Below are 72,089 nucleotides of genomic sequence, written 5' to 3' on the forward strand. Positions count from 1 at the left end.
CACTTTTCATCACCTGATCTGCATTCCAAAGTGCACTATTTGGCCCAAAAACTGTGTTTTTCACTATTTCACGTGAGTACCTACATTATCATATTTTTCTGGAAAATTACCAGAAGTTTTTCAGATTTGTTGAGAGTGTTGTCTACAGACTAGGAAGGGTTCTTCGCCTCCTTTTTTAGTCTCACCTAGCCCTAGATACACTTAATTTGTCTCATTGAGGAAGGAAAAATCCCCCTAGGGTTTAGAGTACACCTCCACATTGTTAGGAAGAGATTGGCTAAGTGAGGAGTCTAGGGTTTCAACATTTTCAACCATCGATTTTCAGAGTCTGATCCATTACTTTTCAACACTTTTGGATAGGTTTCTATTACCTTTTCTCCATTCATATTTTGGGTTTTTCGTTTCACCCTTAGAATCCCCTTGACCATCCTAGGTTTTAGAGCTTCACACCTATAGTTTGCAGCATTTTTCACCTCTAGTTTTGTTTTTTTTTCTGCACCATTTACAATAGATTAGTGCCTTTAGATATCATCCATTTGACATTAGGTCTTTTAGGAATTTTTATGTGTCTTTCCCTCTCTTGCTTAGCTTCTTGGTAACCTTTTTGGGTGGGATTTTATGTGCTTGATTGGCTGTTTATTTTCTGTCATTTATAGGTTTATTTACAGTATTTCAACACTTTATTTTCAGTAGCACATGGCACCATAAAACATGCTCAATTAAATCATCCACTTAACACATTATTTTCACACACTCACACCCTAAGCGAATGTGAGCTTGGTTAACACTGCCAAGCCAAGACTTGAAACCCTGCACCTTAATAACTCAACACACATATATTAAGCCCACTTAGGCATTAGGAACAAACAATATTTGTAGTGTACATGTAGGATCGGTGGGATAGGCTTCCAATAACACTCATAGATCACTTTCATTGAGAAATATAAGTTGACATATTAGGGAGATTAAAATCCTTCACCATCCCACACTCCATAGCCGAAGTGTGTCAGAAACTCGATTCAGAGGGGGTTAGGATAGGAAATCATATGAGCGGTTCTCCTCTGGTCTACCCAACCCATTGCAGGGAATCTCATGCGTTGGATGACTACTAAGAAGCTAAAGACTCGACTACCCCCATGGGACGAAGGTAACCGTAGTGACCAATCTTACGAAAACACCTTATAGGACGAGTTATGGGAAGCAGTTGGTTTTCTACCCTACCTTTCTTAGGACGTCTCTACTTGTGGGGATGAGATTCCTTCAAGTAATAAGTTCTTTGGAAGGTCATATGGAACAATAGATTTATGATTTTTTGTGGATAGATCACCTATAGGCTAGAGGTAATTTTCTTTAATAGGATGTGTTTGCTTGTAGTAGAGTAAAATCATTAATATAGTTAGTTTACACTTTGCACCACTACATTAGGTGTTTTCTTTCTATTTGTTGCTCTTTTATTCCTATCATCACCCTTTAGTCCTTAGGTTCATTATTGTCTTGACATCATTACACCCCCTAGGCTTTTTTTTGCAAATACTTTGAGGTCGTCACCCTCAATTCTCGTTAGGACATATTACTCCTCCCCATCGAGTTTCAGTACATCATCCCGGTCCTTCACCAAGTCATCATTTTGATTTTGATTCTATTGATTCTTCCAGTTACTCCTTTGATTTCCCGTCTTCTCAACCTCGCACCACCACCATGTCAGGCACCAATATGAGTGCAAGAAACTAGGGTGCAACCCAAGTACCAACCAGGGTACCCCCATCGATGTGGTCACTCCTACTCCATTTCTTCCTTTTATGGCTAGTTTAAATCTCCCTGATTTCAGCCAGCTCATCAATGATCCTCTTCTCCATGATCCCACTTGGCTAGCTATGCCTACTAGACTCCCTTCAAACATCCCAAAGTTTGAAGATAATCCTGGAGAAGATCCCACTAATCATGTTTGCTCATTCCACATGTGGTGTTCATAAAATTCCATCACTGAAGACTCCATTAGTTTTTTCTTGTTCCAGCACATGCTTACTAAAGCTACTGCTAAGTGGTATGTCAATAAACCTAGAGCTACTCATTCCACTTTTGAGACTCTTGCCAAATATTTTCTTTCCTATTTCATGTTACCTCTTCTTTATGACATGGGTATCGAACTCTTGACTTATTTTCGTCAAAATTCCACCACTCGCCTATCCGACCATGTTCAAGAATGGCGTAGAAGGAGGAGCCTATGCAAAGCTCCTGAATTCGAAGACCACATCTATATGGATTGGTTCCTTAGATCGCCTTTGGCCCCTTCCCCCTATCTCAGGAAGATGCACTCCAATTAGCCTTAAAATTTGATTTGATATGTGCCCAGTTAGGTTATGTTTATACAGTCATCCCTGATTTGCCTCAGCCTAGTGTTGCTAATGCATCGGGGGCATCACATGTCATGGAAGGCATATTTGGAACCATTTCACACCCTCAACCATATGCTCCACCCCCGATGAGTTATGGTCCACCTCAGGGAGGGACCAGTTCCCCTTACATTTATCTCCCCAATCCTCCACATGGAAACTATTATCCATGTCCCAACATGCCATATGCAAAGCCCCATCTGCATCAATAGATGACATGGATCGCTGTTGCAGCACATGTTTATCCCAATGCTGCCCCATCTCCTTATTATAAGTATGCACTGCCTAGTGCTCTAACCCCTCCGGCACCAACATGCCAGCCCCCCATGCCTTCTCCCCCTCTACCACAGTAGCCACCTCCTCTATAAGGTCAAGTGTATGCTTAGCAGAGTGGACACAATCCCCCTGACCCCAAGAAAAGTAAGGGGAAGGGTAACTGGAACAAGTAATCTCAAGGTAATCGAGGCAACCAGGGTCCTCCACCCAATGTACCTTAGGGTCCTCAGCCTAATCTCGCAACACAGCAATAGGGTGGACAACCCAAGCAAAACAAGGGTCTCCATACAAGCAAACCTTTTGCCTATTGTGGCGTGTATGGCCAGTGTACTCATGAGTGTCCCCTTTTACCTGAGATGCATCAAGTATGGGAAGATCAAGTAGCTGCTTCTCGAGGACCACAAACCATCACTCCTCCTTGCCCTCTTACTTCATCTAAAATGGTTGTGCTTACCAATCCTTTTCATCACCGAGGATACAATGCTTCCCAACCTACACTAGATGAGGAATCTCACCCAGCTCCACCATCTGGTCACCATGATTATCATATTCTTATGATGAATTCTAATGAGGTCAGTACTGATAAAGTCAACCTTCAAACTTGATTGTGCCAATATGACAACCCATCCGCTAAGTCAATGATTGAATTCCAACCCCAAGTTTCCACTAAACCTCTATCATCATCCAATGGTACCTTATAGATCCCTTATCCTAAGGTCGATGTTATTCCCAAGGTCCACAAAGGACCATTACGTTGAAATTTTACTTCTGCTAAAGCTTCCCATACCTAAAACATAGTAGATGACTTGGTGAAGTCTCCCACTACCATGTCAACACTGGAAGCGTTGGGTTGTGTTATATTCTTTCCATGGCTAGCCCTAGTAGTTAGGTGGGTGGACCTACCTATGGTTTTGTGCATGGTTTTCAGACATGGTTATGGGCGTGATGGCTTTCAATCCATGGTATTTTGTAGATCATGTCAAGGGAACTATGATTATGTTCTAATCCAGGGTTTATGGATGCTTCGGAATGTACATATATGTATTGTAACATTGGAAGGAACATAATGAAAAATCAATCTGGTAGTCCAAGTTTTAGGATCTAGGGGAAAATCTCTATGTATATTTACTTTATGTGTTATTCTCTCGCCATTATTTATTTTCTGTTTTCAGAATTCGTATGTAGGTAATTTTTGTACGGGGTTAAAACCTACATTTGGTATCAGAGTTATTTTGGATTCAAGGGGACACCTTTGATACTGAGGGGTTTTTCTCGGGCTTGTGGTAGACCCTGTTCAATGGGAGATCTATGGGATCTATTCTTGTAGTGAAAGAAGATGGCGAGTAGTAGAAAGATAGAGATCGAGGAATTTAATGGTCATAGTTTTGAGTTGTGGAAACTCAATATGGAGGATTTGTTGGTGGATAAAGATCAATGGATCATGTTAGATCCTAGTACTAAACCAACGGGAGTGTCTGATGAAGAATGGAAGAAGTTGGATCAGAAGGAAAAAGTCACAATACGATTGTGTGTCTCAGATTCAGTATTGTTGAATGTATCATGGGAAGATACGATGAAGGCTTTATGGGACAAGTTAGGGAACTTGTACCAATCTAATTCTCTCGCGAATAAATTGTTCCTGTGGAAAAAGTTGTGTAACCTGAGGATGAAAGATGGAGACTCATTGATAGAGCATCTGAACGCATGTAATATCATGGTAAGTCAGTTATTATCTATTGATATTAAAATTTCAGATGAAGATAAGTGCATCAATTTGTTTTGTTCTCTACCAGATTTGTGGGATAGTCTGTTTGTTGCAATAGGTAGCAATGCAACTGCCTTGCAATTTGATGGAATAGGTTCAGGATTGCTAACAGAGGAGATGAGACAGAAAAATATGGAGATCCAGAACGGCGATGCCTTGTCTGTACGAGGATGGTCCTAGAACACAAACAAAAATAATTCCTCGAGTGGCAGATCTAAATCTCTAGGAATACGTGTATAGGTGTGTTGAAAATGCGAAAAGGAAGGGCACTACAAAAGGGACTGTAAATCTAAAGCTCCTAAGAAAGGAAAGGCATATGATGATGCTCCTTCTGTAGAGGTGAAAACCACCTTAGATGAAGGTGGGGATGTGTACTTAGCTTCTTCTTCAAGTACACATGTAGATCATGAGGCATGGTTGATTGACTCAGGTGCATCCTTTCACTTCACTCCCCATAGAGAGTGGTTTTGTGAGTATGAAAAATATGATGGTAGTGATGTCTTCTTAGGGGATTACAGGGAGGATAGAATCATTGGTAGCAGAAATTTCAAGCTGAAGTTGCAAGGTGGAAGGGCTAGAACACTTCCAGGTGTTTTTCATATTCCCGCATTAGCCAAAAGTATGATTTTTGTAAGCAAGTTGGATGATGCAGGTGTAAAAACAATGTTCGAGAAAGATACCTACAAGATGGTTTGGGGAGAACTGGTATTGATGCGGGGAGTTCAGATTGGAACTCTGTAAAAGCTACAAGGTAGGACTGTTATTGATGAGTGCAACAGTTCTGTGGTTCCTAAAAGTGGAGCAGAAAATCTAGTGGTCTCTGGAGAAAAGACCATGCTATGGAATCAAAGGCTTGGACATAATGGAGAGAAGGGCATTTGAATACTTCATGGTAAAATTATGGTAGAAGAAATGACTAATAACTCTCTGGATTTTGATTTTTGTGAAAATTGTGTATATGGGAAGCAGAATCAGGCGATTTTCCCCTCTTATGGTAAGAGGGCGAAACAGATATTCGAGCTTGTGCACAATGATGTGTTTTGAGCTGCGAAGGTTCCATCATTGGGTAAGTCTGTGTATTATGTATCATTGTTGGGTAGCGGAGGGCCCGCATAACGGTGTTGGGGCTTAAAGCCTAGAAGTTAGGGTAATAATATTGTAAATCTCTGGAAATGTGTGAAGCACGAAATGTAATAGGTCGAGTCAAGGGGTTTTTCGCCAAAAAATAATATAGAATAATAGGAAGTAGGTCGGTCTGCCCATGGTCCACGAACCATGGGAATGTATAAATAGAGCGAGGCTTTAAGGGTAGAAGGCAGTTTTTGTTCTGGACTAGATCTGATGTATTATGGGTTGGTGAAAGTAATCAGAGTTATGCATCTCTAAGTTTGAGTCAAGGGTGTTAGTGGGTAGATAGAGGCTCTATAGCTGTGTGCATGGAGGCCTGATAAAGTCAACAGCTATGTGTGTGGACCCCTGCAGTTGTGTTAGGCCCCTATACTACTAGTGTAACCCCTTATTGTTATTAGTACAACCCACTTATTATATTGATGTACCCATGTAGTGCCCATATTGTTACTCTTGTGCCCCAGAGAAACCCACTATTGTTATTATTGTGCCCTTACATTATTATTGTTATGTCGGCTCTGATTATGTCATGACCCCTTAGACTCCTATATATAGAAATGAGGTATTTTCATTTGTATCATCCAATAATTGTTCATTTATGTAATGTAAAGGAGGTTGCCCCCTCGAAGAGGCTGAATTCTAAGGCATTGATCTATCTTTTCTATCTTTTCTTGAGCTGGTTCATAACATTTGGTATCAGAGCTTTGGATTCTAGGGTTTCGCTGCTCCAAACAGGTCATCTTGGAATTTTCTCTATAAATTTTTTTCTGTGATGTTTCAGAAGTCACAAAAAAAACCCATTTGAGAAGAAATCACATTGAACCTGGGATCTTAATTTCAGAGCTTTTCGCGGGATGTTTTCTGAGATATGATCTGAGGAAGTTAGTCTTTTTGTAGACTCCTGAATTACATTCAAAACAGGTGACCTGGGGAAAATCGTCATAACTTTCTCTCTGGGAATCAGATTGAAATTTCATAAGAAGGTACAGAAAGAGGACAAAATTCAGTTTCTTGTATATCATTTTTAGAACCAGAAATAGAAAATTGTACACGTGACACTTCATACAAGTTCGCTCTTCTGGAAAGGTCTATAATCAGGTCATCTTGGGAGATTGTGCATAACTCTTTCTTGGAGAATCCAATTTGGATCAGACTAGTGGAATTGGAAAGAGGACACAGAGAGCTACTATAGGTCACAAATCTCAGAACTTAAAGATCTGAAAGTACAGAGTTACAGTCGTTTCAAGATCGAGCTCCTAAAATCAAGAAAAAGTGAGATGAGGAAGTTTGATGGCAAGGATCCGGTAAATTGGATACTACATATGGAGAAATATTTCGATCTACATGAGGTGCAACTGTTACAAAAGGTATGTATTGCATCTTCATATTTAGAACCGGATCAATTTTTATAGTATGAGGGGCTTTGTTCTCGTAAAAAACTTGTTACGTGGTCAATTTTCACGGAGGAAATGATAGCACATTATGAGGATACAAAGGGCAACACCTTCTTTAGAGCAACACCACAACAATTGGAAAGAGTAAAAGGGATTTGTGACATAGTGGAAAGCAAAATTATGGAAACAAGGAAGCATACCCCTCATAAATATAAAGATGGAAGTGTTGTTTCTCCTAGCCTTCCACAACCTACAAGGGTTACACCACAACAATTGGAAGAAAAAAGAGAAAAAGGGCTTTGTTACAATTGTGATAGCAAATGCATTAAAGGTCATAAGTGTGCTGAGAAGAAATTATTTTACATAGAATATGAAGAGGAGGAAGAAAAGGATCAAGAAACATCAAAAGAAGAAGATATGCGCCAGGACCCCATCCCAGAGAAAGAAGAAATGAATCAGACGATATCTTGTAAAGCATTGGCAAGAATTACCACTTCTCAAACTCTCAAGATAGAAGGACATATCAAGAAGAAAAAGGTGCAAGAAGTGAAAGATCACATGGAGAAAGAAGAAATGAATCCAGCCATATCTTGTAATTCATTGGTCAAAATTACCACTCCTCAAACTATCAAGATAGAAGGACATATCAAGAAGAAAAATGTTCAAGAAGTGAAAGATCACATCGAGCATCAAGAAATGAATCCGACCATATCTTGTAAAGGATTGGAAGAAATTACCACTCCTAAAACTCTAGAGGTAGAAGGACATATCAAGAAGAAAAATGTTCAAGCAGTGAAAGATCACATCGAGCATCAACAACAAGTTCTCCAACTTTTAAAGGATAACGCCATTTCGATGCAAAATCAAAGGAAACAACAGGTAGATCAACATCATAGTGAAAAATGTTTTGATGTAGGTGATTGGGTATTTTTACTGCTACATCTAAAGAAATATATTTATGAGAAGGAAATGTTGGCAATACTACATGCACTTAACAAATGGCAACCTTACTGAATGAGAAGACTCTTCAAGGATGAGGATGTGGAAGCATTGTTTTGTGCCATTTCTATTATCCAACCAGATTTGATAAACGAAGCAATGGATGAATGGAAGAAGGACAAAGAAGTATGGCCACTTATTCAAAAGTTGCAAAAGATTCCAATGCAAAAAATATTGCCAGAAATTGAAGAGGAAGGAAAAATCATATTGGAACCTGGAGTAGTTACAGAAACAAGAACCCAACAGCTACGAAATTGATCAATTTCAGAGTATCTCATCAAGTGGAAGAAATTACCTGCTGAAGATTCCACATGGGAGGACAAGAATTTTATACAGAAGCATCAAGAGCTACTCAAGCGTTGAGGACAACGCTTTTTGAAGGATAGGGGCATGTTAGGCCCCTATACTACTAGTGTAACCACTTATTGTTATTAGTACAACCCACTTATTATATTGATGTACCCATGTAGTGCCCATATTGTTACTCTTGTGCCCCATAGAAACCCACTATTGTTATTATTGTGCCCTTACATTATTATTGTTATGTCGGCTCTGATTATGTTATGACCCCTTAGACTCCTATATATAGAAATGAGGTATTTTCATTTGTATCATCCAATAATTTTTCATTTATGTAATGTAAAGGAGGTTGCCCCCTCGAAGAGGCTGAATTCTAAGGCGTTGATCTATCTTTTCTATCTTTTCTTGAGTTGGTTCATAACAAGCTGTCTACATAGGGCATAAGGAAGATTGTACTGGAAAGAAGATATTAATAAAGATAAGTTGTTTCTGAAACATCGTGGATCTATTGTGTTCTACTTTATGCATCTGTTATATGAGTTTATATATTTTTAAAATTGCACACACTGGGTTTTATTGTCAAATGTTTTCTTAAAGATTGTAACAAAAAGAGCAGATCTGTGATAATTTCATTAATAAGAAAGTACACCCACGTGGAGTGGCTCGAGGCCACAAAGCAGTTCGTGACCCCTCCAGACCACATCAAAACACCCCAAGTGTCCAAAAACCTAGTTCCGGCACCCTCCCCTGCTACCTCAGTTGACCTCAGTCCGCACTTCATGGGCTGTTGCTGAAAGGGCTGGTAGCTGTAGGATCTGTTTGGCTAATAACTCCTTCAAACCTGCGTTAGGGCCCAACAAGCCAACAAATGGTTCCACTGTCGAGACCGAGATCTCCCTGAGGGATGGTCGATGTCAAGATTAACCATATGAAGAAAGAGATTGAAGATTGTGTGGATCAGAAGCAGTACAAGTTCGTTGGTGGCCTTAGCACGCCTACGTGCAAACCAGAAGTTTAGCATGGCAATTGCAATCAAGTTGCCTGTATTCAAAGGAGTAGGAAGTGAAGATACAAAATAGTTTTGGTTCATAGTAAGGGCAGTGTGGGAAGGGCATGGAGTTTCGGACGATAATATTAAAAGGGCTACCGTGGTAAGTGCACTACAAGATCACGCGCTGACTTGGTATATTAAGCTCTGTAGAGATCACCCCAATGTCGGAATAGCAGAGATCCGGGATGCGTGAAAAAAGGAGTTTAGTTGGCAAAAATCAGAAATGCAGTTGATTATAGGCTTCAAGGAGATTTTGATGCTACCAGGAGAAACCCCTTGGGATCTGGATCAAAGATTGAAGAGTATGGTCCGAGAGGCTAACATGATGCTAACGAATGCACAACACTGCACGTGGTTTGTGGTGTCTTTAACGCCACACATGAGGACATTGCTATCATAGCAGAAGATCTCAACCCAGGTTGAAGCATTAGAAATAGCGATGAGGTTGCATGAGACTCAAATATAGGATCCTGGGTTGGGAGTTCAGCAAATCCACGCGCAAATACAAAATATATGCATGGAAATGCAGAGTCTCAAACAGGAGAAGGCGCCCAGGCCAAAAGGGCGTGAGGAGGTGTGGTGTGTAAAGTGTAAAGGCCAGGGCCATGATAAGGTTCATTGTCCGATATTCACAAACTACTTGACACTAGGGGGACCAATGCCATTGCAACCAAAGGCACAAGCAGGGCCAAGCGCGACACCCTCGCTCTGGTGCGCAATCTGTCAGGTGGGAGGAAATCACAACACAGACAACTGTCACCTACTGCAAAATTTTACCTAGACCCCCCAGCAGCTATTTTTCAATTTTTACAGATTGGTGGGCGACGATGAACGTAACTGTCGTAGCTATGAATTACTGATGGATCACACCCCTGCCTACAGGATGCAGACTAAGGCACGAGGTCAAGGTCCAGCCGCGGCGATAGCGCATGGTGGATTCCAAGGGCCAGGACAAGGATGGGGAGGAATGAGGCCAGGAAGGGGCCATGAGCAGCTGATCTGATACAACTGCGAAGGACCCAGGCACTACACACGAGATTGTACCAACCCGGCTAGAATATCGTGCCCCTACTGTGAGTAGTTTGATCATGAAATGATAGATTTCCCTACACTGATAGCGCAAATCTGTGAGAAAAGGGCAGCACAACCTATGGCGATGTAGAACATCCAGATGATGAGGTCCAAACCACCTGAGGAAGACCCTAACGTGAACATGGTACTCAGAGGAGGCATGGCCACAGGGGAGGATAAGGGGAAACTAACCAAGGAAGATGCAGGAGTTTGCAAGGAGACATGTATAGAAGCTAGGAAGAGCTTCGCAGAGGTCTCCAACCCAGGTAGTAAGGATCAACCCAAGCCGGAAAGGGATCCCTCGATACTAACTACCTTTTTAGAGACATGCATGAAATTTATTCGCAACAATAGGGTGGTTAAAGGATTATAAGAGCTGATGACTAGGTGTGCAAGGTCGGGTGAACCTCGCATGGTCCGAAAATTGGGGAAACATGCTTCGCGTACTGGACGGGAAATGTTATTGACAGTGCAAATTGGCAACTATTAGATGGATCAGATCATTCTGAACTTAGGCTCAGATGCAAATGTACTACCTAAATAGACTTGGGAGCGCATGGGCAAGCCCTCACTACAATGGTCTCCTATTCAATTGTAGATGGTGAACCAACAGAAGATCTTGCCCATGGGAAGACTGCAAGGAATTACAATAGATATAGAAGGCGTGAGCACCCAAACAAACTTCGAGGCAATAGTTTTCGTGGATGAAAGTAGCCCTTACCCTGCGCTGTTAGGGATAGATTGGGCCACTGATATGAATGGGTTCATTAATTTAAAGAATTGGAAAATGATATTTGAGAAGAAGTTACTCCACATAGTCATTCCGCTAGACCCGGCTGAAGGACCACATTACACTGAACCCGTGTGCGATGAAGGAAGTGTTGATGAACTGGATTGTATCTACAAGATTACTACAAAAAAACAAGATTGGGTCAATCCAACTGCGGAAGGAAGAATATCGTGGGAGCGTGCAAAGTCCTGCACTGAAGATCCAGATGAGGAATAAAAGCGGTGGCATAATCGGTTTAATGGAGTAACAACATTAAACTGCAATATGATGACTAGGTCATTGTATTATGTAAGGGCCCAGGATTGCGAACTGTCGATGTATGATGGCCTGACAGAAGTAGATGAATTCCTAACCAAGTTTGAAAGCATGGCACTAGAGCACCAACGGTTTGATGCATTAAAATTGGCATTGCATGCCACGCCTGCGCGTTGGTGGGAACACATGAAGGAACCTTCAAAGATTGGTGTGACTGTAGGCATATGATGCAGATAAGATTTGGGAAGTCGGAACTACGAGTAACTAATAAATACGATGGACGTGATGACCCACGCATTCACCTTACCAGATGGGCAAAAGCCTATGGAGAAGAGCCTAAACCGGAGTGGGTAAACTTATTTTATCATACCCTAGATGTCATCCCAAGGAATTGGTACACTGAGATAGAGCTCTGACATGGTACAGGTGAATGGGATATCTTGTGCGAAGGGTTTTTATTAACATTCTTATTTGAGGACCAATGGATGGACACTGTTGATGATGTGTTGCAAGTAGTAAAGGTCGCCATTTTCAAAGTACCATTGGAACCGGAAGAAATAGTGCAGCCAGGCTGGTCACACCAATTGAGTCGGGCCCTTGAATGTTACAACGTATAGGTCGAAGATGATGAGGAGGATCCCAGAAACATCAATATTCCAGAAATAGAGGGGAGTCATGAGGTGCGCGGACCAACGATCGAGGACCCCAACATCACCGTGTCGCTGAAAACAAAACAAGTGAAAATTGGTATGGAGGAGGAACTAAAGTATTCAACACTTTAGGACTATTGGGATGATGCAACAGTGGATAAGGTTGTCAAGTTACTTCGCGAATACTAGGATTTATTCCCAACCAAAATCACGGAGTTAAAAGTAATCCTCGACGACTTGGGGATGATGAAGATAAATCTGAAGCTGGATGCTAAGCCATTCAAGCAGTGGCCCTATCAGTTGAATCCAAAATATAAAGCAAAGGTCTGCGAAGAATTTGATAAAATGCTTGCAACAGGAATAATTGAACTAGTAGAGGAATCCAACTGGGTAAGTCCTATGGTTGTATAGGAGAAAAAAGAGAAGGGAGAAATATGCATCTGTGTGGATCTCAGGAAGCTCAATGATGCATGTGTTAATGATCCATTCCCAATGGCATTTACAGACGATGTCCTAGAAAATGTTGCGGGAAAAGAAGCCTACTCCTTTACGGATGGTTTCTCGGGGTACCACCAGATCAAGATTGTCTTGGAGGATAGGAGTAAAGCAATGTTTGCCACCGAATTGGGGTTGTTTTCAATATACAGTGATGCCTTTTGGACTAAAGAACATGCCGGCGATATTCTAGCGCATTGTGGTAGCTGCATTCAAGGAATTTATACATAAGTTCTTAGAGGTATATCTTGATGATTGGACCGTATTTGGGCTATTTAAGAAACATACCGTGAGCTTACGATTAATGTTGGATACTTTCTGATGGCACTATATTGCGCTCACTATAAAGAAGTGTACTTTCCTTGTACCCTTCGAGAACTTTCTCGGTCATGTGGTCTGCAAGCAAGGCTTGATGGTAGACCCGACAAAGATTGTTGTCATACTCAATCTGCAAGTGCTGCGAAGTGTCAAGCAGCTGCGTGCCACGTTGGGACACACTGGTTACTATCGAAAGTTCATCAAGAGCTACACACAGATCATGGCACCAATGGAAAAATTGTTGAAAAAGGATGCTACTTATTTCTGGAATGAGGAATGTAACAAAAATATGGAAATGCTCAAGGAAAATATGGCATCAGCTCCTATATTGGTCTTTCCAAAATGGGACATCGAATTTCACATGTATGTTGATGCATCGTGTATCGCACTAGGCGTGGTACTCACACAGGAAGGAGCGGAAGGAATTGATCACCTGATCGCATTCGCAAGTCGATGATTGTCCAAAGCTGAGAAGAACTACTCCACTATTGAGCGTGAGGGATTGGCAATGGTATACGTGCTCCAGAAATACTACCACTACCTACTTGGAGGACACTTTAAGATGTATAATGATCACTCTGTGCTAAAATATCTAGTGAATAAGCCTGTGTTGTGGAGGCGCATTTGTATATGGTTGTTATTGTTTCAGGAATATGATTTTGAAGTCATCGTAAAGCCGGGGTGATTAAACGCAGGCCCAGATCACCTGTCCTGAATAGAGAATGGTGAAGAACCCACAAACTTAGAGGAGGGATTTCCTGATGCACAACGCTATGCAGTGCATGTCGCGGATGGCCACTTTGTGGATATAATCCACTTTTTAACCATAGGAACCATGCCATAGGGGTATTCTGTTCAGCGGAAGAAGGAAATCGTGATACATGCATCAAACTTTACTGTTATTGCAGGGCACCTCTACAAAATGGGCAATGATGAAATATTACATAGATATGTACTAGAATTTGAGTGAAGACAAATCCTTGCCAAAGCATGTGGGGGGGTTACAGAACAACATTACGTAGGATGTGCTACAACACAAAAGATTCTTCACGTAGGACTCTAGTGGCCAACCCTACATTAAGACTCGAAAGCATACTGTTGGACCTACGACGTATGTCAACGGATGGGGAAACCATCGCGGAGGGATGAGATGCCACTCAAGCCATAGATGACGCTGCAACTATTTAAGAAATGGGAAATTGACTTTGTAGGGCCTATCACCCCTCCAGGAAAGATGGGGGCGCACTATATCATCATTGTGACAGAGTATTTGACCAGATGGACGGAAGCACAACGTGTTAAGGACTATACGGCCGCTATAGCTACGAAATTTTTGTTCGAGAATATGTAAACATGGTTTTGATGTCCAAAAATTCTAATGAGCGACCGCAGAACAAACTTCCTGAATGAGACTATGAGCATGCTCACTGAGGAGTTCTAGATATATCATCAACAAAGCACACCGTACCGTCCCCAGGCAAATGGGACCATTGAAGCTTTCAACAAAATCTTGGACACTGTGTTGACAAAGGTATGTAATGCACAGAGGAATGATTGGGATTTGCACATACCTGCTATGCTATGGGCATATCGAACAATGCACAAGAAGTTGAAGGACTAGACGCCATTCTGGTTAGTCTATGGAAAGGAAGCCATCATGCCAATGGAATACATTGTACCCAGTCTACAAATAGAAGCAACGACAGGCATGGTAGACCACACGGATTTGGATAAAAGGATCGTGTAATTGAAAGAACTTGAGGAGGAACCGTTTCTGGTAGGATTCCATCAGCAAGTACAAAAGCAGCGGGAAAAAGCTTGGCATGATCACCATATCAAGATGTGCACATTCAAAGAAAATGATCTAGTATTACTCTACGACATCAAGTTTGAGAAATTCCCTGGAAAACTCCAAATGCATTGGTTGTGACCCTATGTAGTCCAAGAAGTCACGGATGGGGGCCGGTCTAGCTTGCCAAGCTGAATGGAGAACTTTTCCGAGGCAAAGTAAACAGCAGTCGCCTGAAGCTCTACATGGGTGGGCCGACCGCATGACTAACTGACCGAAGGACTGTCTCACCACTCTAGGCAGTTGAAAGAGAGTGTGTGACGTTAAAATAGTCTGTGGGGAAGCTACGCGACAATCAAGGGGCACGTAGAATTGGTATGTCACCAGGGTCGCAGGTGCGCAGAAGGGGCTGCGCTGCTGCATGGACAAGCAGAAAGGTGACTATTGTTGACAATATTCATGACAAGATTTCTGAGTTATGGCAAAAGGGAGTGGGCGGCAGGCAATGAAGAGACATAGTACGAGCCAGATCTGGAACGATCTGCCGCAGACTTAATGTTAAAGCACCAGAAAAGGAGGGAACCTACGAATTTTAATTTCGAAATGCTTAGAAATCATAGGGGGCACCCACCAAATGATCTGTGATTTTGAGGAAGAAATTTCTGGTTAGTATGGTGTTGATGGTCGTGGACACCACGCAACATTCAACACCAACAGTAGGGGATGTGCCAGAAATTCTTAGACATGAAGCAGAACTGGTCCAGATGCCACTGCCTAACCCATGGGCTGGCCGGAGAACCATAAAAGATAAGGGAAAGGATATAAATACAGAGGAAAAATATGGAAGTGCAACTAACAGTTTGTCTCTAATACACCTTGAAGATTGGGATCTCGTGGATAGCTACAATTGTCTTGCAAAGTTACAACACAAGTTGCAGCAGACAATGCATATAAGCGACTAGAAATTAGGAACTTACTGCGTTGGCATGAAGAATTACCATACGTGGCTCCCCACCTTGATCTAAAATCCTATGAGGGGGTGCTCTGTGTTAACTGAGCAGAGAAGAATGAGCATCATCAGTAACACAGAGCAGAGAAGAATGAGCATCATCAGTTGTGCAAATTAGTGGAGGCAATGGAGCAAGAGCTAGAAGAAGAGTTGCAGGAGACAAAGAGGGAGTAGCAGACCGAAGTACGTCACTCATAGGGATTGTGGACCACGACGCCTAGGAAGTGCATATCGCCGCATCGACGATTGACTCGAGATGAGTCACGATGATTGTGTTGGGGGCCTATTGGGTAGCAGAGGGCCCGCGTAATGGTGTTGGGGCTTAAAGCCTAGAAGTTAGGGTAATAATATTGTAATTCTTCGAAATGCGCGACATGTAATAGGTCGAGTCAAGGGGTTGTCTGCCCAAAAATAATATAGAATAATAGGAAGTAAGTCAGTCTGCCCATGGTCTGTGAACCATGGGAATGTATAAATAGAGCGAGGCTCTAAGGGTAGAAGGCAGTTTTTGTTCTGGACTAAATCTGATGTATTATGGGTTGGTGAAAGTAATTAGAGTTCTGCATCTATAAGTTCGAGTCAAGGGTGTCAGTGGGTAGATAGGGGCTCCGCAGCTATGTGCATGGAGGCCTGATAGAGTCCACAGCTATGTGCGTAGACCCCTGCAGCTATGTGTGTAGGGTAGAAGGAAGATTGTATTGGAAAGAAGATATTAATAAAGATAAGTTGTTTCTGAAACATTGTAGATCTGTTGTGTTCTGGTTTATGCATCTGTTATATGAGTTTATATCTTTTTACAATTACACACACTGGTTTTTATTGTTAATTGTTTGCTTAAAGACTGTAACAAAAAGAGCATATCTGTAATAATTTCATTAATAAGAAAGTACACCTACGTGGAGCAGCACGAGGCCAGAGAGCGGTTCACAACCCCTCCAGACCACATCAAAACATCCCAAGTGTGTGGAAACCTGGTTCGAGTACCCTCCCCTGCTACCTTGGGTGAGATCTTAGTCTGCATTCCACGGGCTGTTGCCAAAAGAGCCGATAGCTGCGGGTTTGGTTTGGCTAATAACTCTTCTGAACCTGGGTCAGGGCCCAATAAGCCAACAATCATTTATAGATTACTTCTCAAGGAATACATGGATATATTTCCTCAAGAAGAAATATGAAGTCTTTGACAGGTTTAAAGAATTTAAGGCTCTGGAGGAAAACCAAACAGAGAATAAAATAAAGGTGTTGAGGATAGATAATGGTGGAGAGTTTTGAAAGAAGGAATTTGAAGAGTTTTGTAAGAAGTGTGGTATAGCATGGAAGAAGAATACTCCATACACACCTGAAAAAAATGGAGTTGCAGAAAGAATGAACAAGACGTTGATGGAAAGGGAAAGAATAATGCTCAGTGGTTCAGACAAGAATTATGGGCAAAGGCGGTGGAGACAACATGTTACCTGGTCAACAGATCACCTTCATCAGTGCTAGAGGATAAGACTCCACAAGAGGTAAGGACTGGTAAGAAACCCTCTCTTTCACATCTGAGGTTATTTGGAGGTGATGGATATGTACATGTTCCAAAGGAGAAAAGAACAAAGTTTGATAATAAATCTGAAAAGTGCATCTTTATTGAGTATAAAGATGGTTTAAAAGGTTATAAGCTTTGGAACCCAGTAACAAGGAAGGTTGTGTACAGCCTAAATGTGGTGTTTAGGGAGGTGAAATATGTTATTAAACATGAATTCCTACCAAAAGAACCTCATAAGATAGAGTTTGAGCTAAAGGAGGAAGAATCATACTCTATAGTAGAAAAGAAATCAGAAGATGAAGAGCCACAAACTCTTACTGTGAGAAGATCAGTTCGAGAAAGAAGGCAACTAGAAAGGTATAGTCCATCTTCTTTCTGTTCAAATTTTTCTTTATCTATTACTAATGATGATCGTAGAATTGTGAAGCAAGAAGTAGCTTCAGAGGATGGAAAAATCTGGAAAGAGGCCATGGTTGATCAAATGGAATCTTTGTACAAAAATGAGGCTTGGGATCTGGTGGAGTTGTCGGTTGGAAGGAAACCTATTGGAAACAAATGGGTGTTCAAGAAGATGATGAATGCAAAAGGAAATGTGGAGAAATACAAAGCTCGGTTGGTAGCAAAAGGTTATTCCCAGGTGCCAGGAATTTATTTTGGTGATACTTTATCTCCTATTGCCAAGGTAGCTTCTATTAGATTACTTTTATCTATTGTTATTGCTTTTGGTTTTGAGGTAGAACAGATGGATGTGAAGACAACATTTCTTCATAGGGATCTGGAAGAAGAGATCTACATGAAGCAACCTAAAGGCTTTGCAGTGAAGGTTAAGAAAGAACTGGTATGCAAGTTAAAAAAGTCTATGTATGGGTTAAAACAATCACCAAGGATGTGGTATCAGAAATTTGATACATTTATATGGGGACTTGGCTTCACCAAAAGAAAAGGAGATCATTGTGTCTATTTTAAATTAATTGGTGACTGTGTTATTTATTTTGTCTTCTATGTGGATGATATGTTTCTGGTTGGAAATGAAAAAGAAATCATCCAGGATTTGAAGACCCAATTGTCCTCCAAATTCGACATGAAAGATCTTGGTGTTGAAAACTATATTTTGGGCATGGAGATTAAGAGAGATTGGATAAAGAGGAAACTTGGTTAAACCAAAGGAAGTATTTTGAGACAATACTGCAAAGGTTTAATATGCAGGATAGTAAATTGGTGAAGGTTCCTATTCCTGTAGGTGTAAATTTATCTGTTGAATAGTGTCCTAAGACAAAAGAAGAGGAAGAGGTCATGTCCCTTGTTCCATATGAAAGTGCAGTCAGAAGTCTCATGTATGCAATGGTCTATGCTAGACCAGACATTACATATGCAATGGGAGTATTGAGTAGGTTTATGTCAAAACCAGGGAAGGAGCATTGGACAACAATAAGTGGGTTTTCAGGTATTTGTGTGGCACTAGTGATTATGGTTTGTGCTACCAAGGAATACCAGGATTGGATAGAGTTTTGGATATAATTGGCTTCGTTGATGCAGATTGGGCTGGAGATCTAGATCACAGAAGATCTACAAGTGGGTATGTGATTAACCTATTTGGAGGTGTAGTCATCTGGAGTACTAAGAGACAATCTATAGTGGAACTTTCAACTACAGAGGAAGACTACATGGCAGCCACTCATGAAAGCAAGGAAGCAGTTTGGTTACAAAGATTGTGTTCAAGTATGGGGTTAGTACAATGAGCTATAAGCATAGACTATGATAGACAATGTGCAATTTTCTTGGCAAAGAACCCTGCTTATCATTCAAATACAAATCACATTGATGATCAATATCACTTTGTGAGGGATATGGTAGAATACAAAAAGGTGTTACTAGTAAAGGTGAACACTTTGAAGAATACTGCAGATGCATTGACAAATTATGTGAGCTATGAAAATTTCTCTGGGTGTAGAGAAACAATGGGCATTGTAGGGTTGGATCAATGACTAAGCTCTTCTGTGGCCCCCTATGGAAAGGAAAACAACAAGTGCGAGAATGTTGGAGGGAATGGGTCAGAGGGGGGGTGGAGCCACCCTTTCGTTGCGCTGATGTGCAGCAAGGGGTAATACAGGGGTTTGAGGGGGGCAATAGCCCCCCTCTACGGGGTCCGAGGTAGTGCCCCAAGGAAAATTTTGCTTTGGACCCTATATTAGGTGAGCAGACCTACCTATGGTTTTGTGCATGGTTTTCGGTCCAAGGTATTTGTTGTAGTCCTATCAAGGGAACTGTTGTTATGTTCTAATCCAGGGTTAATGGATTAGGGTTTATGGATGCTTCGACATGTATATATATATATATATAGATATATATATATATATATAGATATATATATATATATATATATATATATATATATATATATATATATATATATAGATATATAGATATATATATATATATATATATATATATAATGTATTGTAACATTGAAAGGAACATAATGAAAAATCAATCTGGTAGTCCTAGTTTTGGGATCCAAGGGAAAATCTCTGTGTATATTTGTTTTATGTGTTATGCTCTCATCATTGTTTATTTTATGTTTTTAGAATTCATATGCAGGTAATTTTTGTACAAGGTTAAAAACTATAGGAAGTTCTCTAGAATTTCCCATCCCAAAGGAAATCTCTAGTCTCTACTTTGGGTGTCATGGATTTCCAAGAAGATCATATGATTGTCTTTCATGTTGACACGTCAAAAAATCCTCCCCTAACTTCATTTGTTGCATTTCAAATACTAGTCTCCATTAGAAATGCCATTGTTCAATGGTGTATCATAGATGAAGGTGCCTCCACCTATGTGATGGATTCCAGTGTTTGGAAAAAACTTGGTTCACCTAACCTATCTCCTTACACCATCACTCTCCATGCTTGGAACGATCACCCATCACAGCCCCTTGGATTATATTACCATTGTCCAATAATTGTTACTGTAAAATTGTCTCTATTGACATTAAAGTCATTGATGCCCCCTTAGATTATAACATCCTTTTGGGTTGTAGTTATACATATGCTATGTCAGGCGTCGCATCTGCAGTTCACCGTAAGATGTGTTTTCCCCACAATGGAAAGATCATCATTGTTGATCAGTTGACGTACTATGATCCCAAATCCCAGACTTCACCTCAGTCCAACATCTCTTTCATGACTGACAATAAGATTGTCTTGTCCCTCACCAATGTTTGTACTAGAGTCTACAAATATTCCACTCTACTTAGTGCTTATTATGGTCCACCACCTACTCCTTCTAAGCCTATCTCATCCATTGTTTGCATGCTCCAAGCATCACGTGCCACCCACAAATAGTCTAGTATGCCTTCACAATATTCAACAACTCTAAAACCTATTGTTCCCAACCCAACCCAACCTTCTAGTACTACTCCTCAAGGATCATTTCCTTCTTCTGGTATCTCTCCTAATCCTTTTCTGCCCTGAACTTTCCCCTGGGTCTTAACCATATCAAAGCAGTTCCTCCAGGCCATTATCCTTTTGGTTAGATACCATTCTTACTTCCACGCCCTGTCTACACCTGTCATGGCCATGTTGATTTTTCCTAAAGTTACCTTGGGGATTCCAGTCTGCTACATCGATCCACTTGCAAACACTCCCCCCAATCAAATCAAACCTTACACCGATTTGACCCCGATCTAACTTTTTGTTCCTACCCCTCACTTTGCTTCAGTTCGACAACAGCTTCAATAGGAACCTACTCCTATTTCAAAATCATCTGGCGAGGGGGGGAAATCCCAAGAAAAGGGAACCAAAGACAAGTCACCCCCAGCAACTCCAGATCCTCCTAAGCCACCAAATCCTATTCCTACATGCGCTTTGTGTGATGTTGTTGTTCATGCCACCAATAATTGTCCTAAACTCCCTCATGTCAAGAATTTGGTCTCTGATACCTTCTTTGAATCTCACATTCCTGAGGTCCATGTCACCTTACCTGAGTCAGCTAAGAAGAAAAAATAATTACGCACAAATCACCCATGTTATTTGTGTAATAATTATGACCATTATTCTCATCGTTGTCCTCATCTCCAATACTTCATGATACACTTCAAGTGCTTCATGAATTAAATGTCACTTGTAGTTATTCCATCTCTCCTCTACCTGTGAATTCTAGCCCCACTACTACAATAGAATAGGAGGTCTCTTAAACATCCATTGTGATCCCTCCCCCTAATGTCGAGATGACGGATAGTACCTCTACCATTATCTACCTGTCATCATCCATGAGATCGATGCATTGGAACTCCCTTGATGTCTCCTATTGTGATTCTGTTGAACCTTCTTTGACGAATACCTCAATCATGACATCAATAGATATTCCATCTACTTGTCATATGTCTCCCAACATTGAAGATGTGTATTTGAAGCTTGTCGCTCGTAAAGATGCCTACGATATCTCTTCTTCCTCATGTGGTCTCTCTTCCTCCAGTCCCCCATCTTCCATGCTGATGAAGACATCATGGAAGCCATGACCACCATTTATTATCCTTGGGATTATATGCACCATCGTGCGTACTTCCTTCCATAGAAAACCCACGACCAATATGTTGTGGACTTCATTCACGGTGAGGTCAATTGGTTCCATCCCCCCTTGCTTTGAACCCATGAATTTGATCCAAATCCACCTTGTCTCCATTACATTTCCACCCAATGTTTGGGTAAGGGGGCATCCATCTTTTAGCATCTAAGAAGCAATTCTCCCCAACCCTCCTAGTGCATCTAGTAGTGTTGACTCTAATTCCTTCATTCTCCCCCATTTAGAAGAACCTCTAGAGTCTCATATCACTTTAGGTCACTCTAGGGATGATCAACTTAATAATTCCTCCATCATCTTCCATAAACAACCCAGTCCCTTATAAATTATTTTTGTTCAACCCCAATGTTGTCTAAGTGAGCATTAGTTCATTATATCCAAAACCACTCTTTGGTTAAGTGACACCATCTATGCAAACCCATAAATTCAGTCCATTTGATTCATATATGTAGTGTCAAACGAGATTGGTAATCCATCATTTCCTTTATCTAACTATATCTATCTATTCTTCCCATAAGAAGACATCTATAACATAAAAAAATGGTGAACCACACCATCAAAATGTGTTTGGAGTCCATTACTCTAAATACATCTAGTATGTCCATTTCATGCTGGGGGGAACTTATGTCCCTATATCTCCTCGTGATCCTCTACAAGGTCTCGTGCCAATAGGGCCAGATGCTTGAAAACCTTATTTGAGCACTTGGAACATAGTGACACTCCACAAACACCTCCAAATAGGGGGAATCATTCCCACCTTTGCATACCTGATAAGTCCCTCCAACATCATATGTTAGGGGGAATATCTCATTCTTGGGAGCATGATGAAACCCGTGGCCACCTATTTCAACATAAGTCTCAGACCCCACCGATCTAGGTATGATCGATTATTCTTTCGTTCTTTGGATAGTTTGTCCTAACGGCCTCCCTAGATATCCCTATACACATCACATATCGTAGATGATTCATACCATACATTGAAAAATTCTACTCCCTTTGATGTCACATTTACCATATAGTCTTCATGTTTGACCTAGTGGGTGGGAATGATCGTAGACCTTTTCTAGTAGTTCATTCATGTATTCCTTACCTTAATTCTTCATCAAGAACTACGCTTACAAGAATCATTAAGGCCACTTTTAGACAAGTAAGGCCACCTACCTCCAACTTGCATATCTTGATTCTGACAGTCGGTTTATCTGCTGTGATCTCCAGAAGATTTAGGGCCTTCTCCTCCTCTCCAAATTCTCCACAACTCACTATGAAAATGAATTGGATTTGGGGGAAAAAATTAGTTTTATAGGAAAAAACACTAGTTTTTCCTTCACCCATTGCGACCAAACCATAACTTTGTTTAATGAACTGCCAACACGATTGGAGATAACTCCCCACATCATGTCATTGGTATTTCTTTATTTTTGGTAATTTGACACTTCACCAAGAAGCCATTCTCACTTTTCCACCTATTAAAATCGAATTTCTTCATTTGAGCCACCCGTACTCTAGTACCAATTTACCTTTGCGCTCGTTAACTCACCTATTTATTTTCGTCATGAGTAACCATAATTTACTCATGTTTTTATGGTCCCCTCCAAGCCTCCCTCAAGTGGAAACATCATCAAGTCACCCTTGTTCATAGCATTTGAGATGAGTCACCCTTGTATTTATGGAGTCTGCTCCAAGTCCCTCTGATTCTAGTTATAGTATTCCATACATATTCGTGTTTCATCCATCCCATTATATTCATATTTTACCTCCAGCTCTATTGCTTTGTGTTTTTCGAACCCCCTAAGTCATTGACCATTCCCTCTAGAATTGAGTCAATCATTTCTAGGTCAACCATACCTATTGTGATCTAAAAAGGGAAATCATCATTCACCCAACCATCTTGTTTCCCTCCATCATGATCCCTAGTGTCAATCCATTAGTCACTCTACTATGATTCCCCATGCATTTGTTAAGGATTCCTCATTGCCTTAACTTTAGCGGGTGCTCTTTTGTTGACCTCAACAGATTTATTCCAAAATAATGGTCTAGAGGACATTGTACCTCAGTTCGGGCTTCCATGTTTGTTCGGTGCCTCAGATCAAGCAAAGGGAATCATCATTTCCCTTTGACTTAGTTGTTTCTCACGTGCATAACACTAGCTCCTTATCACACGATTCAGATTCATACACTTAACGGTTCAATGATCCAGATGATTGTCCTAGTGATTCCCGAGCGTGTGTGATATGTTTCAGACCTCATGAGGGGGTGGCCCTTTAGGTAGCCTCCCAAATTCCCAGATGACCACATATGTTGATCCAGCCTCAGATGCATTTTTGCAGATGTGATGGGTTCAGTTTCTGCCGCTTGTAGTGCCCACAACATGCATGTCTCCTTCAAATGATCCATTCAGATCTTCATAGCCCTTTCCTATTCAATAGGGATTCTTTGGTTGTGATCCCCCCTCACCATGTCAACTTGAGGGGAATTATGTCTCATGTACTCATATGTTATTGTATTCAGTCCTGGCCTATGTTTTTCCAAGCACATTATGTATATGGGATCCATTGTATTATTTTATGGCCCATTGATGCTAGTGTATCATGTATCATGTACATTGTAGCTTAGTCCCACATTACTGGGATCATCATTATTCTTTGTATGTAGTTATTGCGGTGGATATGGATATGCCTCCCCTGCCTCATTTGATATCATGTACTCCCATATAAAAGGAGACTTATATCAGTTTAGTAAATCTCACCCCCTCCATTTTTGTTCATCCTTGCATTGCTTCAATTCTCTCTCTCTCTCTCTCTCTCTCTCTCTCTCTCTCTCTCTCTCTCTCTCTCTCTCTCTCTCTCTCTCTCTCTCTCTCTCTTAATCTCCTTTAGTGTCTCGTGGACATGTAATATACAACGTATTTCAGTCATACTAATTTCTCCTAACACTCATATGTTGGGGGGAAATATGTTTGTTGTAAAATGTAACTAGGTTCATTCTTCATAATGACATGTAATTATGATGTTTGTAAATAATGAAATGGAGAGAATAAATTTATTTTAGTAATGCCTTGCTTCATGGGTTTCATGAGCAAGAGGCTTATTTTAGATAACTCCCATTGAGAGCCTTAGGACTTGTCAAAGAGTTAATGTCATGTATAAAGATATTTCAAATGTATTCTGGTAAAATCTCCCTCCAAAGACAAGCACAATTCTCCTCTTCCTATGTCAGAATGAAATAATGGCTCATATTGGCTCACTCAAGAAGACACACCCATTCAATTCTCAAGCTGGCTCATAGTTATATGGATGACTTACTATATATAGGAGGCTAGGTTCTTTGAATTAGCATAGTACAAACTTCACATATCTCTCAGATTGCATAGAAAAGATGTTCGGATTTATGAGATTCTTGGAGGCAGTAATAAGTTCTTATACACCACATAAAGGAGGTAAGTTTGGACAGAGTTTAAAGAGACATCTAAGGGAAAGTGATGATCTGTCTAGTGACAACGAGGACATATCTCGCTTCTCGGTTTGGCTAAACAGATTTTAAGATCTCCAGTATTGAAATAAATTTGGACGATGAAGGCAACAAGGATATGTTTCAAGGGTGATCACAGTAAAATATGAAGTTCAGATCTCTCCCAAAGTTAAGAGCACAGAATAAGAGACAAGTTAGATGTATCTCTTAAGCTCATATGTATGGAGACAATGACATGATAGTTCATTTCTATGATAGAGATGATCTCAGTTTATGTGATATATATCAAAGAAGGTCGAGATGGAAGAAGAGTTGAGAAGAAGGTTGATTATCATGAGAGCTTGTGTCTTGGTCTTGGAGTGGCTAATAGTTCAAGGGTCATGGTTTTGGTATTCTTTAATTGGAATCTATATAAGAAGAATTTGTGCGGGTTTTCCTCTCAAATAGTGAGAGGTTTTGGCCCTGCTCATAACCTACATATTTTGTATCTTATCTATTTATGTTCATGCATTGGTTACTGTTTGATGAAGAAGAATACTAATAATCTAAAAAGAAAATCCTAATATAAAGTAGTAAAAAGAATTCACAAGAAGTCACTAGTAGAAGATAAATCACCTAATTATAATGCCCTATATTTATCAACATGGTATCAGACCTAAGGTGCTACAATTAAGAGAAGGGCATCTAATCAAAGAGACACTCAAGGATCAAGTTTCAAGAAAGACATCAAAAAAATTCAAAGCTTGTCAAAGTAAAAGATAAAGATCTACATTGAAGAATCAAACCCTAGATTGAAGAAGTAGTCTACAACAACAAAAGTTTTGGATCCTCTAGTCATCATAAAAATACCACAAAGATCCTCATCAAATTATCTGCAAAGCAAGGCAACCCAAGTATATACAGCCAAGAGAAGTATTTCTAGGACTAATATCACATCATCTTAGAGAAATTCAAAGCCTTAGAAGCATTTCTGACCTACATTCATTCACTACCTAAGAAGTTGAAGTATCTTGAAGGTGAGAAGGCATTATAATCATCCTCAAAAGCTATATGGAAAGCTCCCTATCATTGTAGAAAATATCCCCTCATTGTCCTTGAAGAACACCATCCAAGGAAGCATCAAAACATCATCATCATTCACCATCAACAAAATAAAGATAGATCTAAAGGCATTCAAGGAGAAATATACTTTATTGAAGAAGGGATTTTCATTTGGAAGAAGATCATCCAAAAGGAGAGCTAATACTTCTTATTCATCCAACATCAAAGTGATCAAGTTGAATATTCTATCTTAACTTTTCAAGTAAGTATCTTTCATTTTTTTTTAAATGACTTCATTTTGCAAGGAGATATATAAGTTGGTTGTGTCATAAAAACTCCTTGAATGGAAAAGGAGGATAGACATAGTCTGCGAAGAAAGTGAAGTCATTGAACATATCAATAAAAAGATCTCCTTTGAATACATGGAAATGGATTCTTACGAAAAGTCCCCTCATATATAAATATTGGAGACATCAAAGAGATGTATATATGATAATTTGGTAGAACTATTCTATGAAGATGCAATAAATAAGGTCACGTCACTTAGATCTAATCTACTCAAATTGAAGGAATCAAAGGATAAAGGGTTATCTTCATAAGAACTCAATTGCAAGATCTGAGAGAGATAATCCTCATTTCTCTAAATTCACTAACTAATGAAGAAGGTAACAAATGTCTATGAGGATAAGGAAGATATCCCATTCAACAACGTGTGTTTTCTATGCAAGATAGAAGAAGACAAGTTAAGGGAAAACGTATTCAGGCATTGGTCGAAATGATATAAGAACATAGCTAGGATTTGATGCTATGAGCACTACAGGAAATATTGTCCTAAGTTAAATGGAAATAACAATGAAGAAGTCCATGTCACCAAAGAAGTGGAGGAAGCTGAAAGAAGGAAATCCAAGGAAGAGGAAAAGCATTAGAAGTAAGAGCTCATGACAACACCAGAGCTCATTCTTTCACATCGATCTTGGAGCTATGACATCCCATAGCACATCCAGGACTCTTCAACACATCTGGCTCAGCTATTCACAGGTAAGTGGCCTCAACTTGTCTTTTTCAGTATTTCTATCACCTTTTGTGTATTCGCTTGTGTGAGTGTTGTTTGCCTGATTTCTTTGAATGTTTGTTGTCGCTTACATGTATACTAGCTTGTCCTAGCTCTATTTCAGTTTTCATTTCTATTTCACTATTGTTGCATTCATGAAACTATTTTGCACAAACGTTCACCAAACCGACGAACCGCTTCACCCACATGCATGTTTATCTATTTTCCAAATCTTTCATTCATGTTTGGCATGCACTGTCAATCACTTTTGCTATCACTTAGTGTCTCCATGCATTCACTGTATAATTTTCTTTCAGTTTCCTGTCAGAAAGTCAGGCCAACCTTGGCTTAAGCTCTTCCTTCACTGAGATTGCATTGCGCTGGGGAAGGAAGGCTCTACCTTCCTCTCCAGAAATGTACATTTTTAACCAGCACTTCCCTCTAGGACAGTTTTGTGCATTTCTGAGGGGTAGTTACTGCTACCCCATAAAATTGCGCAATGCAATCCCTGAGCCTGCAGTCACTCCCAGCTGGAATTACACATTGCACAATCACAGCGACTAGCAGCCAGCCTAGATTGTTCATTGCGCAAATCCAACAACTATTCCTACCTCCCAAATAGCCTAGACTACCTTTTGCATAGTTCTGGTAGTGAGTCACCCAGCCTCCCAGAAGAAATTGTGCAATCTTGCCCATCAGCTTCCCAGGTATGTGTTATGTCATTCCCCAAATTTGCTTTGTTTCCACTAACAAATTTCTTGCCATGCATGTTGCCTCTCTCTAGATCTTTCAAGTGTTCATCTATCTCAGTGGCTTCCAAGAGAACAAGATAACAGGACACTAATGGAAATGCAGCTAGAGCAACAGTTGAGCAAGTGTCCTCTAGCCTGCCGATATACAAAGATACAAAGTTGTATCTAGATAAGGACATCAAACTGAAGTGGCAAGAGGTCAATGAAACATTTGCAGGCACTTTTGGGGAACATCTCAAAGACCATCAAGTGTACATGAAAATTCACAAGTTTGACTTGTACTAGATTGCATGCAGATATCTCGTGTTCCCATGCATGGACATGATACACTAGATCGTCTCTCACGTTGATCCTGAGACGATGACCTTGAGTAGTGCCAGTGGGACGAATCTTGCGACCTTATGGGAATGAGATTATGATGAGAGGTATTAGATGTTAGAGCTTGTGACTATCACGGAGACACCATTCAACTTACCCAATAGCAATGCTAACTCCAGAGACATTTTGAAGAATTGGGTAAAGGACCCAGCTTGATTCAGGTTGACACCCAACCAGGTCTACAAGACAAAGATACTGAGGAAGGTGTACCAATACTTGATCATATTTTCTTGTTGACTCTATGGCCAAGCAAGCACAGAAACCTTCCCACAGAGTTGGGTAGTTGCATTGGATCGATTGGCTAGAGAAGGCAAACCATGTAACTAGTCCAGCATACTAGCTCGTCAACTGAAGGATCAAGTAACGAAGGCTTGACAGTCACCCGATGGAATGCATGTAGATATTTACATGTCTGCCTACATCCTAGCTGCAGTCTGTGCTTGACAAGAATTCCTGGGCTTGGAGTGGGCATGGTCACCGGCAGAGACTTCTGTGAACACATATTTCAAGTTCTTGTCTGAATGCAGCTTCAAAGGAGTAATCACATAGTTATCTGATCATTTTGTCACCCCTATGTATAAGATGATATTCAAACAGGATCCACCTTGCATGTCAAAGGAAGAAATGGAGGCATTGATAGGCATTGCAGATTAGTATGCCTCACCATCCAACATTTTCATCTAAATGTTCAGTGCGGAGAAGACTCCGCATGTTATGCCAAAGTTTTCATTGGACGTACTTGTCATGGAAGAAGTAGCATATCACATCTCAACAGGATTGATAGCTAGAATGCATCGGGAGAAGAAGGCATCTTGGCCCACTCTTCTGTTGTGGATTGGGTTCTATGAGATCTAGAGTATCAAGCAAGTGGATGTCGAAGTAGAACTGATGAATAATTACCCATTCAACCTCTGAAGCTACAATTTGTATGACCCACATTCCATTGTGAAGGATCACTACATGAGAGTTCAGTTCAACTGGATCTATGGGGCATTTCATTGAGCTGAGGAGGACCAATGGAGATATTGCTACAGTTTCTCTAGACCCAATGAACTGGTCAGCTTCATTGTGGAGTGGTTAGTGAAGAAACATCACAAAGAGCACCAGCAGTAGCAGGAGTGGAAATAGAGGCAAGCATACTAGTGCGTGACAAAGGGAGAGGAAGATTGTCGATCACATGGAGGAGGAGCAAAGTTGCAAATTTCGAGCAGATCCACGTGTAGAGAAAGCAGCTATGGCTATAGAGGCAAAGAAGTAGCAGCGCGACAAGAGAATCGTGTGAAGGTAGAAGGAGAAGAATAGAATGGAAGAATCAAAGAAGGAGTTGCATGAGCTGAGGGAGCAACTTCAAAAGGAACAAGAGTTGCACAAATAGGAGAGGGAAACGCAGCAACAACAGATATAGCTAGGGGCGCAACATGTGCAAACAAATGAAGCAGCGCCCGTAAAAGTAGTTGATTCATCTGAACAATTGGCATCAGGTGAACACGGTGAACCATCGCAGGGGCAAGAATTTTCTCATGAGATAGAACTGGCACTTCAACAGTTGGATGTAGACATGGAGCAGGAGGAGTTGGAACAAGACACCGACCTCGTGCCTCTCCATAAAGAGGTTGACTTACCCACTTCAATGCATCCAGAAGAGGAGCAAGTCTTTGATGACCAAGGAGCCACTGAGATCCTTGGTGATTAGCTGGAAGAAGAGATGCACAACATCTCATTTGATGAATCACAACATAGAGTTGTGCAGTCTCGCAGAGTGTTAACTCCGGAGGATCAAACATCTCCTACACATGTTGAAGAATAAGTGATCGTGATTGATGTGCACAAACATCCAACTTCCTTGGACGATGCACCCAGAGTGTATGCCGAAGCCACTAGCTCAAGTTTTTGCTTTCTAATAGCTGAGAATGAGTAAATGGCAAAGGAACTACAAACGTCCAAGCAAGGAGGAGACTTGGTAACAATGTCTTCCCGAGTTGAATTGAAGAAGGAAATACTACATGAAGTGTTATCCCTTGACACAGTTATGTGAGCATTATACTCCAAGTTTGGTACCATGCATAAGGCAGTCGTCCATCTCAACGGATAGCAGCAGCAATGTGCTAGAAGATCACGCATCTCGATGAATGTGCATGCTGCTATTGATGACATGCAAACATGGACGATGAAGTACAAGGGAGCCCCAATTCACTTGCCTAAGATGATGAGGGTCAATACAGTCGAGCTGAAGGCACGTATGTGGAGTCAGATCCAGAATTATGAAGAGCTCCTGCAATTCATCACTAGCATACAAGCCTCCCATGCATGAGTATTCAAGAGTATGGATGTTGTGGTGCGCACGCATGTGATCCCATCAATTGGGACTCTCACCCAGGCAAAGACAAAGAAGTAGGTCCAACTAGAGCTTTACTCATACTTTAACAAGTTGATGTGCATCACCACCACCCAAGACTTTCCTATTAGTGTAGACATCATGCACAAGTATGTTGCTAGTCTGACCAAATTGAAGGCAATGATGTGCATGCTTTTATACAAGTTGGACAGAGGATCCCGAGCAGTGTACCCAGGTGCTATGGAGGCAAAGGTCAAGTTTCAAATGGATGTCACCGCAGGACACATAGACACTATCAGAGACTACAAAGCTTCACATCAATATGTTACTGTTTATCATCATGAGGATGTTGAGTAGTTGGACTTCTATAGTTGTCTAAGTCAGGGTGATGTCTAGTTTGGCTTGCTCAAGCCATTTTGTTCACACGGGTACATGTGCATTGTAATGTTGAGTCATGTCAAGTGTAAGTCAAGTGGCAATAGTGGATGTAACAATCATAGAGTAGGTGAAGAGTCATGAGGGTAGTTGAAGAGTCACAAAGGGGAATGTCAAGGGCCACCCACCCTTTGGTATAAATAGTCCCTCATAACTCATTATATAGGCTTTTGGTCAGCCAAGGTTCTAATAAGACTATATTGGAGAAATTTTGGACAATATTGTAACACGCCTTGTTTTCTCCACTACACGGAGCTAGTTCATCTCTTTGGAGGAGCAAGAAGATGTGGCTGTAACGTTCCACTATTGGGGCTAGCAGGTTTACATGGATTTATTGTATGATTGGGACTTGCACTTCTTTATATAATAATATCCAACACATTTTCATGCATATGTTGTTATTGTAGTTGGATTGTTCCAGTTTCTTAGCAATGTATGTTGTTTAACTTAGGTAGTTGTGTATGAACTGCTTTTTATGCAATTATATGAATCTTGTTGCAGATGTGTTGTTGGTTTAACCATCTCTTTGGATTGTCCGTTTACCTTCTTTCCATCTTGTGATGCATATTTTCTCGTGTGTTCCCTTCCTAGCTAAGTACTATTACAGGTTTCAAAGGGGCGCACTCATCTAAACACCCCATATGTTAGAACCTCCCATACACAATACTTGACTTACTACAACGATCACACCCTTGCTACTGACAGAGTTATCTTACTTGCCTCTGTACGACATTGCGATCAAGGCATTGCTTTACGACCCACTATTGGGACTCCTACACCAAACGGTCTAAGGTCTAATTGGGACTTATTACCAGAGAGATCCCCTTGACATGTTGGCGGGTCAAACACCATCAACAAGTGGCTAATATGTCAAGGGTCATGATCTTGGTATTCGTCAAATGGAATCTCTATAAGAAGAATTTATGTGGGTTTTCCTCTCAAAGAGTGAGATGTTTTGGCCCTCGCTCATAACCTACATGTTGTATCTCTTGTCTATTTATGTTCATGCATTGGTTACTATTTGATGAAGGAGAATACTAATAATATAAGAAGAATAAGATCCTAATATAAAGTAGTAAAAAGCATTCACAAGCAGTCACTAATAGAAGAGAAATCACATATTTCTAATTGCCCAGACTTCTCAACACTATTATCACCAAAAAATGATCACCTAACCATTTCTAACTAGGTGGATCGAAATACACCATGTAGGATTAATTTTACCATAGTAAAATCACTTTCATTGTGGAAAATAATTTAGTAAACCAATTTATTATATTATTTTCTGATTAAAATATATAAAAAAAAAACCCATGAAAATAATTAGATAAATCATTATTTATTTAATGTTATCTAGGAATAATTATTAAATCATTAGATATCATTTTTGGGATTCAGTTGTGTTAATTCATTCATATATGACAATTTCCATGAGAGGTAGTCATAACTGACTAATTTCTCATGATTTTTTAATAGTCCACTTATCCCTCATTGCATCTGGTGATGAATGACTTACTTAACACGGTTGAATCCCAAAAATGATATCTAATATAATGCACTGCGAAAACCCCTCAATTATTAAATCATTGTTTAAATAATTATTCCTTGTCACATTTGACTAAATCCCCTAGGAATAATTAAATAAATCACTATTTATTTATTATTCCTTATTTTTATTATTGGAATCATTTTTAAATCACTATTTAATAATTATTTCAATTTCACATCATTCTTAATCATCATTTTTATATTTAATAAATCATTTTATTTGTTAATTATTTCTAAATAAAGATATTTAACCATTTTAAATATCTTTTCCCTCTCCAAAAAATATAATAAAGTATTCCTAACGGTTAGATATTGATTTGTTCAATATTACTTTATTATTCTCCATTTTCGAGATTAACTAAATACTTTGTTATAAATATGAGGGTTTTCCATTCATTCTTCAACATGAGCATTATCATCGTCACCATAATCATCTCTTTTGTTCTGAGCTCCCATTTGAGTTCATCACGTTGTTTTAGGTTTTTCACACATTGAGAGAGAAGATCGATTACTAAAGTTTCAAGGACATCAAAGGACCCATCCCATGGAGGGGGATTTGCACACACTTTTTGTAGATATCCTTCACCGGGTGTTATCAATAAAGAATTTATTCAATTAAAGTCTTTCCACTTTGTTATAGACATTTTTGTGCCTTACAGCATGGAGCATGAAATGTCAATAATCTGAGGGATCCAAAGTCCCTAAACATGTTGTTCCTACCCCTAGAGGAACAAGGTCAGCAAACCACAGCACTACAGATCAGTTCTCCACTGAAAAACACTCAAAAACAGGTCAATTTTGGATCAAAGCAGCTGCTCCACTAAGCATCTGCGCTGAATGTCAAAAGCTCTATGGTGTACCTGCGCTGCATAGCAAGTGCAACAAAGGCTACCTGCGCTGGGCGTACTTTGACATGTGGAGGAATCTTTTCTCAATGTGCCAGTGCCCAGGAAGCTTCCAAAATGACACTTGGATCAGAAGATTCGCCTAATGATGAGTAAAGAGGTTCTAAAACTCCAAGTGGAAGGTAGAAACTCCGAGTGGACTCAAGGACTGAAGAACAACTGGAGTTGAAGAGGACAACAAGTCACACATCAAGCTGACTTATCTTCACTCCAAAACTCTATATAAGGATCTCATCCCATGGGATCTGGAGGCCGGAATTTTGTGCAAAGAATTGCTGTTGGTTTACAGTTGTGAGTATTGGGTGATTGCTTGAGGGAGGTGAAGAGGAGATTTCTTTCCATCGGGAAGGTGATGCTGGATTGGACCTCTCACGGTTGTATCACCGCCTGAACCTTACTTCCTTATATTAATAAAGCATTTGAGGTTCTTCTATTCGCATGTGTTTCAATGGTGTATTGTCTTACTTGCGTATTTGATTTATGCTAATCCTTGAATCAATTATGAATGCATGCTTCTTGTAGTTTCCCTTTCTTGTCTTGTTCGCAGGATCTCGTGTAACTGGGCCCGTGAGAAGACTTGGAGCTGGGAGCAAGCGGCAAATAGAGGAGATTGGATCGACCATTTGCGCAAGACATCGGTAAGTGGATCTCTTCCTTTCATCTCTTGCATGTCATAAAGAAGTAACTTTAGATAGCTTTGCTTCAGCTGTTGCTAAGGAACTATCACCCTTAGAGTGGGATAGGGTCATTTCGTGTTGGATACTTTTCCCCACAACAGACTGGCGACTCCGCTGGGGATCGTGTCTTGTTGGTAGCTTGTGTTTCTTGCTATTCATTTCCTAAACAAAGGGAGTACCGAATCGAACTGCATTCGAATACTTCGAATGCAAAGTAGAGGGCAACTACTCTAGCTCAGTGCTGGGCATGTTTATGATTTGAAGAGCTGATCCACAAGGACTCTTTTTAGCTCTTTGTGATAGTGTTCATCTTCCTTAATCATCCTCTAGTGTATACTTGACTGATAGCCTCTGATTTGGCCAAAAACCATTGATTTTTGAGCAAACTGTGACCCGTAATCTGAGAGAGACGAGAGTTGTCTCTTCAGTGCAGCTGCAGCAAAGGCTACCTGCGCTGCATGTCAGATTGACAGTGCAGCACCTGCGTTGATCCAGTTTTGCCTTGTGCAACTGGGGTTCCCCACTGTCTGTTGCCCAGTTTTCAATATTGTTTTTGCAGCCTGTTGTCAACCTGTATACCCAGCTGAAACTACCTTTCTTTGCCTTCATTTCGCCTCAGTTGTATGAAGAAACCATGATTGTTCTTATTGTATTTCTTGCTGTCATTCACAGTTTCCCGTAGTGAAAGTGAACTAGTCTTGCTGTGACCTCTTGGATCTAGACCTGTAAGAAAGTGTCGTTGTGATTCTAAGAGCTAGTTTATTGCTGTTCATAGCTGCTTGAGCATTTGCTTTCGTTATATGGTTCGAATTTCAGTATTTCTTGTGTTGAAACGAGTGAATCATAAGGTGTTCTTTTGATTATTGGACAAAAACTTGTTTGCTTTCGCTTGAAATTGAATTCGAAATTATACAACAGCTTTCTTTTTGTAATACATCAACATTAAGGAAGAAGAAAAGAAATACTTGCATTTTGCATGTGCATTTTGACAGTTTGCATGTCGATTTAGGAAAGTGCATCAGTGTGTGCTCTATGATCTGTTTGAAAAGATGATGTCTTTCTTTTCCTTCAGTAGTTAAGATTTTCATAAGTTGAAAGAATTGAAAAAGCTTGCTTATCATTCTTAAACTGCATTTAGGAGTTGTATCATACATCACGTGGTGATCCATAAAGGCAAACTGCTAAGCAAGATCAACCTAAAATGAACTGAATTTACCTAACAACGCTTTGAAACATAACGAAACACAGTAGAGGTCTAGGTAGAGACATGAACCGGCGTCGTTAAACATAGTGACTGTCGATCTCTACGAAGGTGGGTGATTCCTCCTGAGGGACGATAGCACTAATACGGACTTGTGCCCCCGCGTACCGTCGCGTATATTGGGGAACCCCTATAGGAACAAAGCCTTTATCCATAGGAAGCCGTGTCGGCCGCCCTACTGATCGCGATGCAGTGAACACAGCATTCACGAAGATCGACCACTCGTACCATAAAACGTATTCTGTGGTTTCGCGAAAGGTTTGGCACACCCTCTGCCTAGAACTCCAGAGTAGTTTCTTTTGGCCTTTTTCAAACTCTATAACTGAAAAAGTCCATCCGAGCATTTGTCACTTCGGGCTCGTTAATACATCGAAGGAGACTAGAGTCATCTTTAGCTTTTTCTCGACTCTTAAAAAGTGAAAAAGCAGGTTGTGTCTAAAGCGTCGTCATATAAAATTCATTCTAAACGGAACATAATCACCCCTTATTCCTACGTTGATCTTTAGGTTGAGAACATGGAACACACCAACCAAGGGATTCCACATGGTGGGACCCCTAGCCCTTTCTCCTCTTGGGGAGAAGTTGGTGCGCCCCACATGGCCACGTTGTCGCTTCCAGCACTGACAATTGGCCTGCCAGTTTGGCTGTTCTCAACCACTATAGTTCAGACCACCACCGTTCCTGAACAGTCGAGTCAACAGTTAGACCAGTCTAAAGCTACCCTTCAGCCTTCCACTTCTTATAAACCTTCCTCCGATCCTTCTTCTTCGAGAGGTCAAGCCGCCGAAAGCGGAGCTCCCATAGAAAAGAAGAAGGAAAAGAAGAAGAAAGAAAAGAAGCAGAAGGAGCCAAAGGCGCCTGGGGGCAAGCAAAAGGAATCTAACAAAAATCCACACACAGCACGGACCGGGCCCAAATCGCCATGTGTCATATGTAGAGAGGACCACCTCCACCGTGATTGTCCCAGTATTCCCTGGATACTAAGGGACTGGTCCCCTCGTTTGCACAGTTCGGAAGCGTCAACCTCTGACAACCAGGTTGAATGCTTACCATCGACCAACGAAAGTGAAGGTCCTAGACGACGAAGGGGAATGAGATTCCCCTGCGAACTGTGTGAAGGCAATCACACCCTCCGCCATTGTCCCTTTTTAGACGAAGCCAAGAGAGTTTTGGAAGATCAACCGGTTGCACCGTTGCTACTTCCTCCTGGATACCAAAAACTCGCGCCAAGTCCTTCGTTGGTTGAAAATACAGCTTCCCCGCTCATAGGGCCAGCTGAAGTGTCAGTCACTGAAAGTGAACCTACTGAATCCGGACCGGACGAAAGTCCAAAGGTCGAAACGGCAGTTGACCCGATTCTCCTTTCAGAAGTTTCATCTTCAAATACCACAGTCACTGAGGATTCATCTTCAGCTGACACCCCTACCGAAGAGAGTAAGGATGACACCGTACAGATTCTTTTCGTCAACACCGATTCTGATGAACATCAGGGCAATGTGCCCACTCCTTTATTGCAGGAAGGAGTATCGTCAGGATCATACCCGGTCGTATATTCGCTCCCACCACCAAGCAACCTGGTTGTGTCCTTCGATTGGAACCAACTAGGCAGTCCCCGGTTACCAGCCAGTATACCATTTAGAATTATAGTCCAAATATACAAAATGGTGATGGCTGGGACTATCATTGATGAAGGGGCATATGTGAGTATCCTGTCCTCTATTGCTTGGAAAGCACTGGGTTGCCCGGCGCTTTTGCCTGAGATAAGAAATCTCTCGGGTTTTGACAAAGGAACCAGTCGACCATTAGGGATTCTACCTAATGTGCCTATTACATTGAAAGGGAGGGTTGTCAAGATGAATTTGATGGTCGTCCAAGGACCCTTGGATTATAACCTACTCCTTGGACGAGACTACATATATTGCATGGAAGCAATAGTCTCCTCACTCTTTCGAATAATGTGTTTTCCACACGAAGGAAGAATGGTCAAGCTCGTAGACCAACTTTCATTTCCGGGATCACACATCGCAAATAGTCACATACCTATCCTGAATGGTCTATTTGATCAAGAAAGGTCTCTACCTCCGGTTCTTCTTCCTGATGAGTACGAGTAATTCGAGAAAGCAGGGCCGGAACCCAGGGGGCATGCATCCTGGTCTGCTGAGGTCAGAGAAAACCTTGGGTGTAAAGTAGAATTTCCGCGGGAGAATATGACTAGTCCGTACCCCGTCCCCTCCTTCATCTTCGTAAAACAAAAGAGCCGGCAAGAGCTCTCATGCAGAGGAAGGGGCAGTTAGGAATGGGGTTGTTCTGGAAAAAGATTCTTTTGTTAAAGTTATGTGGGAGGACGGGGGCCCGTTACTCACCTTTGTCTAAATAAGTAGGCTCTGCCAAAGAAGGGGATCCGTTTGCGGCAGCAAGTAGTAACCATCTTTGGGTAAAAGGCAAGCCTCACCCATTAAAACAAATGTTTTAAAGGATAAGTAGGGGCAGCCTCCAAAGAAAGAGATTCTATTGCTGCAACAAATTGTAACCATCTTTGTGTAACCTAATGATAGACATCGCCGAAGAAAGTTTCTGTTTGAAAGGATTAGCAGAACGATCTTTGGATAACCTGAAAGAGGTAAGCCTCACCCATTGAAAACAAGGGTTTTCGACGGACAAGTAGGGGCGACCTTGAAATTAGACTTACACCTGGGGGCATGCAAACCTCTTGGAATGCAAGCACGGGCGGCTATTTTGTTTTTTAGTTTTTTAGGTTCCCCCTTTAAACCTGTAGGTCTAACCCGTTAAACTCGTAGGATTAGCTGATACCCTTTGCACAAAGAGAGGATATGGAGCAATACGTAGGGAGATGAAGCTCTTTAAAAAATAGCGATCTTCCATGAGACCTTCCTACTTTATGACTGGTAAAAACGAGCAGTTTTGGCAAAGTTCATGCTCGTTAAAAAATAAACGCAAGGTACGAGCAGTTTTGGCAAAGTTCATGCTCGTTAAAAAATAAACGCAAAACCGAGCAGTTTTAGCAAGAGTTCATGCTCATTAAAAAATAAATGCACACGTGAGCAAGCTTCCCCCAGAGTTCAAGCTCATCAAGAAAAAATGAACCGGTAAATAACCATTTGAGACCGTAAATTCATCATCCATAAAAGCCTTGGTCGTGTTTGTGTACCGTCACCTCCACTTTTCATTTGGCCGATCATTCACATCCACTTGATTGTTTACCTATTTTGAGGAACAGCTGCGAAGAGTGACTTCACCTAGCCATCCTTGTGACACTGCCGTGATTGGAAAATTCCAACCTGTACCTAGAATCTGCTGCTATCCCTGTTTATCACTCGTTCCTCAAAATACGAGTCTTCTTTGAGCTCTTTTCACTGACTCGTAAAATATGAAAAGTTTGTCGAGTTTTGGCCTTCCAGCTCGTTAAAAGGACCGGAAGAGCTATCCCTCCTCTAGATTTTAATCTTTTTTGGACCTGAGGGATTATTGCACAAAAAGATCGAGCGCTTGTCTAGTTCGGCTCGATAAAGATATCGAACATTCATCCCTTCTGTATTGTTTTATACTTTTTCGGACTTAAGGGATTAGATGACGAAAAAGGACCCCTGGAGTCCACTTTATGTACCCTTTTCAGACTCTCTAAAGATGAAAAGGACCGAGTTGTCTTTGTCGCTGGGCTCGTTAAAAATATTAGGTAGCGACAAACTTGTCTTTAGACGAGAACGAGTTTCCCTATCGTTAAGCTCGTTAAAACATAGCGATGGGCTTGCCCGAAGGGCAGGTTATAGAACAAGCATATGTTATCCTCCTCAAGCTTGACAAAAATAAAGAGGTACTGGTCAGAAATGACTGGGGAAAAATTGGGAAGAACCTCAAAGCTTAATGGTAGCAAGTCACTCTTGAATATGACACTTTTGCCTCCGTAAATATCGGGTTGGGTTATTATCATTCACCGGTCCCTTCACCATGGTCTCGCCATACCATCCATACATGGGGTAATGCTACCGATCCATAACATCAGTGTCGTTATATGTTCAAGAGATGTCATTCAGAAAGTGTCAACCGGGTCCCATCCACTACCATACATCATCTTTCATCCTTCCATGACCGCCACCCTGAATCATATTTCACAGATCGTTTTCACCATCATCACTAGCTCCGTTCCGTGTCACTGATGTGGGATTCATTAAGGCCCTCCTTTGACGGATCACTTCTTGTCGACATCAGCTCACTATCCAAGAAGTTGATCTAGGAACACCCCCTCAGTACTTTGAAGCTTGCATGCCTCAATGGCAAGTTTCTCACTTCCGGCGATAGGTATACATTAATGACCTTCGACCGAGAGACTTTGCGTGGTGTTCGACGTCAGATCCTATATTCACGCCACGTGAATTGTGCTGCAGTACCTTGAGGGTCATCATCATTATCGCTGATTCCTCTCGCGCTTGTTAACAGTTTACATTATTGACTGGTAATCAAGCGATGTCTTTCCATGTTCAACTTCAAGAAATTCTCACATGGATCGACTTGTACTAGAGTGAAGATCGAAAAAGTTTGAAGACCCCGGATCTAGTTTCATCCATCCAGGCTGCGATATATATTCAGGAGATAAAAACATAGACATGTGCAGCAGATGATCATCCTACTAAAAGGATGATAATTAAAAGCAGATAATTATCAATCTATTATCAGACAATCGTCTGTTTATGTACAGCAAATGTATTTATAAAGTTGAGCATGGGAAATGCCCGCATCAGCTAGATCATGAAAAGAAAGTATGAAAAGATAATGTATTGTATTGTATTTTGTTATAGGTCACCTCCCGACGATTGAATGAACTTCGGATCCTCCTAATAAAGCATTTCACCCGATAAACGACCTCATACTTTAGGGGGCAACTGTTATAGACATTTTTGTGCCTTACAGCATGGAGCATGAAATGTCAATAATCTGAGGGATCCAAAGTCCCTAAACATGTTGTTCCTACCCCTAGAGGAACAAGGTCAGCAAACCACAGCACTACAGATCAGTTCTCCACTGAAAAACACTCAAAAACAGGTCAATTTTGGATCAAAGCAGCTGCTCCACTAAGCATCTGCGCTGAATGTCAAAAGCTCTATGGTGTACCTGCGCTGCATAGCAAGTGCAACAAAGGCTACCTGCGCTGGGCGTACTTTGACATGTGGAGGAATCTTTTCTCAATGTGCCAGTGCCCAGGAAGCTTCCAAAATGACACTTGGATCAGAAGATTCGCCTAATGATGAGTAAAGAGGTTCTAAAACTCCAAGTGGAAGGTAGAAACTCCGAGTGGACTCAAGGACTGAAGAACAACTGGAGTTGAAGAGGACAACAAGTCACACATCAAGCTGACTTATCTTCACTCCAAAACTCTATATAAGGATCTCATCCCATGGGATCTGGAGGCCGGAATTTTGTGCAAAGAATTGCTATTGGTTTACAGTTGTGAGTATTGGGTGATTGCTTGAGGGAGGTGAAGAGGAGATTTCTTTCCGTCGGGAAGGTGATGCTGGATTGGACCTCTCACGGTTGTATCACCGCCTGAACCTTACTTCCTTATATTAATAAAGCATTTGAGGTTCTTCTATTCGCATGTGTTTCAATGGTGTATTGTCTTACTTGCGTATTTGATTTATGCTAATCCTTGAATCAATTATGAATGCATGCTTCTTGTAGTTTCCCTTTCTTGTCTTGTTCGCAGGATCTCGTGTAGCTGGGCCCGTGAGAAGACTTGGAGCTGGGAGCAAGCGGCAAATAGACGAGATTGGATCGACCATTTCCGCAAGACATCGGTAAGTGGATCTCTTCCTTTCATCTCTTGCATGTCATAAAGAAGTAACTTTAGATAGCTTTGCTTCAGCTGTTGCTAAGGAACTATCACCCTTAGAGTGGGATAGGGTCATTCCGTGTTGGATACTTTTCCCCACAACACACTTGGGTTATTTCTTTGGATATCTTTACTGTTGTTTTCTATTATGTATCGTATATGTTTTTGTTGCAGGTTTTTCTCTTTTTGTTGCAGATTTGAATCATAAGCAGCCACAAATTGTTGTTAGGGTCACTTGAAACATAGTGACTTAAGTGAAATGTTTTTGGTACACCTTCCAATAAATTTCACACTAACATTTTCGTGATTATTTTAATCAAGACGTTTGATGAGTTCAGTCAAATACATATTGTGATATATGCAAAATTGCATCAAACCATAATCTTAATGAGTGTCAATATAATTTATGTAATACTAAGCTGAAATGGTGTGCCATATATGAGGATAATATCCATTCAACTCAATAAGGTCAGTTAAATGTGAAGAATAAGCCTAATTATCATGTTTCTTACTATACTCAGGCTTCAAATCAATACAAGGAGCCACCTATCCAAGGAGGAAGAGGAAATGGAAGAGGAGGATATGGTGGTAAACGTGGAGGATATAATGGTCAAGGTCATGATCATGGTTGAGGACAATGAAGATTCTAATGTTTGACACGTCTTCAAGAGGACATGTAGCACCTTGTTTCCCATTGAAAGACAAGGTTGACTTACGTTTTTTGTAATATGTGCATTCTAGGTGATCACTCATTGGAAGATTTCCCTAAAATTCTTGAAAATATATTAAATAAGAAGGTTGTAAATTTGTTACAGATTGTCCCAAAGTAGGAGATTATAAATCCAAAAAACCTCCATGTCATCATTAGGTCTGATGTGGGTCAAAAAAATACTCTGAAAATCAACAAATCCTTCAACCTACTAAAAGTACTACTAAATTCCCAGATATGCAAGTTCAAAATAACACTATGGAAAAGGCACTCGAATTTTTAAGAAATGAAGTCGACATGCAGAAACCAAAAAAGGCTACTATACTCGAGGAACTTCGGGAATTACTAAAGGAGGACAATCACCTAGTCATCTTGTTAAACCTTTAAATCTATTAAAAGAGTAGAATTGAGGAAGAAATTAGTTCAAAAACTTGTGCCATCTTTCATATGGAAAACATTTATTTGATTATGACCCCTAGGTCATCTTAGAAATAAATGGGTATATGGTGAAAGAATTCATGGTTGACTTTGGATCGTAAGTAACCATACTTCTGAGAGAAACATGGATTAATTTTGGAAAACCATCACTTCATATGAAAATTAACTATCTTAAATTAGCCTACTAGACGTTCATTGAGCCAATCGGAACAATGCGATAAGTTAAAACATTGATTGTGGGAATTCTGACCTTTTCCAACTTCAAGGTTATTGACTTAGTCATAGGAATTATGGCTTATCCAGCTTTAGTCAAGAAACCATGGGGTCGAAGGATGAAAGTCACTACATCTTTAGAAAATTACATAATTAAATTAAAGGGTAATAATAAGAATATAATTATCCCTCTTAATCCCTGCAAAGGAAATTCTTGTTTTGAACCATGGAAAGAGGATTCAAAGACAAGGAGTCTATTAAGTCCTACATGGAGCCTAACGCATCTGAGGAAATCTTAACTAGATCCCCACATTCTATTGGACAAAATTATGACATCGAGATCTACAAATAGAAATCGAGAATTATGAATCTAAAAAAAAACGAATGTTGGATAATTGAAGAAATATTGATGAAAAAGGTCCAACCATGTTTCGCTATACAAGTTGTGCCTATAATATAAGAAAGGAAAATCAAAGAAACACCATCATTGCTACCATATTATTTAGATGAAGACTCCAATAATCTACTCATATTCGAGGAACGAGCTTCTCCTATGAATCATGTTGATAAAGTGACCAAATCTATTGGAGAGCAAGGGAGAATGAAGAGTTAGGTGTAAACTTTCACTAGCAAAGCAACTCATTGGTGGGATACTCATTTGTCCCGACTCCAGACCCGGAAAATAGAAACAACGCATTTTATTGAAATTTTTGAAGGTCATAAGTTATTAGGACAAAAAAATATCCCAACATTCAATCCCAAACAAGATCCCATTCTTCTTATACAAAACTATGAGTCAGAATGGCGAAGAATTGGATATAGGGATGAAAGGGTATGGTTGCGTATGTTTCCTAGCACTTTGGAAGATTTTTCTAATAAATGGTACAAATTAGAGAAAGCTCATAATCAATCATTACAATGGAAAGAATTAAAAAATAATTTTATTAAATACTTTGAGTTCCGACCAGAAGAACCAGAACTCATCGAGACAATTCAATAGATTAAATCATTTTTGAAGGAGAAGTCCCCCACGAAGTGTAAAGAAGAACTATCAACCGACATCTCATCAACCCTATATGAAATCATGTGTCATACTTATCAAATGAAAATATTTTTATTCATTTGGAGATGGAAAGAACTCATGCTATAGGTCAAAATTTTTGTTGGAAGAAAGAAAATCGTGAGAATCTTAGAAAAACTAAATTGGTGTTTAAAGTGGAAAAGCAAGAAAATGAGAAGCCTAATCAATTATACCTTCCACCCACTTATCAAGAAATAAAATTCAAATACCAAAAACTCAATGATTTGAAGGCCCCAAACTCAATGGAGGAAGAGATTAAAATAAATGAAGTTGATATATCAAATGGCGACAAACCTAAGATGGCCCATGTTGGGAGTGGGATCCCCCAAGGGCAGTTTTGGGGCTAAAATCCCATGTTTGAGTTAAATTTTGTAATAAAATAGTAAAGTCTCTGCATTTTTTGGTCGCGGAGCATGAAGGTGTTATGTGTGAAAAAGGGTAGTCCGCCCTTAGTTTTGTAAAGTAAGGTCGACTGTAAGAGACCTACCCATGGTCCGTGGACCATGGGATTGTATAGAAAGAACTAAGCTCTAAGTAGTTAAAGGCATCAATCATGTAAGAGAGTCATAGCTCTAAAGTAGGAAGTATAAGTCTTGGGTTGTAGCGTAGGTAAAGGCTCTACAGCTGAGTGAAAAAAGGCCTAGGGTAGAAGTTTGTAGCTAAGTGCGTGGACCCCTGTAGTTGTGTGCATAGGGTGGAAAGAGTTGTAAATACTTGGAAGATATTAATAAAGAAAGATATTCTGCAAGTCTCGTGTCTTTGTTCTGTTATTTCATCTTGATATGTTATGTATGAATTTCCATTATTATGTTTATATGATGCGCGAATGAATACAAATACATTGGGTAACTAAACACAGTCAAGGATATCTGTTTACGCAGTGTTAAATTTAATTATTTGATAAGATAATAAAATCACTTAGACTAATTGGTGAATCTTCACGGCACACTGCCATAGCAGTGTGAAAGTACCTAAGAAGCAGGTTAGGGATGTGCGAAGGTCAATCATACCCTTTCGTGGAGGTATTGAAGGACATAATAAAGGGCTTGACTTGCAAGCCCTACAGCGAAGCAACCTGCACGAAGGCAGGGATAGAGGAAATCAAACGACATCACAACCATCTTAGGGTGTGTAAACTTGGTTCCAGCATCCCCCCATACTGCTTTGAGTGCAACTTTGGTCCATGCTCTGCGGGCTGATGCCGAAAGGGCCAGTACTGTAGGGATTTGTTTGGCTAATTAACATTGAACCTGGGTCAGGCCCCCTCAAGCCAACAAATGGTTCCGTTGCCGGGACCGGAATCTGCATAAGAGATGTGTGATGTCGTATCACTGGAATCCAACTAAGAAGGAGATTAGAGACTGGTTGGATAGGAAGATCCATGAGTTCGCAGCGCAGGAGAACAAAAACCCACCACTGACAAATGAGCAGTGGTTGGATAGATACCTATATACAGAGATCCACGAAATATTTTTCTACTCCTTCTTGATTGATCTATATGAGTGGATCGTGAAGCTAGAAGATAGCCAAGGAAGGTGGAAACTTGACGATCCTATTGTTTGGACCCCTGAGCTAATACAGAAATTGGAAGCATTTGAGAACAAGACCACGTGTGTTGTCGATCATTGGCTCGATTGCATCATAGGAGGATTTGTGACTGAATTCGCGATCGACACCTCAGTCAGCTACAGCGAGGCGGAGCAGCACTTTTTCAAAGGACCGCTAGGTAAGTATGTAAAATCTTTGAATACCTGGATTAAAATGCTATTGTGTGAAAAACAGGTTATGTAGCTACCTTGATGTTCAGAACTACACGAAGTGGAAAAACTTACAGGAACAAAGGAAAAAAGGGACTGGAGTATAGTCCATTGATTTCACCTCTGCAAGGTGACAAGGAAGAGATAGTGAAGGTTTCTCCGCAAAGTGTTATTCATTTAATAAGACAAGGATTTCCGCGAAAACCACCTCCACCCACACCCCCTCCAACCTCACCACCATCGCCTCCAACTTCACCCATACCACCTCCACCACAGTTTAGTATGGAAAACACAGTGGAGCTACCTTTGTTCAAAGGCTTGGGCAAAGAGGACCTAGACCAATTCTAGTTCATTGTAAGGGTTGTATGGGAAGCTCAAGGTGTTACAAATGATCATATAAATAAGGCAACATTGGTTAGTGCTCTGCAAGATCGCGTGCTAGCCTAGTATATTAATTAATCTAATGATAACCCGAATGCTGGAGTGGCAGACATGCAAACAACACTAAATAAAGAATTTAGTAGGCCTAAATATGAGGCGCAGTCGACTATGGGATTCAATTAAATTGTGATGAAACCAGGTGAGACACCTTGGGAACTAGATCAGAGGTTGAAAATGTACAATCCCTGAAGCCAACATGAACCTAATGGATGGACAACATTGCAAATAGTTTGTTTCTACGCTCCTGCCACACTTAAGGGTTGTACTGCCGCAACAGAAGATAACAACTCAGGCAGAGGCCTTGGAGATTTCCATGAGATTGAATGAAACTTAGATGCAAGACCCAAACCTGGGGGTTTAGCAAATCCATGCACAGCTGAAGAATTTGTGCCTTGAGATGAAAAGTCTGAAGCAGGACAGAACGGTTCAACCTGAGGTACGCGAGGAGGTATGGTGCTTGAAATGTAAGAGTCAAGGGCATGAAATAGACCATTGTTCAGTCCTTGCAAACTATATTGTAGGAGGGGGACTAATTCATTTAAGGCCAGAAGCTCAAGCAGGACCTAGCACGGGGCTTGCATTATGGTACATTATTTGTCAGGTAGCAGGAAAACATGCCATAGATAACTGTAATTTGCTATAAAATTTTGTACAGACACCACAACCGTTGTTCTACAACTTTTGTAGGTCGGTAGGGCATGTTGAGTGTACTTGCAGGATCTATGAATTGATGTGGATAGAACTCCTGCCTATTGGGTTTAGGCCGAAACACGGCCCCGTGACCAGAGCGTAGAGATGGCGCAGGCAGGATTTCAGGGGCACGGACAAGGCCAAGGTGGAGGAGGACCTGGAAGAGGTCGAGGACAGTTGATCTGGTACAATTGCGGAGACCGAGACACTATGCCCACGATTGCACTAACCCAATGCATTTTCCGTGCAAGTATTTCACATTGTTTTATCATGAAACGAAAGATTTCCTACATTGATAGCTACGATATGGGATAAAGGGGCACTATCACCTCCACTGACTCAAAACCTACAAATGATGAGGTTTGAGCCACACCAAGAGGACCCAAATGTAAATATAGTGTTCAAAAGTTGAATCGTGATAGGAGATGACAAGGGGAAACAACTAGAAGACAGTACATGGGTTCGGAAAGCTCTGAAAAAGGAGGCTGGGTTCGAATTGGAGTGCGGACATGAAACCTTCATGGAAGCTAACAAGAGCTTCACTGAGGCCTCCCATTCAGGAAACAAGGATAAACCTGAGCAGGAGATGGAGCCCTCTATGCTCACAACTTTCTTGGAGACCTCTATGAAGTTACTACGCGATAGTAAGGCTGTGAAAGGGTTACAAGAACTAATCAATAGATGCATTGGAACCATGTTGGGTGATCCGCGCATAGTACGAAATATTGGCAAGCATAAAACAAGGACAGGACGGGAGATGAGACTAACCGCGTAGATAAGAGAGTATGAGATGGATTAGGTTATTTTGGACCCAGGGTCAGACGCGAACATCCTACCGAAGCAGACTTGGGAACGAATGGGGAGACCTGTGCTACAATGGTCTCTAATTCAACTAAGGATGGCTAATTAGAAGAATATCATCCCCATGGTGTGGCTGCAGGGGGTGACTGTGGATATTGAGGGAGCGAGCGCGCTGGCTGATTTTGAAGTGATAGAGATAGTGGATGATAGAAATCCCTATCATGTACTCTTAAGAATTGATTGGGCCACTAATATGAATGGGGTAATCAATCTAAAGAAGTGAAAGATGATCTTTGAGAAGAAATCGTTACGCGTAATAGTATCTCTAGATCCTGTTGAGGGATCGCGCTATACGGAACCAGTCCATGATTATGAGAGTGATGACGATTTGAATTGTATCTATAAGATAATGTCGCGAGATCAAGATTGGGTGAATCCCACCACGGATGGAAAAATTACATGGGATCGAGAGAGTTCCTGCACTTTGGACTTTGATGAAGAGTTAGAGTGTTGGCAGAACCAGTTACATGAAGTAACTATGTTGAATTGCAACCTGATGACCCGATCATTGCACTGTGTGTCCTTAGAGGTAAGAAATCTACCCACTTATGATGTTCTAAATGAGGTAGATATCTTTTTGGATGCATTTGAAAGTGAGGTACCAGAAAAGCAGCGCTTCCAGGCATTGGACTGGGCACTGCGCACAATGCTCGCAAGGTGGTACGCATAAGGGAAGATTTGATGATTGGCGCGAATGCAGGAGAATGATGAGAACTCGCTTTGGGAAGCCCAAGATGAAAATGACAGTCAAGTATGATGGGCAGGATGATCAACGCATGCATTTGGCCAAATGGTCCCAGGCTTATGGAGAAAATCCCCAACCTGAATGGGTGCATTTGTTCTGTCACACGATGGATATTGTCCCGATGAACTGGTATGTAGAAACCGAGCTCCACCATGGGACAAGTGAATGGGATATCCTGCGTGAGGGATTCATGATGACATTCAATTTTGAGGACGGGTTTGACAGTATTGATGAAGCACTACAAGAGGTGAAGGCACCCATATTTCAGATACCATAGGATCCTTTGGACCTAACTCAGCCGGAGTGGACTACTCAACTAATTCACGCGCTAGAATTTTATAATGTAATTGCTGAAGAAGAGGATGAGGATCTGCAGAAGATAACATTCTAGAAATAGAGGGTCACTGTGAGGTTAAAGGACCGCAGATTGAGAACCTTGAAATAACCACGCCGTTGAAAATGAAACAAGTAAACATTGGTATGGAGGAAGAACCCAAATTCATGAATATTAGAGACTACTGGGATGATGCGACGGTGGATAAGGTCACTAAATTGCTCCGTGAATACTAGGATTTATTCCCTACCAATTTTATGGATCTAAAAGGGATAATCGAGGACCTAGGAATGATGAAGATTACGTTGAAACCTGGCGTGAAGCTAGTTAAGCAAAGACCTTACTGTCTCAATCTGAAATATAAGGAGAAGGTCAACTTAGAGCCAAACAAGATACTCGTTGCAGGCATCATTAAGCCGGTGGAAGAATCTGACTGGGTAAGTCCAATGGTGGTATAGGAAAAGAAGCAGAAGGATGAAATAAGGATATGCGTGGATCTCAGAAAGTTAAATGATGCTTGTGTTGGACAATGTAGGTGGCCAAAAAGCATATTCCTTCATTGATGGGTTCTCTGGGTACCACCAGATCAAAATCGCGCCAGAGGACAGGAGAAAGACAACCTTCGCGACTGAGTGGGGTTGTTTTCAGTACACTATAATGCCATTTGGATTGAATAATGCGCCTGCGATCTTCTCGCGCGTAGTTGTTGTTGTATTCAAGGAATTTATTCATAAGTTCCTGGAAGTATATTTTGATGACTAGACCATGTTTGGACTGGTTAAACGCCATGTAGCAAGCTTGCGCCTGATGCTGGATACCTATCGAAGATACCAGATCGCACTCAATCTCAAGAAGTGTCTGTTTTGTGTTCCTTTTGGGAACTTGTTCAGGCATGTGGTTTACAGATAGGGACTGATGGTAGACCCCACAAATATCGCGGTGATACTGAACTTGGAAGCACCGAGGAGTGTGAAATAGCCGCACGCTACCCTGGGACATACAAGATATTACAGAAAGTTTATCAAAGGCTATGGCCATATCACCGTGCCTATGGAAAAAATGTTAAAGAAGGATGTAACATTCTACTAGAACGATGACTGTAAGAAGAGCTTGGATATATTAAAAGAAAAGATGGTCACCACGCCAATTCTAGTCTTCCCAGACTAGAAGAAGGAGTTTCGTGTACATGTCGATGTGTCATGTATTGCACTGGGAGAAGTACTGAAATGGGAGAGAAGGCTTGGACCATCCTATCACATTCGTAAGCCAAATATTATCCAAAGCAGGAAGAACTATTCTACCACTGAGCACGAAGGCCTAACTATGGTGTATGCAATCCAGAAGCATAGGCACTACTTACTCGGAGGCCATTTTTTAAGATGTGTATGGATCACTTCGTGCTAAAGTACCTGGTCAATAAGCTTGTGTTGGGGTGAGAATCTGCAGGCGGCTCTTACTTTTCCAAGAATATGATTTTGAATTTTTTGTGAAGCTTGGACGATTGAACGTGGGACTAGACCATCTGTCGCGCATTGAAATAGGGGAGGAGACGACTAATTTTGAGGGGGGATTGACTGACATGCAGCTATTTGTAGTGCGCATCGTAGATGGTCACTTTGAGGATATAATACATTTCCTAACGATGAGTACTACACCGGAAGGATACACTATCCGTCAAAAGAAGGAATTAGTGGTGCACGCGACAGATTTCTCTGTCATTGCTGGGCATCTGTACAAGATGGGGACTCATGAGATATTGCGACAGTATGTACCTGAGTTTGAAAGAATCAGCATCCTCACAGATGCTCATGGGGGCATCGTGGGAGGACATTATGTAGGGAGAGAAACTACACAAAAGATTCTACATGCAGGGTTGTGGTCGCCAACCTTCCATCAGGACTCAAAAGCGTATTGCAGGGCATGTGACATGTGTCAAAGGACTGGCAGACCATCATGGAGGGATGAGATATCTTTGAATCCTCATATGATGTTGCAACCCTTTGAGAAATGGGCAATCAATTTTGTGGGACCCATTTAGCCACAAGGAAAGATAGGAGCAAGGTACATTATCACCGCGACGGAGTATTTGACTTGTTGGGTGGAGGCACATCCTATGAAAGATTGCATAGGCGCGACCACTGCAAGTTCCTCTTTGAGCATGTATTGATGCAATTTGGATGTCCGAGGATATTAATGAGTTATCATGGTCTGCACTTCTTGAATGAGACGATCAGCACGATGACGGAGGAATTTCAGGTATACCAGCAGAAGAGCACACCTTATCACTTGCAGGCTAATGAGGACGATGGAAGCATTCAACAAGGTGCTCGAAGACGTGTTGACCAAGGTTTGTAATTCTCAACGAAGTGATTGGGACCTATGCATACCTACAGTATTATGGGCTTATCGAACAAAATGCAAAAGGTTGACTAGGCAAACCCCCTTTAGGCTCGTCTATGGGGTTGATGTGGTATTGCCTATGGAATACATTGTACCTAGTCTGTGCATAGTAGCGCTCACAGGTATGATGGATCGTGGAGCCCTAGAGGAGGCTCACACATCTGGATGAGCTCAAAGAAGAGAGATTTTTGGCTGGCTTTCACCAACAGGTCCAAAAGTAGTGCGAAAAGGAATGGCATGATTGGCACATCAAGCTATGCACATTTAAGGTAAATGACCTGGTTTTTGTTATATGATAGTAAGTTTGATAAATTTCTAGGGAAGTTCAAGATGCACTGGTTAGGGCCTTATGTTATTAAGGATATTACCAATGGAGGAGTGGTACAACTGGTCAAATTGAACGGAAAACCCTTCCCTGGAAAGGTGAATGGTAGTTGCTTCAAACCATACACCAGCAGTCCAGCCATGTGACTAAATGAAGTTAGCACATTCTTAGCACTCCAGGTAGCTGAAAGGAGGCATGGGACTATAAACTACACTGCCCGATTTGGGGATCTGCGTGATTGGAGAATGGTGCGAAGCAAGGAAGTGTCACTGGGTCCGCGGCAACGCGGAGGGAGCTGCACTACCCAGGGTGAAATCGCACAGGTCGACCAAAAAGTGACCATTACAGTCATTGTTCATGAAAATACGGCAGAAGTGAGGACAAATGAAGCGAGCGGCCAGCATTTAAGATGAAATTTATAGCTTAGATCCTTGAAAATATGACTCCAATCTGGAATTAATGAACCGATTTTGGGGGGAACGGTCGGATTTGAATTCAAAATGCCCTATAAATTACAAGTGGTTATCCAAGAAGAAACACTTGGCATTTTGAGAGTTGAGTTGTTGAGCTCTGAGGCGCATATGAATCGTGAGCAGTATGAGCTTCTGATAGCTACCAAGGTATTTGAGACTTTTCTGACTAACACATAGGAATTCTTGCAGAAGATCATGTACGCGCCCCTAGAAGTTATAAAAACTGAGCAAGTAGTAGAAGAGATGGCACAGGAAATGGACATAGAAGTGGAAATAGTTGCTCCGGAAGTGGTAGAAGTATTGGCAGAGGTCCCTAAGTCACCGAGAATTCTGAGACCAAAGCCAACCCCAACCAAGGAGATTGGGAAGGACAAGAAAGACAAGCAGGCTACCATATCGGTGCAAGCCTCACCAAGGCAAAACCCACCAAATCCCATTGCATAGGAGAAGGGCAAATCCATAAAATTAGAGGCATAAGAGGAGGACATTGAAGACACCGCAATGGATGATGAGGATGTGAGAATCGAAGTGGAGGAGGTTGAAGCCTAGGGTGTGGCCATATTACGTGGTTGTCGAAGTATGTCCCTCCATGCAAACCTAAGTCCAAGGTCCCAAAGGAAATTGATGAAAGTAAAACTCCCCTGCAAACCCCTCTACTACGAGATAAAATTGCTTTCAACGGTCCACGTTTGGCATGGGTGCCAGTATTGAAGCTTGAAGACTAGGACTTCGCATACCACGAGAAGTTCTCGCACCTAGCATCTGAGTAGCTGATGCACCGCATCATAGACACAAATATAGGAATGACCACATTGGAGCCACAGAGGTGGCTCAAGGGCATAGAGAAGGCAGGGTTGCTCAACTTGCTCTGGGTGCCGCACTATAACCGCACCTCGGTGACAGTCTTGGTCATCAAGCAGCTGCTGTGCTTGGTGCATGATGGTTGTCTATGGTTGGAGGAGCCAGTACCCATCACAGTTATGTTGATTCACCGCATAACACGCCTACCATGTACAAGTGATAATCCAACAATTATCTTTGGCAGTAAGGGTGGTGAGCAGGCTCTCACAGAGTCAATCAAGGAGAAATTCAAGTTGGTGAAGAAGTCATGCGGGTACACTATCTCCAGCATCTGTTACCTTGTTGTGAAGGTAGCAACGCAGATTCTTGAAAGGAAGGTAATGCAGAAGTGTTGCATCGACGAGGTGTTGGCGCCTATCATCGTGCTCGTGCAGTAGTGCACCGAACGAGTCCAGTTTAACTGGTCGGACTACCTTCGCAGAGAGTTCCTGGAGAACTATCGCAAAGCACAAGATCAAAGCAAGACATTCCACTGCACATGGCTCTTGCTGTCGATTGTATCGGTAGCGTGGGAGCTACCAGAGGACAGCCAGTTCCCTTTAGTCATGCCAGACCTCCTAGAAGCAGCGAAGTACGCTTCGCTGTGAGCGACCAAGTATGCACCGCAAGTTCAGGACAGCAAGATCTTCTAGATCTTGATGGAAATGAATATCAGGATGGTCGTCAATCGCAAGCTGCGATTGTCACCCATGGTGTATGCTAACCTTCAGGGCTATGCCGAGTTCAAAGCCGATTTCCATCGAGTATCTATCAGGCTGTGGAAGGACCCTGTGCAGAAGTGGTATGACTTACCGTATATGGCCACGAATGACGCCATCGATGTGGTGCTTGATCAATGGTCGGCTGAGTGGTGCACCACCACAGACTTGGCAATGGGAGGAAGCAAGTTTGTCGTGCAGAAGAAGAAGGAGGAGGCCAAGCTGAAGATGGTGTAGCTGGTCTAAAAGAGGAAAAAGGAGGCTGCTGAGAAGGCCGAGGCAAAACAGGCAGAAAAGTAGGCAAGTAAGTAGATAGGTGGAGCAGAGTGTGCCTGTGACAAAGGCCCGTAGTTGCCTTCACCTGAGATAGAAGAGGAAGAAACAGAACAGCATGACATGTTCCCTCAGGAGACATTCGCCAGCATTAAGCATCCAAGAAAGTTGGAGAAGGGAGGGTGTGGAAAGAAATCCAAGGCGACTAAGACCTCACTAGACCCTATCACATTGACGGAGGGTGAGTTACATGATAACGGTGACACAGTCAGAGATGTCACCGCAGAGGCCCTACAACAATTTGAACAACACCAATAGTTCATACTGGGGGCTATCCAGACCGGGTTGCAGGAGTTACAGACCCATGTGTCACAGTCTAGTACAATGTCTACCAGCTTGGCCATCGGCACTTCAGAGGCTGTCGATATGCTGCGCACGAGGGCTTCCAGTATAATAGTGTTGCTATATGGAGCACTGACCACAGACAGTGAGGTTGACAGGCCCACTCTCTGTGCCTTGAAAGGAGTTGGGCTGAACCTAGAAACGCTTCAGCACGAAGCACTCCACCTCTTGCAGGATGGAGTAATTGCAGAAATGAGGGCTTGAGAGCACCGCACCCTCCAAGTGATCAGTGAATAATGGATCAAAAATGAACAGATGGTCCTACAAAGAAATGTTTCCAATCATTGAGACTAAGGTGACCAACCAAAGCAAGAAGATCATGCAGGTCATTGAGGAGGCATGCAGAATCATCCTAGAGTTGGCCATTATGGAGGAAGAACCAGTCGAGGTCTGCATCTTCAAGTTGGCGATAGGGGTGTGCGACACTCGGACTGAGATGGCGCGCGTTCAACTAGATTTGAACCTAGAAATTACTGAGTTATAGTTGAGGGCCCAACCCTCCACACCGCCAGAATTAAAGGAATAGTGGGCGACCACTGTCACGGAGGCAGTTGTGACAGTGGAAAGTTAAATAGCAGACTACACATAGTTGTTTGAGCAATCATTTGAGGTCTTAACAAGCTTGCAGGAGGACCCAAATGTGCAAAGGCTAGAGATGGAAGTGCATGAGCTACAACAGCGCTACGATGAAGTTAAGGGCACAATGTGAACTGTCGCCCTAACACAAAGGCTAGCCAAGCTGCAGGAGGCCAAGAAGCTGAAGGAACAGGTGGACGTAGCACTGCACAAGGAAGCAGTGTTGAAGGCATGACTAAAGCCCTGGCTGGAGGAAGCTTACACAATCACAGGAAATATTGAAGGCAAGCTTGCAACTCTACAAGAAATGCAACAAAAGCTTCAGGATGACAGTGCAGGAGCAGTGACCGAGAAGATAGTGGAAGATGCGAAGCACGTGGCAGCTCAGTGCACAGCCGAGGTAGCGGTCATACAGGTTGATCTAGATGGGCTTCGCGTAAAGATATCTCCGCCTACCGAGTGACTCTAGGGTGAGTCACGATGTTTGTGTTGCGGACCTGTTGGGAGCGGGATCCCCCAAGGGTAGTTTTGGAGCTAAAAGCCCGTGTTTGAGTTAAATTTTGTAATAAAATAGTAAATTCTTTGCATTTTGTGGTCACAAAGCACGAAGGTGTTATGTGTCAAAAAGGGTAGTCCGCCCTTAGTTTTGTAAATTAAAGTTGGCTATAAGAGACCTACCCATGGTCCGCGGACCATGGGATTGTATAAAAAGAGCTAAGCTCTAAGTAGTTAAGGGAATCGACCATGTAAGAGAGTCGTAGCTCTGGAGTAGGAAGTCTAAGTATTGAGTTATAGCGTAGGTAGAGGCTCTACAACTGAGTGCGCAGAGGCCTAGGGTAGAAGTCTGCAACTGAGTGCGCTGACTCCTGTAGTTGTGTGTGCAAGGTCGATAGAGTTGTAAATACTTGGAAGATATTAATAAAGAAAGATATTCTACAAGTCATGTGTCATTTTCCTATTATTTCATCTTGATATGTTATGTATGAATTTCCTTTATTATGTTTATATGATGCGCAAATGAATATAAATATATTGGGTAACTGAACGCGATCAAGGATATCTATTTACGCGGTGTTAACTTTAATCATTTGATAAGATAAGCAAATAGCTTAGACTAATTGGTGAATCTGCACGACACACTGCCATAGCAGCACAAAAGTACTTGAGCAACAAGTTACGGATGTGTGAAGGTCGATCATACCCTTTCAAGGAGGTATTGAAGGATAGAATAAAGGACTCGACTTGTAGGCTCTAGAGCGAAGCAACCAGCGTGAAGGTAGGGATAAAGGAAATCAAATGACATCACAACCATATTAGGGTGCGAAAACTTGGTTCCAGCATCCCCCCATACTACTTTGGGTGGGACTTCAGTCCGCGTTCCGTGGGCTGATGCCGAAAGGGCCAGTAGTGTAGGGATTTGTTTGGCTAATTAACGTTGAACCTGGGTCAGGCCCCCTCAAGCCAACAACCCATCTAGGTGACTACTAGTAATACAAAAAAACATAATTGATCGACTTACTAAAAGAGTATCAAGATTTTTTGGCTCATGATTATAAATATCTTAAGGGTTTTGTTAAGGAAATGGGGGAAATGAAAATTGACTTCATTCTAGGAGCTAAACCATAAATAAAATACCATATAAGCTCACACATAAATATAAACCCATTGTGTAGAAAGAGATAGAAGGGATGCTTGTTGCTGGCATCATCTACCCTATCGACAAGTTGGAATAGGAAATTCCCATGGTTTTTCAACCTAAGAAGCTTGACCTTACCATATTGAGAAGATGTATTGATTTTTGTGGACTAAAAAAGCTCACAATAATCATCCCATTCTCTATTGTGTTCACAAACAAGATAATAAATGGAGTAGTAGGTCATGAGCATTATTCGTTTATAGATGACTTCTCAGGGTACAATCAAGTGCCTATTGTAGAGGAAGATCAATAGAAAGCTACATTTGTTAGTGAATTTGGATCTTTCACATACATAGTAATTCCCTTTGTCTTAAATAATATACTTGTAGTGTTTTCAAGGATCATAGTCAAATATTTTCAAGAATACATTAATAAGAAACTATTGGACACCTAATCCTCTAAGGGTTGGTGTGGAAGCCGAATAGACTAAGGAAGTCCAAGAGACCTTGGGATGTGGAACCCAACGGTTACACGAATGTACTATAAATGTATATCATTGTCAAATAATAGATGTACTCTCTTGCTTATCTTTAATATTATGTTGCTATCATGTTTGTGTTTAACATGGTATCAGAGCTGGATGGTCATTCGTAGCCCTCTGCCACTTAGATTTTCTATTCGGAAAACCTTGTTAGCTATATTTGAGTCGGGTTCTCTCCTTACAACCTGCCATCCCTGCCCATTCTTTCGAAATAACAAATAAAATGGGCGTTTTCCCTCATATTTGGATATGTCACCTGTCTTTATGTTCGATTCTTTAATTCATGTCTTGTACGTTTCAATGGTGCTTCTAAGCTCTATGTTAAGCAGTTGTGCATTTTTTTTGAAAGGGTCATTGAATGAATTGCTGGTTGATCTATTTGCCATGAATTGGACGTTGTGTTGATGTAGCTGACACATTTAAATACCTGAACGTTGGTGATTCCCTATGCATGAATATAACACTCCTTCCCTCGGGAATATCAACGCCATTCTCACTGCCATTCTGCTGAGCATAGCAACGCATCAACTCCCATATCATTTGTTGCTTTGACTGCCATATGCTCTACTTTGTCGAGAACAATGTTGGACGCAGAATTCTCCATATACATGTGGTGCTAGTAGTGTGGAAGCCAAGACCCTATGCAGGTGCACCCATGTTAGGAAACTTACCACTATTACCAAATCTGAAGAAATCGTGGGGAGGTAAAATTGGATGTAGAGGCATGCTTGCAAGTTGACCACCGTGTACGTTGAATTGTGGTGGATGTCTAATTCCGGGTTCAGGAAAAAATTGCATATAAAGACCATGTCCCTCTGTGTGTGCTTGTGGTGTTTTTGTTGTCAAGGGAGGTCCAATTTCCATATCCAACCTACACTCAATCTCGCCTACATCTAATAGAGGTTGTTTGAGCCACTTGTTCAACAACCTCTTCCCCATACTAGCAGTACAAGTCTTATTCATCAGTCCAAACAAGCTGAAATTCTTGTCTGCATCTATCTTACTTTCAAGAACATTTAAAGCTCGTAGTGCTGCAGCATCCAACCGCATGTAGCTCTCCAAGCTATACCGTTGTATGTTAAATCTCCCATAATTTTTATCATTTGCAAGAAAAATTGTATAAGAGAGGTATTGAGCCTAAGAACATAAAAGAATTGTACAAGTAAGTGCATGCTGCAATTCGAGCAGACCCAACAATCAATATGTTGGGAATGAGGAGGCCACTAGAGAGGACTTCAATGTTGAGCCAAATGATTCGAGGAGGCCATTCAGAGCTTTGTTCGACATAGGTATTGTGAGAACCACCACTGGCAACAGAGTTTTCAGAGCTCTAAAGGGTGCTTTGGATGGAGGATTAGATATTCCTTACAGCGACAAGCATTTTGCTAGTTATAACAAGGAAAGAAAGAGCTTGGATGCTGAGGTCAATCGAAAGTATATTTTTGGAGGTCACGTCACTTCATACAAGAATACATTAAGAGAAGATGAGCCAGATAAGTATCAATCATAGTTTTATGAATATGTTAAGAGAGGAGAGCCCCTAAAGATTTAACTCCTAATACTTGTGTCATTGTTTTACTTATGTTATTAATTGGGGCATATCGAAATTTCATGTTTGTGCCTAAGCTTACGGTAGACCTGAACTCTTATATGAACTTTGTAAAGGAGGTGAGGTATACCAAATCTCAACTCTTTGTCATGCAAGTGCGAGGTATGAACGTTGGTTTTGCAAAATCCAGTGGTTGTTGACTGTTTCCCCTGGAATCCTTAATTGAAGGGCGTTTCTTGATAAACAAGTTGTTAATAGAAAATAAGAAGTCGATTTCATATATTGTGATTGGCAGAGACAAAATAGTGCTTTCTGTCCCCAAGACTTCCTCCGTAACATGAAAATGCCACTGGCGGTGACAACGATGGTAACTGTTTGAACCTGTACTCCAGAAGACGTCATTCATTCCGTTCTTGACTTAATTGGTAATGAAAAGAACCTATTTCGTCGTCCAACTTTGTAATGGTAATTTCCCACGGGTGTTGTAAGGATCAAAAGTGAGTTCTCTTCCTATTAATCTTCCTCCATCCAGTAGCAATATATGGTGCATTATTTTGCGTTTGGGCTATTACAAAGAGGAAGTGATACATTATTTGGAGCATGATGTCAGCTTGAATGGTATGTATACTTGTTGCAACTGATATGTGGTGTGTGAAATCCATGATATATGTATGTGGAATATTGTGCATGGTTCATTGGTATCTTTCTATGAAGACTGTAATTTGGTATGGGTATGTTGGCTCACATATATGATGCATGGTTGGTGCGTGGCTACTATTTAAATCATTGAAACATATAAAGTCAAATTACAATGTTATTTTGGAGATAATTGTAGAAATATATCAGAATTTTTTACTATTTTGGGCCCAGCTCCACCTCTATCTCTCAGGATTTATTTTATCAATTGAAGACATAATAAAAGAAGCTTAAAGAACAACGGTGCATTTCTAGTTGAAATCCTTTGAGGTCTTCATTTTTGCTAAGACAATGGCTAGAATCAATGATTTTTTAGAGCTATTGAGTACATTAATGTTGTCTACTATTGAAGACATGGTGAAGGTCAACAAAGACACTCTCTTTGACATCCAATCCTATCTACAAAATGCACAGGAAAACATTGATTTTTTGCAGCTTGAATCTCAGCTAAAACGAGTAGAATTACAACAATGGAGTCATCATTCTGAACCTATTTCTATTTATAACAATGAAATAGTCTCCCATAAATAGCAATTCAATAATGTTATAAATTCATATCGAGTGCCCAATGAAGCAACAAGGTTACATGCAGATGCAAAAATTCAGTCTGGATTTCCCAAGCCCATCATCAGACCTTGGGAAGAACTTGTCCACAAAAAGCATAGAACAGGTCTTGGATATGACAGGGAGGTTTCCTTTCATATTCTATATTACTCAAATCCCATCCAATTTCAGAATGTTGGATTCCTTCATGATAGTTCACCTTCAGCTGTTCCAGATTTTGTACCTCTTCCACAACAACAATAACAGACTGTGAAATACCAACACTGTGACCGAATTGGCCATATGAAAGATCATTGTTTTGATATTCATCCATGTAAGCACTGCCATAAAACCAGTCATTCTTCAAACAGATGCTTCAAAAACAAACCTCCTGCAAGAACAAAGATTCATCTTAGATGGATTGCTTCTTGGTAATGGACTTCAATAGCCAAGAAAATATTTCACTCATACAACAGTATTTTTTCTCGGATAATGAAAAGTCTTGCAATTGAGATCTCTTCATCTTCTCACCTTGTGTCTGATAGGGGGAAATGATGGTCATCTGCAAGCTTCAAATCCACATCAAGCTAGCCTGAGCAAGAACCTACCATAGTAGATTCAGTGTTGTAGCCAAAGACAAAGATGCCCCTAAGCATGCCTTCAGTTGGTGATACCTCTTCAAAGAATTGGGGAAACTTCCTCTAGCAGAAGACTTCAGCTTCTTGCCAGTTTTGGAAGAGTTCCAGGAATTTCATTAAGCATTCCAGAGTTGGTGGTAATATTTAAACCATCACAGGTTGAGAACTCCCTTTTCAGGTTGAGGTTCTCCCTTTTATGTGGGGTGAGACCTCCCTTTCATGGTTGAAGGTTTCCCTCTTCAAAATATTAGGAGCACTTCCTCTAGCAGAAGACTTGAGCTTCATGCCAGACTTGGAAGAGTTTCGGGAATTGCACTAAGCGTTCCATGTTGGTGGTCATCCTTAAACCATTGCCCTTTATACCAACATTTCAAAGGGCACATTCAACCTAGTGTTGTCATGAATTTTTGCACATTTTTTATTACAGCTCTCTTCTTGGACTCATACATAACCCTTTAGATTAAGGGGGGGGATTTTGGACACCTAATCCTATAAGGGTTGGTGTGGAAGCCGAATATGCTAAGAAAGTCCAAGAGACCTTGGGATGTGGAACCCAACAGTCACACGAATGTACTGTAAATGTATATCATTGTCAAATCATAGATGTACTCTCCTGCTTATCTTTAATATTCTGTTGCTGCCATGTGTGTGTTTAACATAAACCCTGTATAGTAGTTTTTCTAACTACCAGCATTTTGATACTTTTTGCACTAGTGTGCCATTTTAGAGTTTGTAGGATGTTAGTGATAAGTTGGGAGTCTTGTTTAATAAAGATATTGGAAAACCCTTATGTTTTCTCAATTTCCAGTCTAGTTATGAGGGCAATAAGTTATGCAATGTTGTTGCCATTAAGGATGAGCATTCTTGAGTATATGAAGAGTGGAAGACTCTAGTGTTTTCTAAAGGTACCACAATATCGAGTTGGGCCCAAATTCCCTTTTGAAGAACTTTTGAAATTGAATTTTAGAAAGAGGGGGGAAGGGGAGGCCAGGAAAAAGGAATAGCAAGTTCAGTTATATGAGAAGCAACAGAGGAATGGGCAAGGGGAGAGGGGAAATGGTGCCAACTATGAAGAAGCCTAGCTTCTTGACCATGATCCTTCCAGTCATGAGGGGGACTAGGATAGAGCGAGGATGGTTTCTTTACTATTTTTTAAAGTGGTGTTGTAGAGGGGGTCCAAGGGGAGAGAAGAGCCTTTAAAAATTTGGCAGTGGTGCTCTTTCTAGACTTACCAAAGAAGGAAACCATGGGAAAGCATCCAAATACTATTGAGGATGGAGTTGGAGAATGCATGCTTTTTCCAACTCAATATAGTGTTGACGATGCTAAGGGGATCCATATCAAATTGAGTAATATGTTCTTCTAACCAAATCCAAAGGCAAGAGGAGAAGACATAGTTGTTGAATAGATGTTCAAAGATTTCTGAATATAAGAGATAGAGGGTACATCTAGAAGGACCTTGATAGTTTTGCTTTTATATGTTGTCCCATGTTAGAGTATTATTTTGAATTACAAGCCACGTATTTTTGGGCATGTGTTTTGCTTCCGAATTTTGATCCAAATCTTATTAGTTGGTAATCTCTGATGCCCCACTTCCAAATGATAAGCTTCGGAGATGGAAAAGGGACCTTTTGAGGTGTATCCCCATCAAAGTTTTTCTTGTTGGGAATAGTAAGGGATTAACCTCCATTTCATATTACCCCATAATTGTTGTTGTGATCCCCCTTTTGGCTTGGGTTGCTAATCTTATGGAGGTAGCCATTATTTCCATCGTTGACTTATGTATGTGCAAATCTAATAATTTAGAAGTTTTGTTAAACCATGGATAGGTATCTTCATATGTAGGTTTTCCAACTATTATTGATCATATAATTTAGGGAGCTACTGCCATGAGTCGTCCTAGAACAGATAAATACAACCATATTTGATCTCTTAGAAGAAGCTTTGTTTAATTAAATGCATTCTTTTTTTATCTAGAGACCATATGGAGGGGCCAGGAAGTGTAGCATGCATTTAGCTAAGGTGTTATGAAGGCATGTGTTGAGCATATTTTTTATTGCAAATGCATTTCTAGATATCTAAACCTCATTGTATCCACCACCACTATGTTTTTCCTCCCAAAACTTTTAGCATGATCGTGGGACCATGTAAACCCAACCCTCCTTTGATTTTTGGCAAACAGAGTCTTTCCCAAGTAACCAAGGATAATTTTCAATCCAAATTGGAACCTCTCCAAAGAAAGGTGCACTATATTTGATGAATTTACTATACGATCAAATTTGGGGCCATAAGCATTGAGAAAAAATAAGTGGGGATGGATTGGAGCACCACTTTTAGAATAACTAGTCTTGCAACAACATTAAGGGAATGAAAATCCTAGCCTGCTAGTTTTCTATTGAGTTTGGATAATAGTCCCTCCCATAAGCTCCATTTGAGGGAGTTGTTTAGTAATGGAGCACCCACATACTTCAAGGGGGATAATTGATCTTAAATGTAATGTTTTAATTAATATATTATGGAGGACATGAATACATAATTAATATATTAATGATAATTGATCTTAAATGTAAGGTGATGAATATATAATTAATATTTTAATAAAAAAGTTAAATTAGTGGTAAAGTTGTTTATATTTTTTTGTTAGTTGAATTTTCAATTTCATGATTTACATAATATTTCATAATATTGTTATTATTAACTGAGCTATTTTATAAATTAATTTATTTAAAAACTAAAAAATAATTATAATTAAAAAATTATGATTAAATAAATTTAAATATTAATAATATTAAAAATATAAATTAAAATTTTAAAATTAGTTTAGATTTATTTTAATTTTGGATTTACCAAGCATGTCATCAAATCTCTCTTTTAGAGTGTAAATTTGTTTTAGAGTGGAAAAAATTTGAATTTTTAGTATTGGGTAAATTTGGAGCTAAATAAATCTAAAGATTTAATTAGTAAACTTTAAATATGTCATATTACAAAAAAAATATCATAAAAAAAATAATAAACTAGAAAATTTTATAATTTTTATTTATTTTATTTGGATTGTATAAAAATATTAAACATTACCACATATCTCCATATTAAATAAAATTCTAATTAAATAAATTTAAAATTTTTAAAAATTGTAATTCAATAAATTTAAATATTAATAACTATTTAAAAAATAATAATTTTTAATATATAATTTTTGAAAAACAAAAGAAAGTTTCTAATTAAATAAAACTAAAATCTTTAAAAGTTATAATTGAATAAATTTAAATATTAATAACTATTTAAAAGTTTTTTGGATTTATTTTTGATATATACTTTTTTGAAAAGAAAAGAAAATTTCTAATTAAATAAATCTAAAAAATTTAAAAATTATAATTCAATAAATTTAAATATTAATAATTATTTAAATGTTTTTGAATTTATTTTTTATATATGCTTCTTTGAAAAACAAAAGGTCTGCCATCACCAACCTCCACCAGCTTAACGGGTATTAAAAACAAAATCTTCAAAATCCAAAGTTTTAGTTGATCCACTAACCATGTGCTGATACATATGATGATGATACCATGGAGTATACCATGGAGGCTAAGCAAGCGAACATCACTAGAAGAACCTTAGGATCCATTTCTCTCGAAACGTTCAAAGCTTTTAGCTCCGCTCTGAACTATTTACATGAGTTGTCCGTGTGTTACATGTAAAGTTGTTTGGGAACCTAGAAAAGACATTTATTTTACGTATGGTTTAATTTACTAATAATTTCTGGTAATTTTAATTCAAATTTAATAATAAAAAATTAAAAACTTAAGTGTAAAGTTGTTGGGGAAATTTAGAAAAGGCATTTATTTTAGGCATGATTTAATTTGGTAATAATTTTTATTAATTTTAATTAAAATTTGACAAATAAAGAATTAAAAACAAGTTTAAGTTGTTTAAAGTCTCTATTTTATTGGTGGTCATACTTTTTGAAGGTCACGTGGGCCATGTTGAATCAAAATCCATTTACATAATCCAAAGTCAAGGGGTTACGTGGGTGGGTTTTTTATTGATAAGATTTTTATTAAAAATTCTTTTATTGTAAGGAGCCATAAACGATTTGATAAAAGGGCTTATTAAAGTTTATTAAAAGGTTTTTTCTTTTAAATAAAAGGACTTTTGAAAAGGTTATGAAGGGTGCTTTTAAGGTTGAGTAAAGGGTGGTTTCAGATATATTTTTGAGATTTTCATGAAGTTGGTTTTTTATAAAATAAAAGAGGGTTTTATTTTATTGAAAAGAGAATTTAAGGTTTTTCAAAGGTTTGTTTATCTGTAAATTTTTTGTGCTTTATGGGGTGCATATTGAAAATCATAATTTTTTTCTCGTGGGTGGTATGAAAAATAGTCTCATGCAATCAGGAATGTAGCTATAAGCCAGAGGAAAGACAATATTCATGAGTCGCAAAGCGCAACTAAAGCATATTAAGAAAAGATATAAAAAAGAAGAGTCATATATCATTGCCATGGTTAGAGAAGTTCAAGCCGCAGCTGAGGAAGTAAGAAATCTAGTAGAAGACAAAGAAGAAATCAAGGGTGATTGGTGTAGCTTTAATATGCTACCACCTCCTATGTTTACAAGTAAATATTTTGATCATTGTGTTATCAAGATGTTAACTTTTCTTAGAGCTAAAGAGTTAATTGAGTATGGGTTTAATAACCCATATGATGAAGTATGCGACGCTTTAGCATTGAATTTTATAAAACAAGCATTGAATGAGAAACATTTGTGCAAGGTATCAAAAGCTACAACTTCCAAGGAAGCATGGAAGTTCCTGGAAGCAGAGTTTGGTGCAAGGGGAAGTGACATGCAACATCAAGTTATGTCACAAACAAAGAAGCTAGCCACATATTTGAGAGTATATAAGCAAGACTCTAAGAGGAAAACAGAGCTTGAAGAACCCAACTCAAAATTGGACGATGGTTGTTAAGACCATAAAATTGAAACCCATTATGCAAGCATGCATACGGATGAAGAAGATGCAGCAAAGATTGCAGAGAGAGAAGTTCAAGCCTCTGTGTGCAAAACAGAGCAATAGCAAATAAATGCTCAAGGACTCCATTGTAATGTGGATGATATAGATGATGGTGAATCCCACTGTGATGAGATATATGTGGATGATGACTACAAAGTTATATGTGAATTGGCCAATCCAGTCACAGTTGATGGATTTGGTAAAGTTAAAATTGTCAATGAAATTGACAATGAGCACATGCACGCTCGGATATCCCATCATAGTGTGGATGAACATTAAGTTGATGATATGTGTGGTTTCTTCTTTGAAACAAAGATTGATTGTGGCAATATGGTAAGTGCAGTGTCAGATGAAGAATTGAATGTTGAAGTTGCCACTGTAGTAGCAAGATATGAAGCAGTTGGAACTGCTCATGAAACAGTATGTCATCTAGCAGCAGTTGATGATCAAGAACATGATAAACTGATTGAAGAGTTTTTTATGAGAATATCCACTAACAACATAACAATGGAAGACAACCACCATGCAGTTGAAAAGAAGGAAGAGGTAGAGCAGGAAGCTCTCACTAAAGAGCATACTAAATATGTTTTTAACATTGTTTTTGAATATGCATGTGTTCAGAATAGCATGGGAAAAGAAGCTGAAAGCAAGGTTGTTAATAATTTAGATGCAGATTTGAAGCTCATTGAAGAATGGATTCAGAAAACCAAAAGAAAAAATTGAAGCGAGTCTTAAAGCAACAGCTGGAATAAAAGAATTGAATGAAATGGTGAATATTGATCTTGAGTGTGTATATTACATGAAAAAATAGCAGTACCTGATGATGAAAGTGAAAAGAATGATATGGATGTTTATGAAGACAAAGATGAATGCATTGAAACCATTTTTCAGCAATGGAGTTAAGAAGAGATAAAATTATTCTATCAAGAAATATCGCAAAAAGAAATCCAGGAATATGAAGTACAAAAAGCAGAGCAAAGAAGACAATTTGAAGCTGCAATATTATGGCAGCAATCCATGGTTGAACAAATATTTGAAGAGGAAGATGTAGTAGACAAGATCGAATTGTGTTTCAACACAAATTCAAGAAAAATCAAAGAAAAACTGCAGCAAACAAGTAAAGGAATATGGATCTTACAATAAGAAAGCACAACAGAGAATGAATCAATTTCGAGGATTTCAAATTTGGAAGAAAAGGAAAATGCAAAATTGTGAAAGTCTTGAGTCATTGTAAGCCTAACTGAGACATAGACCAACACGCATGTTTGAGTGATAATTGAGTCAATTTATATTGTAAGTCTAGCAGGCATAGTTGAGTCATGTTGAGTTATGTTGAGTCATATGGTCATAATTAAGGGGAGTGTTAAAAATTGTAATTACTCCTGCATGTGGAGTTAGCTAAATTAGAGAATCATTTAACTAAGTGTTGAGTCAAGTCGAATGATGGATGAAGAGTTAAGTGCAATCGATATTTAGAGTGTGAGTTAACTAAGTTAAGTGTGTATACATGTCAAGATATTTTAGGCAAGTCGCTAGTTGGAAAACATTGAATACCCTTCACCGGATTTATTGTAAGAATCAAATTTTGTGTGATCAATAGAAGAGTTGCAACTCATGTATTGTTTTGGGTGAATTTATGTTTTGTCTTCTTTACCTTTCCAACAAAACCATATTTTTCTAAAAACATTTATAACATTACACGAATCATCCCTGCAAAGCACATGTTCGAATTTGTACTATCTTTTTTATTTTTTTCAAAGGGTATGTTTGTCAATTAGATCGTAGTAACACCCAATAAAAATTGAGGGGTTTGTTGGGTTCTTGTCATCGTTTTCTCTACATTTTCTTACCGTGGCATACGACCAAAAAGCTTTTATCATGAGACGTTTATTGAAACGTCGTAATATTCAATGAATTTGAAGCACTTTTTTGGGTTTTGGTTTGGTTTTCTTTATTTGTTCTTCACTGCGTTTTGTGTTTAAGAGAAATCATTTTTAATGAACTTGAATGGGTTTGTTAGAATTTTGGTTTATTATTGGTATTGCTTCGCTTTTTCTACTTTCTATGTGTATGGGGATTAAAAAAATAATTATTTTCTTATTAAAATTTAGTTCTATTATTGAAATGACATCGATATATGTATCCATATATTTTTACCCTTTTAAATTTATATATAATGTTATTTTGTATTTAAGGTTTACATTATAATTTCATAATTATGTTAAATTATGTTAATTAGATGTATAAATATAAATATAAATTTTAAAATATAAAATAATTAATATTTGAAATTTCATTAAAAATGATAAAAATATATTAGAATTTTTCATTTATAATTACAATAATCTCAATTTTCGCCTTTCTCACTTTTTTTTAAACAAAATTCAAAGTTTAAGTCGATTAAAATTCCACGTAAAGCATTGAATTGATATGATAACCTACTAGTGTAGTGTTAGCATTCACTTTTGCAATGCCAACATTAGCACCTGTTGCTAATTGACAATTCCTAAATCTTTTATTCCTTCGGTGTATCTTTGCACCTTTAGGAGTAATTGCTAGTTTAGATTTTAAGAACATGTATGCACCAACATAAACATAATCAAACTATGGGATTTGCCAAAATATATTAAGTAATATGAAAATATGTCTAAAGCGCCTCCAAAATCTATAATAAATTGACTAAGGGTAAACATTTCAAATCAACTTTTTCCACAACTATTGACTAGTTATGTTCAATTCAGAAGGTATGGGGTACCATGTCTACCCATGGGGTAAGTGGGAAGGCCAAAGTGATCTACACGATGAATTAATACTCCTTGAGAAACCAAGAGCCTGCATAAAAGAGACTAACCAAGATAGAGAAGTTGGAGTTCAACCAATGTGTTGTCAAGTGTTGTAGCTACTGTAATGCCCTCCAAAATTTTGGCTTGCACTAAAATTTTGGAGCCTTCCTTGGTATTTTCCTTCATTGTTTCAAACACTCAAGCTCATTTCATGAGCTCTCTTGAAACTCTTTAGCCCATTTTTCTTGTTGGATCAACTATCGTCTTTTGGCATGTTTGGTTGTTGTATAATATTTGTGAGCCTTTTCCGGTGGTTTAGAAGGTCAGTATTTGTGTATATGAGTTTTCCCAACCATGTAAACGTTTGTTGCGTTCATACACAAAGTCTTGACCACTATCACACAAGTGTCGTCACGGTCGTCCCAAAGTATATCCTAAGTATCACACTTGTCACATCTTGTCATGAGGCAGTTGCACGGAGGGGAATGATTTTATTGTGTGTTCTGATGATCTAAGTTGTCATGCCATCAAATTATGCTAAGTTTGTGACCAAATTTCAAGTTCATCACAAGTCCATCTCTCCTCCCTCACTTAGCCATTTTCAAAATATCTTCTGGACCGGGAAACTTAGCTTCACTGGGCCATCACTGAGCTGTGCATTGTGCACTCTAAGTCCTCTTGGATGTGAACCTGCTACCTAGAACTGTGTAGTATTTAGAAACTATCCTCCAGGGTTGTTTTGCTGCGCAATTCTAGAGACCAACAACCTCCCTTGACCTCTAGAATTGCGTAGTTGCATCTCCCAGTATGCCTTGAACTACACACTTCGCACCTTCAACCCTAAATCATTTCCCTTGCCTTCTCGAACTACACAATGCACAGAGAGCCAAGCCTTCCTTGGCCTCCAAAATTGCACAGATGCTTCCTCCAGTGACCTTCCCTCAGCTGGAGATCACTGCTTTCTGAAACTATGCAAATCTTTCCTTAAGGCCTCTATGTCGCCTAGTCCCCCTTGCCTTCTGAAACTACACTGTTTGTCCTCCCAAGGCCTCATTTCACAACAACCATTTCATATTTGAACTACGCAATTCTATCCCTCAGTGGGCACTGCACAAGGTTTCTCCTCAGTGGAGATTGTGTAGAAAAGTCCCTCAGTCTAGCTTGAGTTGTGCTCTATGCAATCTCAGTGATCAAGATCTCTCCCTGTTTGCTGGAACTACACAATGCACAGTCACTAGGCCCTTTCTTCTAGTTTGTGTCTTGTCCTGGTCTCATTTCATCGATAATAATGCATCATCTTAGACTAGGGAGTTTTTGGATTAATGTCATCCCATCATGAGTGAATTGCAGGAACAAGGTACACTATCAAGTCATGGCGAGATGGTGATGAAGGAGAAGTACGATGGAAGCATGCCTAAAGACTCTCTTACAGCTGAACTCACAAGGGGATCCATCAAGAGGAAGCAAAGGGACACAAGTTTGCAACTACCATCCAAGAATTAAGATCATTAAATACCCCACATTGCCAAGCTATGTAGAGTAGAAGATAAATCATATCCAAGAAGACATCTAGCACTCAAGAGCAATAATGACTTGACATTGCCACATCATCAAGCCAAACCATGTCAGTAGTGTCATGTCAAGTTGTGCCATGAGTTGTCATATGACACATCACTATTATGGACCATGCATATTGTAATCAAATGTCTTGTAAAGTGGAATTCCAAAGGACACACATGAATATGAAGAGTCATGTAAGTTGAAAAGTCATAGGAAGTTGAATAGTCATGAGGGTAGTCAAAGAGTCACAAGGGGGAAGCATCACCCTTTGGTTATATATATCCCCTCATTGTATGAGAAAATGACTTTTCACCTTGCCTCCTCCCACAAGGCATTAGAGAGATTAGCTAAATCTTTGAGGATCAAGGAGTGGCTCCAATGTCCCACTATTGAGGCTAGTGATGTACATTGTAAACATGTGTCTTGGAACTTTTTCTTAATAACATAAGCCTTTTAAGGCCAGAACGTTTTTCATGTATGGACTATGAATGTTTGTAAGACTATTATGTGGACGTTTGTATTTCATGTTTTTTTCACATGTACTAATATATTTGAACTATTTTTCTTATTTTAGTGCTTATCTTATTAAGTATGTGTTGTAATGGTTGTTATCCCATCCTTGTGGACTACTCTACGGCATACTAGATAGATATCTCCTTGTTTGTTGGTTGTAATGACCATCACATTCAATGTGGACTATTCCGTTGGATGTTAGACGGGTCCTTCTGGTTCATGTGTGTCTCTTCCTAGGTGGTACTATTACCTCTCACTTAGAGGCTCACTTTTCTATCCCCCTTTGTAGTAGAAGAACCTTGACAAAATTGCATTGCAGACTTACAAGGCACACTCCCCTTGCTTTTTGAAGTCACCATTGCATCACTCTCTTGTGCTGACAACTAGAGCCAAGGAAATCTTTAAGGATTTGGAAAATAGGCCTTTATACCATATGGGACTCCTACACCAAATTATGTGAGGTATGATTAGGACTTCATATCGGGGAGATCCCCTGAATGTTGGTAGGTCCGGCCTCACTATTCCATATTCTGGTCAAGGTAGAAATGTTCACTCCACCTCCCCTACTCATGCTTATGAGGTTGGTAACTCTTCCCAGCCCAAGCCTGAACGTTAAATCTCGTATATTCGGCTTCAGGCCATCTGCCCCATCACCCATCAATTTGTAAAAGTTGTTGGATTTATTATGAGAGTAATCAGTCTTCAATATTCTCTAAAGAAGAACAAGACCTCCTCGACAGGGATAGTAGTCTTGTCCATTGAAGAAGTGGTTCTCACCACTCTTGAAGAACTAGCAAACTTTGTGGAATAGGTAAAAGAGCCTACACTCTTCATGGTGGTAATAGAGGCAACACCTTACTCTTCGGCTCCACTTTTGGTAGGATAGGCGGAGAGGAAGAAGAACCATCAGATGTAGAAAATGGAGGGAAATGAATAGGAAGGCATGGCAAATCAAAATCTAGAGTAGATGACTCAGGGTCCACTAGCACTTACGAGTGTCCTGCACAAGATGCCAAGGCATTGAAAGAAGCTCTTGACGAAGCATGACCCCGATAAGACAATGAAGGTTGAAGACCACTTAGACAAGCTTTACCTACATCTGCAGACACTTGAGGTACGTTATGATGATGTTTCATGCAGAATTTTCCCATGTACCTTGGATGGTAGAGTAGTTGTATGGTATCACAACTTTCCTTCAAACTCCATCCAAAATCGGAGGGTATTCAAAAATATCTTTCTTGAAAAAATTTCTGAAGATAAGGTGCCTACGATGTTATTAAAGGAGTTGGGTAGTCTTAATATGGAGCAAAAGTAAAAAGTTAAAGATTTCAATCCAAGGTTCAATCACATCTTGAACAAAATTTTCGACAACAGAAAACCTCATGACTCCATCACCATAGATCACTATACTTCTCCCTTGCCAAGAAATATTGTGTAGTTTGTAAAGTGAACTACGAGACAAACATTGACTGAAAAATATGAAGAGGCTATTGTCGTTGACAAGGACTTGTGTGTTGTTGGAGTCATCTAAGATGATGAATCAAAAAAAGACTCCAAGGACACGGGTAAGAGGTCTCATGCATCCATGAGCAATGCTAAGGAGAAAGAACCGAATGATCTTGAAAGCCTGACTCGACTCATCAAGTCCCTGACCACTGAAATGGCATAAGTCAAACAAAGGATGAGTGAGACTATCACGAGCAGCAAGCCCCCCAAGTACCTGTTCAGAAGGAATTCATCTTCTAACAATAGCAACAACCAGCCGACAAAGTCTATGCAGAGTTCTAATGTTGTCCTAAATATTGAGAAAATTGGCACAGATTCATATTGCAAATTTCATTAAGAGCATCATTCAGAAATGATGTTCC

Source organism: Pinus tabuliformis, chromosome 4_2, assembly GCF_031772625.1.
Source record: "Pinus tabuliformis cultivar Carrire ecotype Pingquan chromosome 4_2, CPIR1, whole genome shotgun sequence".
NCBI classification, from domain to species: domain Eukaryota; kingdom Viridiplantae; phylum Streptophyta; class Pinopsida; order Pinales; family Pinaceae; genus Pinus; species Pinus tabuliformis.